The 72089-nt window shown below is 34.3% G+C and overlaps 1 pseudogene; it reads left to right on the top strand.

The window, feature by feature from the left end:
- The first annotated feature begins 30707 nt into the window (after nucleotides 1-30707).
- On the top strand, nucleotides 30708-32776 carry LOC149178360 (importin subunit alpha-like; annotated as a pseudogene).
- The last annotated feature ends 39313 nt before the right edge of the window (nucleotides 32777-72089 follow it).

Raw genomic sequence — 72089 nt, 5'->3', positions numbered from 1 at the left:
TAGACCTATTAAGCTAGTCTGCAATCACTTAAGAGGCTGATCATTAGTGTCCTATAGTTTCCAGGGCTATAGAAAACCTTTTCGAGGATTCCAATGCCACTCCTTTCTTTTCCTCATGCCTTTATTTTCCTTTCTCGACCTATAACTATAAATCAATTAAATGATTTTGTTCAACAAAATTATTTATTTTCTGTAATCCATGCACTAAAATTCCATTACGTGGCAAATGTTATTTTGTGTCTTAATTCACTGAATCCTTTTTCTCAACAAAAATATTTCTTCTTCTACAACCCCTACAACCAACTGCCTTTAATTGCTATTTCAAATTTAGCTTCACATTGTTGTGTGCTTGCCGTCTCCTCCTCAGATAACACACAACTTAAAAAATAGTCTTACAATGACCATTTGTGTTTATTTTGTAAGTGTGAGTAGAGGCATATGCATTTCTATGCCCTATAAGTAAAAAATAATCCACCCAAAAAAATATACTGATGAAATATTTTATGAAAATCATTTGAGAGCTGCTGTTCAAAATAAATTAAATTCAACTGGACTTGGATGGCCTCGAGGATAAAACTTAACCAGGGCTAAGTGTGCACCCTAGGAGAGCCACCTATTGCATGTAGTGTTCAATTTTTTCTCTATTTTGACATTGAGCCATTGCCAATTAAATTTTTGGTATAGATTGGCCTTTAGTAAAAAAACAGTGTATTTGAATCTTATTTCGAAGGCTTTTATAAGGAAGTACAACGTGTCATAAATTTATTGGTTCTTTTCCTTTTAGAGACCATAGATTTTGAGGATTTTATCATCATGATCGTGATTGCAAAAAATATATCAATGCTTGTGGTTGGATTTTTGAATGTATCCCTCTTTGTTGGTCATTGGTTTTACTTGGGATTGAACTGTTATGTGGACGCTTCAAAATTTCATATTTTTACCTTGGTTTCTGTGAATTTTTTCTGTGCTATCCAGTTTACTATATTGATGGTTTGCAAAGCCATACCAACAAGAAACTAGATTTTATTGTGACAATAAGTGCTCCATTACTTTCTACAGGGAGTTTTACATGTTATAATCATAGTCATGCTAAGAGAAGGCAAGATGACAAAAACTAAATCTTCTAGTTTTATATATCCAATTTAGATGCCCGTAATTAAGGAAAACCATTGAATAAATTACCAATAGCACCATAACTATTCTACCTTATTTCTAGTAGCATGTCAACTTTTGCATTTATCCCAAGCTACTTTTCAACTATTTCCATAAAACCACGAATTTTTATTTATTTATACAAAGATGCCAGCACTGGCTTGTCCTTGTCCATAACATGACTTGTTTTACAATAGATACTTTATTTTCCATTATTCAAATTTAACATTGATTCTTTCCCTAGTATTGACAATCTATTTCTTGGGCATTATCAGGACCATCTAGACCTACAACAAGGTCTACAGGGCCTGCAACATTGAACTCTTCTTCCTCCACTGCAAGGTTGACAGGTCCCCACTGGCCAACTTTATCTATCTATTGGTCACCTTGAAAAGTGAGGGGTTCCATGTTCCAAGCTCATGTCTTTTGTTTTGTGCTCTTGTTATTGGTTCTATGTCATTTTACAAGTTTTTAGGTGGGCTCCCTAGATTATTGTTTAGCTTCTCATCTATAGTTATAAGGAGATTGCATTGAGAGATGACTCTAAAAACTTATTGTTGCGATGTTTGGAGCTTTGAAGTGTATTTTGGGCTTTCTACTAGTTGGGGTTGACAAAGAGGAATTGATACATATTTTTTTCTTGATTCAATTAAGAAAAGCAAGGAGGCCTTGATTTGGTTGTTTCGAGTAAAGTGTTTTGTGGCTAGAGACAAAGAGGAATTGATACAAAAAAAATTTCTTGATTCAATTAGGACAAGCAAGGAGGCCTTGATTTGATTTTAGAAGCATTGAGACAACATATGTTTCCTCTTGACTTGTTTAAGATTTGCAAGAGTTGTGTTGTTGCAACTTTCTTGTGATTTGAGAGACAGTTGTTTTCGTGCCCATTGCTCCTTTGTTTCTTTATTGTGCTAAGTTGAGGTGACATTCATGTGTGGATGCCCATCAGTGGATGGCCAGTTCATCCCTTGGCAGTCTATTTCAGAAATATGCATAATTGAAAAAAATATTCAGAAGACAGATGAATTTTATATATTATCATTGTCCTTTCATTATCAAGAAATGAGTCTCATTTGTCCAAGATATTGTCTTTTAGGGAAATGCTGATAAATAGATTATAATGTTTGTGTTCTTTTCATGCATGTAGCTACCTATGCATTGTTGTCCAAGTTGTTATAGTTTGAATTATTGTTGTCTCAAAGGATATGCTTAAGGATTGTTCAGTTCTTGAGGTTGTTTCAGTGAGTTAAGAGCTGATTTTCTTTTGGCAAGTAGAGACTGAAAAATTATATTATTTGGAAAAGAGAAAGAATCACAATCATTGAGGTACAAACATTGGGTTGTAATGATGTGCAAGGATCTGATACAACCTTAAGATCATGGCTAGCTATGAGATACAATTGATGAACAAACGATAAATTTTGAACAAACTACAACAAAAAACATCCAATAAAAAATAAAAATAAAAGGATACCAGTTCTTAATGAGAAATAGAAACATAGGATATTTTTTTAAATTATAAATAGTAGTAGAACAGTGCAAGAGATCATTGACTAAACAATCTCTTGGATAAAAGAAAATTTGTCGCATTCTTGTGTTAAAGCTCACTAAGAAGTGATTTTTATGACAAATAGAGAAATTTCCACATAGAAACATTTTAGAATAATGTTCACTGTGTTGAGAAAGGCTTTGGCTCATTGTGCATAATTGTTGACCTAATTGTTTAACATGTGCAATGCCCCTTACCTTTCGATAACAAGGGTGAGGGCAAAGAAACCAATGAAAATTGCTATTGGACAAGATGTCCATGATAATATTAGTTTTGTAAGCCAATGTTTTCACTTTGTACATGTTTTGAAACAAAGAGGGGTATTGCTGCAAAATAATCTAGAGGATATACTATTGATGAGTTGAGGAGGATTGTCCATTCTTATACTAGCCATCCAGCAAGAAACATTGATGTATGTGAAGTAATACACTAGGGTACTAATTGGCATGCAAGATAACATTTGTTTTAGTATTCCGAGGTATTAAGAATCACCTTTTGAACTCAAAGTTGAGAAAAGTATATTTTCATAGCCTTCATTTTCTTGAAGATACATTGTATAAATGGTTGAAATTCAAAAGTGAAAGGAATAGAATTGATATGGATAGAAAAAGGTCATCAAGTAAAAAGGTACTTCAGAGGAAGAATGTATTTATAATATCTAAAATAAAATAAAAGTGAAGAATAAAGTCATTAAGCACGAGAGCTTGTCCATTGTTAAAAGAAAACCTTGTTGACAATTTGAGGCAGCATTGAGAGACAATCAATTTGTGCTACAATCCTGTAAGGAAAACACCTTTGAAAATAAATTACCGAAAATTCTACATCAATGAAATCAAAGTCGTGTAAACCAATGTTTTTACTTTGTACATGTTTTGAAACAAAGAGAGATATTGCTACAAAATAATGTAGAGAATATACTATTCATGATTTGAGGAGGATCGTCCTTTCTTATACCTTTCCATCCAGCAAGAAAAACTCATGTACATGAAATAATACACTAAGGTACTAATTAGCATGGAAGATATCATTGGTTTTACGATTCCTAGGTATTGAGAATCACTTTTTTGAGCTAAGATTTGAGATAAGTATATTTGCATATTCTTTGTTTGCTTGAAGATACATTGTATAAATGGTTGAAATTAAAAAATGAAAGGACTAGAAGTTGTATGGATAGGGAAAAATCATCTAGTAAAAAAGTACTTTAGTGTAGAAATGTATTTGTAATCTGTTAAGAAAAATCAAGGTGAAGAATATTATCATTAAGCATGGGAGCTTGTCCATTGTTAAGAGAATCCTCGTTAAAAATTCAAGGCAACATTGAGAGACAACTAAGATGTGCTACCACCATGCAAGGAAATATCTTTTAAAGCAATTTCAGAATGCTACATCTATGAAACTAGGCTAAATTATGGTCTAAAAAACAAAGTTTACACTAAAACCAATAATGTAAATGCAATTTTATGCAATAAATTAATTGTTGTAAATTACAATTAGTCTAACATAGAAAATTAAAAATAATTTCTAGAATGTTGGAATTTTGATTTTCCTATTTAAGATGCAAAAAGGTACTAGCTCTAATACAATGCTAAAAAAAAAGTTTTTGATATAAAGTGATGATGAAGTTCCATGAAACAACAATCAGAAACTCAAGCCATAAATAACAATTGTCTTCTTAACCTGCTAGTTTCACTTCTTATTTGAATACTAGGAGTTATAGAACTAAGAGCTCCAAGTTTGGCCCAGGTGGCAGAAGGTGCTCTCTCAAGCATTGTTGTTTTACTAATGGTGAGTTTCCTCAAGAGGCTACTGGATTACTAAGGGGCATGGAGGATATTTTACTATTAAAAGAAGAGTGCAAAGGATGACAATAACTGCACTAGCTGAGGATTGGAGCATATGGTCATCTTGTATATGTGGATGACCTGAAATATGATTTTAATGATCACAATGTAGGCCTCAATATAGGCACTTTAGACCTACCTATAGGTGTTGAAGAAGTAGACGAAGCTACAACTATTGACCTTGTAGTGGGGGCAAAAGATTTTAATGTTGCAGGCACTCTAGACCTTGTTGTAGGTGTAAATAGCCTTGATAATACTTAAGAAATGAGATGTCAATATTAGGAAAAGAGTCAGTGTAAAATTTGAATAATAGAAAATAAAGAACCTATTGAACAACAAGTCCTATTATGGCCGACAACAAACATGTGCTAAGATATTTGTATAAATAAATGTTTTGTCTTGATTATATGGAAAAAGTTGACAAGTAAGTTGGGATAAATGTAGTGGTTGGTGTGCTCTAGAAAATTTAATCTCTAACATCTTATATTTTCTTAGTATGAATATTGAAATATATAAAACTCCTTGCAATAAGTAATGAAATAGTTATTGTAGGAGGAATATCCAGTTTTAGTACTCATTCTCTCTTCCATAGGATTGTAGTTCACTCAAGTCCTCTGGAATTCCAAGATACACTCCAACATCGCACAATTATTTTCTCTTAATATGAAAGGAAAATAGCTTTTGTGTCTGAGATTATATTCTATGAATCTGAATCTATGGTGCCAAGAGCCCATGCCCATGTGCACACAATAGAACCCAAGCTTAATACAATTTTTTCTGCTTAAGGCTTGCCATTTTTATTTCTTGGTTGAGATTGTGGTCCAGCCTTAGATCTGTGCAAATTTATCAAAAAAAAAGAGAGTTCAATTTACAATGCATTATGTATGACTATACCTAGGAATATCAAAAATAACGTGCCCCAGGTAATTGACCCACTCCAGCTTAGAAGATGCAGAGTTTCTGTTAAAAACAAAAAAAAACAAAAAAAAGTGTTGAAGGCCAAGATGAAGATGCACCTATTTACCTTGTATTGCAAGCAACACACTTTAAAATTGCAATACCTGTGGACCTTGTTGTAGGTGTAGATGACTTTGAAAATACCATGAAATGAGTGTCAATATTAGAAAAAGAATTAGTGTTAAATTTGAATAATGCAAAATAGAGTATCTATTGTGCAACAAGTCTTGTTATAGCCAAGCACAGACCAGTCCTGAGATCTTTGTGTAAGTAAATGGTTTCTCATGGTTTTATGAAAATAGTTGAAAAGTAAGCCAGGATAAATGCAATAGGTCACCTACTACTAGAAATAGAGTGCAATAATGGTCCTACTATTGGTTAAATTATTCAACATCTTCCCTTAATCATAGGCATCTAAATTGTGTATTTATATCTAGAAAATTTAATCTCTTTCATGTTGCCTTCTCTTAGTGTAACTGCAATTTTAGTATATAAAACTGCCTTCCAGTAAGTAATGGAGTGCTTACTGTAGCAACAAGACCGAATTTCAATACTCATCCTCTCCTCCTTAGAATGGTGGTAAACTAAAGTCATCTAGAGAGGCAAGATGTAAGTTTTAGTGCAACACACAATCCTTTCACCTTATATTGGCAGGAAGATAGATTTTTGTGTATGAAAATATATTTTATAAGTTTGAATCTATGGCACTAGGAAGCCATGACTATGTGCACATTATAGGCCTCAATCCCACTACCATTTTCTCCTTAAGACTTGCAATTTTGATTTATTGGTTTCCATGTGGTCCACTATTTCCTATGGAAATTTATTAGAATAAAATAAGGTTCAATTCATAATGCACATTATAAGACCTAGACACACTCCGATTTTCTCCTTAAGTCTTTCCTATATATTTCCTCCTTTAAAGAAACATTTTTTAAACAATGGAGTTTTAAATTCCTCCTCCAATACAATGCACATTATAACACACAAACACACTCCCATTTTCTCCTTAAGGCTTTCCTATAGATTTCCTCCTTTAAAAAACATTTTTTGAACAAGGGAGTTTTAAATTCCTCCTCCAATTCAACAACAAGGTCAACCTTGTTCTTAAATTCATTTGCAAGATTGTGGAATTAAGGTTTCTATGAAGCTCTTAGAACATCAACTTTCCAAAATTTCTTAGCCATAGTATCAATATTCAATTGATTCTTCAACTCTTCATTCTTTGTCTATAAGAAAACAATGACAAACTAAAAGATAATGGTCTTCTTATGAGACTGATCAATAGCCTTATTTCCATGGAAGTCAAGTCTTTGCTCTTTGTCTAGAAGAAAGCAATGACAGACTATAAGGTAATCGTCTTCTTATGATACTGATCAATAGGCTTCTTTCAATGGAGATCCTATATATATATATATCAATTTCTCATAGAGTGTGAAGCACCTTAAGCAATTTACAACCACATAATATGGATTAATTTCATTACCTAGCCTGTGACAATTCTGCTAATGTTATCATTATTTGTTGTCCTTTGCTACAAGAGTGAGAGCTCAATGAACATACACCAGGATTGATTTTTTTTCCCAAGATTTTATTCTCCATATTGCTTGAAAATATTGGATTACATCAAGAAAGATATCATAGTCTAGAGTGTGAAGCACCTTGAACACATTGGTAGCCATAGAATATGGATTAATCCCATTGCCTAGCCTGTGGCAATTCTGCTAATGTTATCATTATTTTTTGTCCTTTACTACAAGAGTGAAAGCTCAATGAACCTACACCAGGATTGATTTTTTCCACAAGATTTTATTCTCCGTACTACTTGAAAATATTGGATTACATCAAGAAAGAGATCTTAATCTAGTTCAGGGTGGGCCTTTAGAATGATTGTTTTCATCACTTTACTTTTTCACATCAATACTTGAATAGTAAATCAAACAAATCTAGTTACATATATCATAAAGTTAAATACAAATATTATATTGATGTGTAAATTTTTCTATACACAATTGTCAATTTTTAATGCATAATTGACTTTCATTTTTCTTTAAAAGCATGATATAATTTATTTATCTGTTTAATTTCCTTCCAGCAATCAAAAAATACTAAAAAATTGAAAATTTAAGGCTAATAGTTGCATCATTCTTTGCTTTCATGATGCAATAAAAACAAGCTTATGTATTAGTTTGAGTGTAATCTATTACCAAGAAATTCTATGGAACTGTGAATAATTTGAAAATATAGTCTGTTGTGATGCAAGCACCAATATCACTACATCAATACATAGAACAAGAACGGGTTAATAGTTGCAAGATGGATTGTGAGGAAGAGTTGAAGAAAATAATCAATAGAGGAGACTTTCGATACAGATGTGCTAGCAAGTGGATTAGCTGCAAGTTACATTGGTGAACATGGTGCTGCTATTGGATGCAATATTATTGCTCATATCCAAACAACCTTGAGTAAGTGTGAAATTTGTACATGTAATAGATTTATTTGTCTTGTTCAACTTATGAATTTATTGATTCACGAAACCTCATGTTTTAAGTGCACATAGATATGTGAATCAATATGCCATTCATAGTTAATTTCTTGTCACTCCAGATTAATCAAACATTAATAAAGTAGAAATATTGACAAAGTTATGTTTATATTTAAACTTTTGGGCATCTTTTTTATTTTTACATAATGAGTGTTGAGAAGTTTTTTGTTTTTGTTTTTACTAATGTTATGTTTTTTTCCATCTCATAAGAAACATATAAATCTATCTATTAAAATGTACATCCACTTAAAAAAATCTAAGCAACTCTATAAGGTCATTGCTTATTATAAATTGTTCAAAATGTGCCAAGATACATAGGCTCAATTTTATAAGTATTACAAATAGTGTTCTGAGAAGAAATGTATGAATTAGAATGATCACTAGGCGAATGCTGAATTTTGAGCAATTTTCTTGATTGCAATTTAGTTGAATAAAAAGTAGGCGAATTAAGATCAACATATCAATTGATCTTAATAGTTCCGAGATATCTCGAAGTATAACTTCATCATATGATCACATCAAAGAAAGTGAAATAATCAATCACAAATTCTACAAATTAAACATAATTATGAAACATTGTCACGAGTGGTATAGTTAGCTAAATGTGCAATGCTTACAACTTTGGTGCTAGACTTTGAAACCTTGAGACTCTTGGTAGTATCTTTCCTACAGTCTTACATTGTTTTCCTTGTCATGAAATATACCAATGAATAATTGGAAACATAAAAAACAGAATATTTAATCTTTTTGACAATTTTGTTGTCTTGTTTCAAGAATGTAGAGACCATGATAGTAATTTCATATAAAAAATTGCTCAATAGTATATCCTTAAAATATTAGAATTAGAATTCAAAACTTTAGCTTTTCGCTAAGATCCCTCCAAACAACTTTGCAACCCGTTTTCTCCGTAAAACACAAAAATCCATGAGAACCTATTACTTCATTACATTGTGTTTTAAATTATTCTTGGTAAAACTATGTAGATTTAACAATTTGTATTTAATATTAAACTATTGATTGGAATTGATGTTTACTATCTTACTATCTTACTATTCTTTTATACTTGTTGTTTGGATCGAAACAATGCATTGTTTAGATTTTGTTAGAACTACTTTCTCCACTTCTTTACCGCAAAGAAAGGTAATCGCACTTGCATTACCCGCAAACAAAAACCAAAAATAGAAAATAAAATAAACAAAAAAGGTTAGTAAAACAGACCAAAAAAACTACATATTAAATAGGACATTTAAAAAAATGTTCTTCAATGATACCTAATAATTGGATATTCATTGGGCTTCATGCTCTATCTTAAAAATACTTTTTTTTGCATTTGGACAATTTTCCATATTGTCTCAATAGACTTCATGTAAATGAAAAATAACTTTGCATTAAAGGAATAAAAATTTCAAGAAATTGATCACAAGTTATCTATATTCAATCTACATAGATTGGAGAATTTCTTTTATTATCCTGGATATTATCAATTTGACTCATTTTTTGTTCTTCTACACTTTCGCTATACTTCAACTCAAATATGCCATGGAATTGTAAAACACTTTTGACATTGATTATCTCATGGACATGATGTTGCTTTGCATTCATTTCATAAAACATTGACTCCTGACTATCTTCAAGATCTTCATTATGTTAATGATTTTTAAACATACTTGCAAGGATTGTATACACCTTCTTCTATTTTTGCTTGAATTGCAATTAGCTGATGGGGAGATGCATTATGTTTCAATTGGTTCTCTAAATGGTTGTCAATTCCAATCAATGTTTCTCTATTTACAAATGTCCAACCATATCTCCGGTTTAATCAAGACATTCATGGGTATTAATATAATGTTTTTCAACATAATCAGAACCCTACATGTGGAAATTTTGAACCACTCTTGTTACATCACACAACATATATTATAATTCCAATAGGTAAAGAAATTTCTTCATGTACCTATTCATACTAGTGCCCATCTAGCAACTTTGACATGTTATCAATTTAAGCAAATCTTATTCAAACAAGGCTTTTTGATTTATGGACAAAATTTCAATGATTGCCATGACTCTTTGTTTGAATCTATTTGTACACTTGCACCATGGTTTGATATGGATTCTATGAGAAAAATAATTGCACAAATGTTTTACACTTGTTTCATGCGCAATGGCCTTAGAGTTACAACTTTCTTAAAAGAACACTTGCATCCTAAAAACATTGAGCATGAGAGATGTGTCAATGATTGGAAAAGTTATATTATAAACTTATCAATGCCATATGCACATGGACATATAGAAGGAAAGGAGTTTCCAATACAATGGATATGTGAAATACTTGATGTTAACATACACATTTGGAATGCATAAACAACAAATATTTCTTCGAGATTCTATTCATCAAACACTTCATCCAAAGTCTTGTACCTAATGCATCTTCCAACATCCACCTCACATGCAAATTTTCATGCACTTCTACAAATTAATAGTCTCGAAAACACTTGTCATAGTAACATGATATAAGAGGTGCTCGAAATAATCCTAGAAACTGAAACTTGCAACTCAATGTTGAATCTACGTTCTATAGATCTCATTAACAAAGAATCTATTATTGCTACATATTGTCTTCAAATAAACCATTTTCCAATTGATAGTACCATGTCAAGAAAAATAAAATTCGTTGAGGTATCTAGATATTGCAAATTATCAAAATAGGACAAACCTTCTCTGTCAATGGAGTCACATAGTAGCCAACTAATCTCTATCTCTTTTCCCAAAGGATATAGTAAGAAGTACACTCATTTGCATCAATTAAAATATGCAATGCAAGAAGAAGGTGCCTTACTACAAGGAGCACAAAAAATACATGCAAAGTTCAATAAGGCACTTGACGAATATTTTCAATCAATCAAAGACACACCTACATTTGTGTGTTGAATTTGCGACAAATTATACTTTATAAAGGACATGCGATCCATTGACAAAATTACATTATCAAATATTTCTTGTCTCATGCCTACAATCAACTTCAAATCTGTCAAACAAGATGAATAAATTTCAAAATATTGTAATAATGAAACACTCAATGAAAAGGTGCCTGCATTTGGATCACCTCTATATATCTAACGAAACCAAAAATTGATCTTTGTTGCATAATTGACACATTTAGAAGAAATATTAGTAGCACCAAGAATGGCCTTTGCACAAATAAGATAACTTGGTTACAAAATATCACAAATATTAACTGGAACAATTATAAATGTTCATGCCAATTTGGATAGAGTTCAAACAACTTTGCCTATGGATATTAATAAGTGCATGAAAATTTCAGTTATGGTAAAGAGAAAAATGGGGTACACAAATGCTTATTTGTCTGGAAATATTTGGCCCAAAATAGTGATGTATGCATTTCAAGACTTGTGCAACATGTCTCTATATAAGTGTGAAAAAATAGTAATCAACGATGAATGGAAAAAACACTTTCAAAAAAATACAAAGAATCATGAGAGAGATAGTCCAAACATGTATAATTTAGAGTCACCAAATGCAAACGATCTTGTAGAGCTAGAAACTGGAACACGTGTAATTGGTTGCTCAGAGGTCCACCTTATCGATGATCTTGATTCAAGAATAATACAAATTGCACCTTTTGAAGGGTTCCATCCCCTTGGAATTTTTCAAGATAAATTCTCTAAAGAACTTAACTTCCCAACATTGTTCTATGGATGAAGTCAACCTGCTGATGTTATCAAGTGCTACTCCTACCAACAAATTGCACAATGGGAACTATTGCACACGTTTAGTGACTTTTCAACACATATTACAAATTTATTTTTTAAATCAATTCACATATTGATAAACCATGTCTCTAGCTTAGTCTAGATTTCTATTCGCAAGGGGGAATTGAAAGGACAAAAATTGTTTGCCAAAGATTTCAAAAGTCAAAGGAATCTTCAAAGACTATTAACCAATTTAATTTCAATGTTTAAAGAGAATTCACACATCCCCTGACTATTTTGAACATATAGGAAAATATATATTTGCAATGATATGACAACATGGCCCACCAACCTTCTTTGTTACATTCACTAGTGTTGAGAATGTTTGGGATCCATTGATAAATGTGCTACAAAAACAAAGAACTGATATTGTAACAAATCATGATAACAACTCTAGTGATGAATGCATTGACACGTTGATCAGGCATCAACCAATCATTTGCAGTTGATATTATAGACATAGAATCTCATCGCTATGCACTTTGATTACAAAAAACAATGAATTATTTGGTTAGATGCAAGATTATTTTTTTTATCACAAAGTTCCAAAGCAGAGGAGCAAAACATGACCATGCATTTACTTGGGTTCAAAATGCACCAATATGTCACGATTCCCCTGACACTAAAGTCATAGCTTTCATTTATTCTTATTTGACTTGTAATTCTACAGTGTTGTCGAATGAAATGATTCAAATTCAAACTCACCACCACACAAAAACTTGTAAGAAACACAAAAAATATACTTATAAATTTGTTTTTTCTTTCCCACCAATTGATGAAACTTGTATCTTACAACCTTTGTCTAGTGAAAATAATGACATTCAAGAAATTAAAAAAAAAAAAAAAACATTTATTTCCTTCTACAAAACAAATCCTATTCAAGAGACATAACATTTAACATGTTTCTAGTAGATCTTGGAATTACAAAATAAGAATACATAATGCTCCTTCACTCTTCTATTACTCGCCCTATCATACTACTCAAAATAAATCCTTGCGATGTGTGGATAAATGCATTCGCAAGAAAAATCCCATCATTTTGGAAAGCAAACACAAATGCTCAATTCATTTTAGATGCTTATGCCGCAACGACCTATTGTAGCTCCTATATGACAAAAATGGACCGCTCCATGACAAATGCTTTCAAACAAATTCGTGAAAATTGCATGTCTGATGGGGACAACAAAATTGAAACTATTCATAAACTTGGAAACACATTGCTAAATATGCAACAAATGTTAGGTAGACAAGCAATTCACACTATTTTCTCATTGCATTTACACTCATTCTCTAGGAAAACAATTTTCATGAACACTGCTCCAGCTGAGAAACAAAAATATGTGCTAAAAAAACCTATGTTGATGCAACACAAATCCGATAACTCTGAAGATATTGTTTGCATGACAATAATTGATAAATATGTCACACGTCACATTGAGATTGAAAACATTTTCTTAGCGGAATATGCTTCATCCTATTCAATAAAAAACACAACAATGAGGAAAATAAAACACACATGTGTCATATGATTCATTCGATATATTGAACAAAAGGAACGAGAAAACCATTATAGAGAAAAAATGATGATTTATGTTCCATACGTAGAATCTGAATACACATTGAAGAAAGATAATGAAACATGGACTGAGGCATACTTGTCACATAGACACATTTTCGATGTAACTAAAAAGCGGTTTTCACATCTATTTGGACAATGGGGTGATATAGAAATTGCTTCTACAATTGTGTCCAAAAATGACGAAATATTTAATCTTCATTTCTCATTGCAAGATTGCAATAATACTTGTTCTACTGAAAAATATGACATCCAAAATGACTTGCAAGAGAAAATGAAAATTAGAAACATGCACATTGAATATACAAAAAATAATGAATCCATTAAGCATCCATTTGTTTTGGACACATTGGCATATTATGAAATTATGAGACAATTAAATTGAGAGAAACAATCAATTATCAAACAAATAGTTCTATATGGAAAAAACAATCCAGGAAAGGGCTTCTATTTATTCATCACTCGAGGTGTAGGTACAGGAAAAAAATTTACTACACAAGCCCTGTACCATGCACTGATGTGACTCTATAACAACTATTTATAAAGTTTCCCATTGAAGAAAAAGGGTCTCATAGTTGCATTTACTGGCAAAGTTTCATATGTTGCAAATGGTGTCACAGTCCATTCAGCTTTATATTTATCACTTTCACCATATGACATGAAACCATTGAATTCTAACAAACTTGATATATTGAGCAAAGGATATGAACAACTAATTTTTTTTCCAATAGACGAAGCTTTATTAATTGGCTCTCGATTTCTATATAACATTGATAAACGACTCCCGAAAATCATGCACACTCTAGCTAGCCCATTTGGAAATCTCGACATAATATTATATGGTGACTTATGCCAAGCGCAACATGTACGTGACGGTTGGATATTTGAACAACCATCTCTTAAAGGAACTACTATACCTTAAAATTTCTGGAAGGATAATGTAAAAACTTATGAACTAAAACAAGTGATGGAACAAGACAATAAAAAATTCGTGGAAATTTTAAATAGAATTAGAACATGTTCTCATACTGACGATGATATTTTATTCTAAAAAAAAAAATGTTATAGATGCCCACTAGATGATTCGATGTTTCCATATCTTTTCTCCTTAAACAAAAAAGTACATGAACATAATGAATGGATGTTGTCTCTTATCAACACATAAACAATCACATTACATGCATATGATAGAAAAATTGAGTCAACAAATACAAATCACAATAGGAACATCAAAATGAAATTTCCATCTACCATTGTGCTCAAGAAGAATATTCTTGTTGAACTAATTGGTGGAAATTACAACATTCAAGATGACTTGATCAATGGTGCTGAAGGAATTTTTAGAGCATCCACAACAATTGAGAATGGAGCCATTTGGATTGAATTTTCTTATTCAACTGATGGAACTATTCAACAAAAAAAAACCAATTCATTCGTACAAATATGGAATTATGTCTTATTGGACACCTATTACTAGAGTTCTCAGACATAATGGATCAAACAAAAATAATAGTTTTACAAGAGAACAATTCTCTGCTCAATTGAAATGTGCACAAACCATGCATTGATCATAAGGCATAATAATGGGAAAATTTTCTTTTGATCCAAAAGGAGTTACATTACATGGAATTGTCTACACCGCACTTTCTCGTGTCAGATATATTAAATCCTTGTATTTGCTAAACAAATTGGAACATAAATTTTCTCTCGAAATGACAAAGTTGTTGCTGATCTACACAGACTTAGAGAAAATGATTCTTACTAACTTGAATACAATCTGTATTCAGTTAAAACAAACAACTGTTTCACAATATGTTCATTGAACACATGTAGCTTTTCACTGCATTTTGAAGATATCATTGCTGACTATGATCTAATGAATGCTAACATTCTTTATTTTCAAGAAAAAACAAAATGACCTCCATCAAATATATTTTTTTCAAACAAATATCACCACATACATTTGTTTCACTTACATCGAATTCTCACATACTACACAAAAAATATCGCTATTGACAATCAACTCACTTATACAACAAGCCATATTGAATCAACAATTGCAACATTTCATCTTGAAAAATATGTCGTTACACTTGCAAATATATACATTGCACCAAATACAAGCATTGAAGATATAATTATTTTCATCAAGTTCATTTTATAACACACATGTAACAAATACCCAATTGTGTTTTTTGGTGATTTCAATTTGGATATTTTGCAAAATAGTCTTTAAAAAAAACTAATTTTATTAATGCAAAATAACGACTTAAATTTCCATACAAAAAAGCCAACAACTAGCTATGGTTCTATGCTTGATCATTTTTAGGCGAATATCCCTACTAATGGTGTTTCCTTCCATGTATTTTATGCTTATAGGACACATCCTCATACAATCTATCTTTCCATACCTTTGACATTGGCTTGAGTCATTCTAGCAATCTTCATGTTCTACAATTTCATAATCCATTTGTGACAATAATTTTCACATATGCATATGTCTATTCTAGATATATGCTATCATTTGCAAGCATTATGAAAGACAAAAGTTACACAAAACAGCAAACAACAAAAATCCAAATATCAGCTACTTGTAAGTCTTCACACCATCAACATAAACTTGTTCAAATTGTCATCTCTAGCTACAGTTTTTTTTCCATAGCTTCAATGCAATTTGTAGTTTTCAACTTTTAGTTTCTAAAATTTTGTTATATATACTAAATAACATTGTTTACTCTGATTACTAGTTCTTGTTTGATAGTTTCTTTTCCAATTGCCTAAAGGGAAAAAAAAAGGAACAACATTTTTCCTACCATAATGATTCTCAATAGAACATCCCATGAATGAAATTTGTCTATGTTGCTCAATGAAATCTTAAAAACAATTTTTTATTTCCATTTATGCCCATTGACTACATAGTAATCAACTATGGTTCATGGTAATAGAAAAATAAAATAAATAAGTAATATAAAAAAATTTCCTCGTGTTCATGGAGAACAATGATAATTTTAGATCTAGTTAATTCACTTTGTTCAATTGGCCATTCCCTCTTCATATCTGCTTTTTTTTTATATTATAGTTTGATCAAGCATACACATTTTTCAATCAAGCATACACAGTTTGATCAAGCATAACTATATAGTGTATTTTTTTGTCAAGTATACACAGTTTTCAAGAATCTCTACACATTTGTTTAGAATTTAGCCATTTGCATTCCTCTTTTCTAACAACAATCAGTTGACATATTTGTAACAACAACATGGAAACAACTAGTTCTAGTAAACAAATGCTCCATAAAGAAATTGTAGAGAGTGAAAATCCAAAACAATTAGTATTGTGTTGCACTTGATATTTGTGTTGTGAAATGACAAGTTTGTATTGACTCAATGACCATGTTTTTTCAAGCACGTTGTTCTCATTTTGCATATATGTAGATAAAGAACAATGCAACCATATCCCTCCTCAATCATTGAAATATGCTCAGGAGCACATGCCAAATTTTTTGAGGGCGATATTTTGATCGTCTATGGCATAGAAAAAGTAAAAAATCCAACTCTCCTACAAAATCTTGGTTGATACATGCTAATTTGGTTGATATCCACGGTCATCTAACTATCACAGTGAACATGAGAAACAATCTAATAGACTATTTCCAAGAAATGTTTACTATTGGAAACAATGTTCACATTTCAGAATTTGCAATTAGAAATAAAGATTTTATGAATGAAAAGAAACAAAGGATTTATATGAATGAGGAGATGCAAAATGTTGCATCGTGTTACACGAAAAAACTGTTGTTGAGCCAATTGAACAAATTTGCAAAAAATGTAGATTGGCTCCAAACACGAAAATACACAATCTTCTTGTCTCAAATGGTGCATATGTAGTTGGTTTAGTAGCAACAATAGTGATAGGTTGCCAAAAAAAAATAGACAATTGGAACTCAATATCAAATATGGTGAAGCTGTAGATGACAATGTAATTGTAAGTTTTCTGTTACAAATACCAAACTTGTTTTTTTTGCCATAAAATAAATAGTTTCTCTCCATGTGTGTTCTTGCAACTTTGTGTTCAATCATAGTGAAACTAACAATCATTTCACGATTTCTTGTACAATTTGTTTAACACAACTTGTGCTCTTTGACTTCATGCAACTGTAATTTAATGATAGTCATAGAGACCATTTTCTTAAAATTCAGCATGAATTGGCATAAGACATGACTCCACTCTACTTGTTCAAAAACATTGTTAGAAATGATGTGAAAGGCAGTCAACAATTGCACTCTGGATCAACGACATTTATTGATCCATTGAATGATGAGTTTGCAAGAACACATATGTTATATTTTCTTAAATCAAGAACACAGGTCTCTTTGCTAATTCCTTCTTTGTTCAATTAACAATGATTTTACTCTAGTATACAAAATCTTACAATTTTGAAAAAACATATTCCATGCTAATCATCAATTTTTTTTCACATAACAGATACATGGAGTGCTAAAAGTCAAAAATCTGTTTTCTCCTCCTTTCCAAAGAGTTTGCATTAAATGCAAACAACTTGTCCATTCAAATACTTATAGAGGTGCATTTTGTAAAGATAGCACAGCATTTAGTTATGAGCATAATGTTGAATGCACATTGGAAACATATGGCTGCAAAATTGATTGTATGTTACAAATGCCGCAACTAAAAAAACACTACCCAGTTATAGCTTAAACAAGCTTTTAGCAATACATGCAGAGCATATCATCTACAATTTTCAATTTAAGAAAACTTTGCATTCAAGGTCTTTTCACCTTAACAGTCAACAAATTATTTCTGAAATCAAAGAGTTGTGACAAAAAAAAAGTACTTTTGTGCATCTAAGTTATATATATTGGCAGTTAAGATATTTGTCCTCTTTGTTTTTTGTTTTCTCTTGTGCATTTCTTTAACTTGTAATTCACAAGTTCTTGCAGAAACACTAGTGTATACTTTTTCTTTTCTTGTAGGTCCCTAAATTACAACATGCAAGATCATTTTTTTCACTGCTTTGTAATGTTTTCTGCAAACTCTACAATCAAAGACTTTTTTCCCAACAACTAGTGATTGCTCTCTTTTATTTGGAACTTTCCAATCTAACATTGTTCCCTCTGCAACCGAAAGTAGAGAACTAAATGCACATTTTGCAATATGAATATTCAGATAGATTGAAACCTATATGAACTGATCGCACCATTTTTTGTTAATAAAACCATAATATCTTATTCTGATAATGCTATAATGTATTTCAAATAAAATTATTATACCACACTATATATATCCCCATCTTTTGCTTTACTCTATTGAAATATTGAGTTGAATTTTTAATTTGCTGCAAATTATGAAGTTGCGTTGTCCAAAGAAAAAGATAAAAAAAGAAACCAAATGTCTATCAATTTGTTAGTTACTATTTATGTTCAATCAAATATTTTGTGTTGAAATATGTCTTTATAGGAAAATTGAGACATTTGTGTTCTTCTTTTCTTGCCACATCTCAAATCCTCTTGAAAATTTAACTTCCAAGTACACAATTATTGTTCATGTTGTGTTCATTTGTTAATGAGTCTTCTTGTACACAAGTTTTATTTTTTTAAGCTATATGACATCCCATTGCATATGTCTACAATTACAAATATATGATTATATTGTGTTCATTTGTTAATGAGTCTTCTTGTACACAAGTTTTATTTTTTTAAGCTATATGACATCCCATTGCATATGTCTACAATTACAAATATATGATTATAATGAAGTAGCAAGGATTGGATGCCATTTTTATTTCCTAACTTTTTTTACTGATTTTATAATGCACTTTTACTCACAAGAATAACGAGTCTCACTATCATCTAAGGATATTGTAGTTTCATGATGTTAAGTGCTTTGACTAAGCTACCTAATGAATTTTTTTTCCTCTTTTTTGCCAGCCATGAATAAAGGAGAAAATCCATAGTTTCTAGAACCACTCGTTCTTTCTTTGAAAACCATTGTGATTCTTACAAATGCTTTGATATGTTAATTGTTTTCAAGCTATAGGCAGTGATGATGAATCCTTAATGGACAATGAGAGTGAAGCATATAAGTAGTATTTGCAGTCAAGTATCGATTTTTTATAATAAAAATGGCATTGTTATGAATGGTAAGCATAGTTATTTTTTGTACTTTTCCCTGTTATGAGTGCACTACCATCCTAAGAAAGGAGGAGAGCATTTTTGTTTGGCACCACATCCAAGAAACTTTGTCACCAAGTTCATCAAAATGATCAGCTACCAGGAATTGCTCACTGGTAAAGCTCTTTCTTGAATTTTTCAGTTTCAAATTGCTATTTTTTGTTTTAGAGCTCTGTCATTTTGGGTTTCCATGCTCCAAAATTTGTTAGAGCACCAGTTCAATTGCTTCTCCTTCAAATACATCTGCATGTGCCTTGTGTTCCCAGGTTTCAAGAATATATGTCTCAAGCATTCCTTAATCATTGTCTACCAGGTTAATGATATTACTTATAGTACTATCAACTTCTCTTTGCAACATTAACCATTGTTATCATGCTAGTATTTGGTACTAGTTTGATCACATTCAATATGTTGTCATTGGTGTTTGCATCAAACTTACTTTGATAATTTGACATTCATGCCTTCATGTGAAATATTTTGCACTCATTATCTTGTCTACCATTTTGGTACCAAGTAAAGAAGGTATAAACACAATTGTGCCATTAGTATGTGCTTTGTTGGTTCTCAACACAATTCCCTCATTATGATAACTATCATTTGAGATTCTTGCTCATATGATACTGGGAGAACATGAGGATCTTCTCGGCCTACTAGTTACACTGGTTATTTCAATAGCAAGTCTTATAGAACTATGACCTCCAGATCTACACCACGTGGCAGAAAATGGTCTCTCTGGCATTATCGTTCTTAAACCTAGATGTACGTCAAGAGAATATATTGGTACCAATGCAAACTGGGATAATTGCAGTTTTGGTGACAATGAATTTCCTCAAGAGCCTGTTAAGTTTCTACAGGACATGGAGGATATTTTGCTACTATAAAGAAAAAAGACAGTAGGACAATAACTGCTATGGCCCAGGCTTAGAGTACAAGATTATTTTGTAGGTGTAAATGGTCTGCACAATGATTTTGATGATCACAATGTAGACCTTGATATAGCCACCGTAGACCTTCCTATAGGTATTGAAAAAAAAAATATAACACTATAATACTTTAATGTCACAAGCCCTCTAGAACTTGTTGTAGCTACAGATGGCCATGTTGATGCCCACAATAACTGATATGGCTCAGACTTAGAGTACAAGATGTTTTGTAGGTGTGGATGGTCTACACAATTATTTTGATGATCACAATGTAGACCTTGATATAGGCACTATAGAGATTCATGTAGGTATTGAAAAGATAGATAACACTGCACTTGTTAAACTTCTACTGGGAAAATAAGACTTTAATGTCACAAGCCCTCTAGAACTTGTTGTAGCTATAGATGGCCTTGATGATTCACATAAAATTGGGATGTCAATATTAGGACAAGACCAGTGTAAAATTTGAACAATGAAAAATAGAGTATTTATTGTACAAAAAGTCATGTTATGGCCAAGGACAAACCAGTAATGAGAACTCTGTATCCATAAATGTTTTCCATTGGTTTTATGGAAATATTTGAAAGGTAGATTATAATGAATGCAACAATTGACCAACGTCTATACAGTGCAATAGTTTTACTGCTACTGCTTAAATTATTCTACAACTTAGCTTAGTCATAGGCATTTAAATTGGATATGTAGATCTAGAAAATTTAACCTTTGTAACCTTGGCTTATCTAAGTATAAATGTAATTGTAATATATAAAACCCCCTACAATAGGTAACAAATGTGCCAGAAGATCAAGCACACTCTAGCTTAAAAAATACAAAGTATCTATTATGAAAAAAAATGTGTCAACGACCTAGATGAGGTTGCATCTATCAGGCTTGTAGTGGGGAAAAAATACTTGAACATCATAGGACCTATAGACTTTGTTCTATCTATAGAGGCCCTTAACAATGTTCAAGAAATAAAGTGTTAATATTAGTAAAACAATCAATGTTAAATTTGAATAATGGAAAACAAAGTATCTATTGTACAACAAGTACTATTATGGCCAAAGACACACCAGTACTGACATCTCTATATAAAAAAATGTTTTCTTTTGATAAGTGCAAATTGGATGTTTGTATCTAAAAAACTTAATATCTGTCATTTTGGTTTCTCTTGGTATCACTGCAATTGTAATATGTAAAACCATTGTCGTAACTAATCAAGTGCTCACTGTAGCAACAATACCCAGTTTCAATACTCATGCTCTCCTCCTTATCATATTAGTTTGCTCAAGTCCTCTAGAATAACAAGATATAGGCTTGTTAGCCTCACTCTCATAATAAAACAATTATAAATCCAAAAGTATAATTAAATAAATCAAATCTTGAGAATTAGGAGTTAGTTCCTCAAACTAGGGAGTTTAGTTAGGATGAGAGATTCTCTCCAACTAGTTCTCCTAGATTAGTGTTTTGTTGAGAATGTATCTCAACCAAGTTTGTTCAAGATAGACGGACTATCTTGAGACAACTTGCTCATGTATTTATATTTATCATAAAAATTATTTAAATAATAGAAAAATTAATGAGAATGAGAGACTACAGGAAAGTCTCTCATGCCTTTTCCACCATGTTTGGTTTGGGTATATTTCTGCTATTTATTTTTTGAGTGCTTTATTCTACATGTGGTCTCAGAGCTTAGGATTTGTTGTGGCCCTGTATTGGAATTTTGAGTGAATTAATATCATTGAATGAAATAGTTGGTTAAATGCTATTGATATTAGCGCAGTAGTTACAGTGATCCCAGACCGCAGTTTGTTACAGTGACGAACATTCCATGTATAAATGTGAATATGACAGAAGTAGTTTGCTTGGAGTCACAGAAAAAATAATCATTTTCAGGAATGTCATTGTATTTCGAATGGGAAACTCGTGGGTTGATATCCGTAAATATCAATGAATTTCGTTCCCAAGAGCCATGGTTTATTGTCATGAGAATAGTTCCGTGAAAGTAATATCTATTTGCAGGATCATTGTTTTGATTCACATCATAAATGATCATTTTCAATTAAATTTGGTGAATTTAGAGCCCGAGGGTTGCGCTTTGTTATCTTCATGAGCTAATATAAGGGTTCGACAACCATCTTGAAGAGTAGATTGGAGACTTTATCCATGGAGAAATACAGGAATCCGCCAACGGAATGCGTGACGAAGGACCCAAAATTCATTCCCACAATGCAATGCCAGGCAGGGCCGTAGGCTTTGTCAAACTCCTTTTTAATGGAAAAAGCCAGCTGCTTAGAGTTGAAGTCATCGCTCTGGCTGTCGTATGCCATTCTTGCACAACAAAAAGCATGAACTTGCATCTCGGACGACATGTCTGCTGCCTTCACTTTCGCATTCCCACTTTCCGCGATGGACTCCGCAATACGAGTTTCAACATGCACAGACTGCAGTTCGATCTCTTTATCCAAGGGAAGCCTGTTACAACCCTCATGGCTTCCTTTTAATCCTATGGATATTGCTCTCAAAGGTGCTGAATATTCCTCTTCGAGCTTCCCGATCCGCTCAATAATTTGCAGCGTTTCAGGGCCATTAGATACATCCCTGACGGTGGGTCCACACCTTTTATGAGAACCAGATTGGCTGACCTCCTATGATTGAACTCAGGTCCTGCACGAGATGCTTTCTGTGGTCTTTCTTGACATTACCCAGTGGATCCGCTAAAATATCATCGTGCACAGGCTTTAGGTGGATCTTGGTGCCATCGTCTATCTTCACGCATCCCATTGTTTACGCGTCTACAAAATTTCCATTTCTGAGGGCTCTATCAAGAACAGCCTTGGACCCCAACCTAGATAAAGCTACCTGAGTGGCCAGCGAGTTCATTTTTCCCCATCCATAGACATAGACATTCCTTTTCCGTGAGCAGTCCTGTTGATTAAGTTAAGTGATTTGGTTCTCTAGCTGAGATTTTAAAGCGGAAGATCTACTTATTGGGGCTGTTGGCTTATTGCTCAGTTCACGAGATTCCACTGAAGAGCTGGAGGAAGAGCCTCCATCCATTGAAGAGTTGAGCCTGTGTCCAGAAATATCGTAAGCCGGGGCTCTAGTCTCTTACAACTTACTATTATTACCTCAGCTCCACCGGATCGAAATGAGGAAAGGTTCCCGCTTGTAGCAGTGGGTTTTCCTTGAATATCTCCACTCCAGCCATTCTTTGCACCTTGTTCAGAGTCGGACTCACGCAACGGAGATTTGAAGAAAATGTTGTTTTGAATCTGATACATGTTGAAGGTCTAGGGACACTGAGAATAGTGACGGAAGATTTCACATAATTTAAGAGAAAAAAGAAAGAAATTAATTATTTTTAAAGAGTAAATTTTTATGAAGAGATAAGAATGTAATAGTGAGGGCATATTTTGTAATTTTTGGAAAGATAAGGAATTTACTATTGTTTGTATTTTGGAGAGATAAGGGAATATTTTTAAAACTTATTGTTGTAACCCAAAGTAATATTTTACGTTGAGAGCGATTGAGTCAGTGCGTAGTTTTCGAAGACAATTTTCTTCCAAAGTTTGCAAGTGTGACATTCTCATTGAGAAGTTTCCACGACAAAGTTGTGACATTGAAGAATGATGTACTCTAGTAATTAATAAAATCATAATTTTTGTGGTGCTTGTATCCTAGATCCACCTGAAATTGAATAAGGGGATCTTAGGTACACCATGTGTAATGAATGTGTGTGCATGACTTGTGTTCAGATTATCAAAATGCTCTCTTTGTATTATGCTTAAACAACTACATGCACATAAGCAAGCTTAAGTATAAGAATGCTTAATCAAGCTTAAGTACATGAGCACAAAGCGTCACATCATCAACTTGATAAGATGGTCTCCCAAGCAAGCATATTTCACATCATGTAATCAAAGCAATCAAGTTAAAGATGCTACAAAATCAATCATTTCAAGCCAAGATGACATCAACATCATCAACACTTTTTGTATCACTTATAGATAAACATTTTTTAACCGAATTGTGCAGGTGCATTCTTAGTTGTAACCGATACCCTAATTTGAATTGTTAAGGTGAATACATTAAGTCAAGTAAGTCTTCAACTGAGTCATCGAGATTGAACTTATCACTTGTCTCTTGGGTGCATTTTCAACAGTGTTCGACACCCTTCCTTTTTTAAAATCGGCACATTCAATGAGTACGTTCAAGAAAGCACAAAGTGTCAGTAATCAATTAAACAAGTCCAAGCAAGCGATCATCATCAAATGAGTGTGAATTATAGCATACTATTCTTCAAGTGAGCATCAAATCAAGCCAGTGTTTAACACAAGTGCAATAAGCAATAAATCAAGGGAGCGTGTCATTCAAACAACAAAGCAAGTGAGCGTGTCATTCAAACATCCAAGCAAGCAAGCATGTCAAAATCAAGTGCGAAAGTTCAAAGCACGACATCTACAACAAACGAGTGAGTGTGAAGTTGATTGAAGCATTCACAAAGTGTCAGTGAAGCATTCAAGAAAAGCGATTGTCATCAAGCGGTCATGAAATCAAGAGGTTAGGAAACCAAGTTATAAAACTCTAGCAAGTGTTTAAAGCATCAACAATAAGAAATAGTACAAGCGGGCTTGAATTCAAAGTGAGCAAGCTAACATGGAGACACACATTCAACTGTCCCAAATTCTTAACAATTGGATTTTCTCATCAACTGACGACATGGTGAACATCATCAAAACAAATCTTGCTGATATTCAAGTGCATATTCAACATGCACATGAAATGATTTAGTTCCTTCAAATGGAGTCGCAACTACAAAGAACTAAGTTGCTAGAGAAGGGTGATGCTTCCAAGTCTTTGAACAATACAAATATAGCTGATGATTCCAAGTCACTAATCCAACCAACTTCAAGTGTCAAAGTGGTCCGTGATCCAGTTAAACTTTCTTCCAAACCAATCATCAAGCCATGGGAAGAAATCCAAAGTAATAGAAATTGACGAGGCTTAGGATATGTCAAAGATGATGCCAAATTGCATATTGTAGATTATTCAAGGCCCATTAAGTTTGTCAATGCAAGGTTTCTTGCACAAATCACAACGGCTAGTTCTGAAGACAAATAGAAATACACGCAAACTGAAGTTGCAGTAAAACCAAAATGCCGTTATTTTCAAAGAAACATTCATCTGTAAGATCAATGTTTTGATCTCCATCCTTTTCACCATTGTGGCAAGTCAAATAATTCATTAGCACAATGAAACAAACAACAACAATCAACTAGATTGAAGATCAATTATTCATGGATTGATCCCTGGGAATGGTCATCCATGGTAAGAAGATTGTATAAGTTTTACAATTGAATTCACTCACACATATTGTAGCCAACAATAAAAATGAATATGGTACTCTTGTGTAGTTGAACGAGGGAGTACACCAGTGAAACACTCCTACACCTAAAGGGGGGGAGTTCAGAAATAATTTGAAGAAGATTGTCTCTCCTTTTAGCTGACAAAGGGGAGAAAATTTCAATGAAATTGACAGTGGTTGTCAAACTGAAAGTCTCGACAACATTAGTGAAGCAGCGAGTGGGAAATTTCATCAGCAAGTGAGCATCAAAAAATTCACCAGTGGGAATTTTCATCAGCGAGTAAGCATCAACAAATTCGCCAGTGGGCAATCGACAACAAAGTCAACAGTGAGCAGTTTTCAAACACAGCAAAAGCAATAGTGAGTTGTTTTTCAACTTCATCAGCCAGTGGGCGATGATCATCAGCAAACTGGCTAATGGGCGTTCATCAACTTTTTCAGTGGACAAACAAATATGCTAGTGGGCGTTCATCAAATTTTTTCAGTGGACACGGGATGATGATTTCAACCAAAGGACAGTTGGACCTTTTTGTAGCTTGGCACGTGATGGAGTTGTCAAGCAACATTTAGAGATGAATCAAACATGCAGCTGAATCATGGTTTCTTCATATTGCAGTTTCTTTAGCATCCAGCTTTGGCAGTTTTTCATACAAATGTTTTTTGAGGATCAACTTGAGATCTTGGAAGACGGTTCCTTGTTCTTATTTTGGATTTATCATTGGGGGGGAATGTTAGCCTCACTCTCATAATAAAACAACTATAAATCCAAAATTATAATTAAATAAGTCAAATCTTGAGAATTAGGAGTTAGTTCTTCAAACTAGGGAGTTTAGTTAGGATGAGAGATTCTTTCCAACTAGTACTCCTAGATTAGTGTTTTGTTGAGAATGTATCTCAACAAAGCTTGTTCAAGATAGACGCACTATCTTGAGACAACTTGCTCATGTATTTATATGTATCATAAAAACTATTTTAATAATAGAAAAAATCATGAGAATGAGAGACTATAGGAAAGTCTCTCATGCCTTTTCCGCCATGTCTGGTTTGGGTATATTTCTGCTATTTATTTTCTGAGTGCTTTATTCTACAAGGCTCCAATGGAGGGCATGATTCTTTCATCTTGTATTGGAAAGAAAGTTTTTTTTTGTGTGTGTGTGAGATCATATTCAATAAATTTCAATCTATGGCCCTGGGAAGCCATGACCATGTGCACATCATAGGACACAAGCCTATTGTGATTTTCTCCTTAAAACTTTTAATTCTAATTTATTGATTGGAATGTGTGCCACCCTTGGATCCATCAAAATTTATCATAAAAAAAACAAGGTTCAATTCACATTGAATTCTACATGACTATACCTAAGAATCTCCAAAGTCACATGTCCTATGAGATTGATCCCTCCATGGCTTAAAATGCGGGGAGTTTCTATTAACAAAAAAAGTTGTGATGAAGGTTTAGATGAGACTGCACTTGTCAATGTTGTAGTGGGGGAATAAGACTTTAATATTCCAAGCCCTGTATAAATTGTTGTAAGTATAAATGAACTTGATAGTGCCCAAGAAATTCAGTGTCAATATTAGGATAAAAATCAATGTTAAATTTGAATAATAGGAAATAAAGTATCTATTGAACAGAAAGTCCTATTATAACAAAAAAAAACCAGTGATGAGATCTTTGTATAAATAAATGTTTTCTCTTGATTTTATGAAAATAGTTGAAAATTAAGTTATCATAAATGCAATAGTTTAACTGCTACTACAACAGGATCTAGTGGTTCTGCTGGAGTTATTCAACAACTTGCCTTAATCATAGGCATCTAAATTTGGTATTTATATCTAGGAAATTTAATTTGTGCCATCTTTCCCTCTATTAGTACACTTGCAATTGTAATATGTATAAACCCCATACAGTAATAAATAGAGGGTTTACTATAACAACGAGACCCAATTTCAATACCGATCCTCTCCACCTTATGATGGTAGTCCACTCTATTACTCAGGAGTGACAAGGTGTAAGCTCCAGTGGGGCACATAATTCTTTCTTGCTATATTGGCAGGAAGAAAACTTTTTCTGTGTGAGATTATACTCTACGAGTTTGAATATATAATGCTATGACACCATGAGTATGTGCACATAATAGGAGCCATGCTCACTCCCATTTTCTCCTTAAGGCTTGCAATTTTGATTTCTTGGTTAGAATGTCATCCAACCTTAGATATGTGAAAATTTAGCACAACAAAACAAGGTTCACGTCATAGTACATTATGTATAGCTAGATATAAGAATCCCCAAAATCACATGTCCCAAGAGATTCACCTCACTCCAGCTTAAAAAATGGCAAGTTCCTGTTAAAAAAAATATTAATTTCAAATAATGGAAAGCAGAATATCTTTGAAAAATAAGTTCCACTATGGAAAATGACAGACAAGCAATGAGGTCTCTATATAAATAAATGTTCTCTTGGATTTATTTATTCAGTTCGTAAGTACATCATAATAAATGCATTGTATACTTAATGTAACACCTTGACCTAAAATATCCAATTGAAGTGTCTTTGTGAATACTTCTAGAATGGAGGTCTCTTGTTGCTTACAAGAAAAATATTATTAGGTGCACCATACAATTGTGTTCGTAGCACACAAAAACAAGTGTCACTTAATATGCAATTGTCCCCTATTAGATAAAGATAAATTTTCGATTGCCAAATATTCTATGCTTATATTATTAAATGATTAATGATGTGTGATCTCAAGATATATGCTTTAGTTGTAACAATATCCAAAAACATATCATTATCTCTTTGTAGTTCTCTAGTTTCGTTTGCAATTTTTATATTTTTTGACTTGTCAATAGAGCAAAAATGCCTTGATTGTTCACATTGTTCATGATTTTCTTGCCTACAAAAAAAAACTTGCAAAAGAAAGAGCTCACGCATCATATGTACTTGAAACTTATTTTTCTGTTGTTTAGCTTCTTGCCTACAAATTATAACATTCTTTCTTACAATAGATAAGATCCATAGTGATTTAAATGCTTTCTTCTTGACACTTTTAAATGCTAATTTCTGATATTTTGTTGGCATTTAAAATTCTATACTTCCAGTGTAGCAAATAACAATATGACATTGTTTCTTTATGGTCATTTAGTATCATCTCTATTCTTTTATATAAATAAGGTTCATCACCACTGTACTTGTTTAAATGAACAAAAAAAATGTTCAACAAACATAACTTAATGAAAATGTCTACATTTCAAAATTACTAGCCTATTCATGTTACTTCTTGTTGTAACTGAAAATATTGCATTCACTATAGAATTTAATAGAAACATATTTGTATCCTAAAACTTTTGGCCTTAATATGGTAAAATATTTGAGTCATATTAATGCTGCAATGTTGGGGTTAGAGTTTGGATTTAAATTTGTCAGGAAACAACCTAGTTAAAATTGTTGATTAAGTACAAAAAGGTATATTGAGACCAAGAGAGCTCTTCCTCTTAGTAATTTTGAGCAATTCGGCAGAGGATAAGGTCCAAGCATTTTTCTTTGGCACCACATTCAAAAAGTTGTCCCACTAGGCTCATCAAAATCGTTGGTTACCAATAGCTCCTAAGTGGTAAACCCCCTTCTCAAATCTTTCACTTTCAAATTTCTATTCTCTGTTTCACAATCATGTAATTTTGGATTTCCATGCTTTAGAATCTCTTAGAATGTCAGTTCAATTATTTATGTTTGGAATACATCTGCATATTCCTTGTGAATCCAGGGTTCAATAATGAATGTGTCAAACATTCCATAGTCATTCTCTAGCCAATTAATGATATTATTTATGGTGCTATCAACTTTTCTTTGCAGCATTAAGCATTATTAACATGTTAAGCCAAAAGAACTAAAATTCATGCTGCTAGTTATCACTAGTTCCATCTCCTTCAATATGCTCCTCTAGGTATTTGCATGGAACTGACTCCATCGTCATTAAAGTAGTGAAATGAAGTGTCGTTGGCATGTTTCTTTCCTGATAAATGCATTTGATCATGATAGCACTTAGTTATCTTGAAGCCAAGATGGTCAAGCTGGATGTGGTCAAGTGGTAAATCGAGACCAATTCCCCTTAGAATGTTCTTTTACTAATGCAACCAATTGTTGTAATACACCCAGTTCAATTGTTACAATATGTTGTGATAACTCTAGTTTAATAAGTTTAGATGATTTGTTCTAGAGATTAAATCCTATTTTGAATCCAAGATGGTCAAGATGGATGTGATCAAGTGGTAAATTGACACCAACCCCCCTTAGAATATGTTTTTTTATTCTTGTGGGAAATTGTTATGATTCACAAAGTTCAATTGCTGCTGGAAAGCCAAACTTGATGTGGTCAAATGGTAAACCAAGACCAACCCCCCTTAGAATATGTTGCTTTGTTAATGTGGCCAATTATTGTGATACACCTTGTTCAATTGTTGTTATATCTTGTAATAAATCTAGTTAAATAATTCTAGGTAGTTTTTTGTAAGGATTAAATCTCAATGGAATTTGTACCCCTAGATCATGGTGTCTAATCTTAAATTTATAGTCCTATTTGTCAAGATTGAATCTTCAAAATGGTCAACCATGTTGTGATTAAGGGGTAAATGGAAAATCTGGGATTAATACCCCCAAAGAGATTGTTATTGTGTTAATCAGAGATTTGTTGTCATATCATTACTTAACTGAACCTAGGAATTTTATATCTAGAAGAATATAAATGTCATGACATCTATGACCTTATTTGACATTTTTGTTTCCTTTTTTGATTAGTTTTATTTTATTTTATTTGGTTTTCCATTTTTGCAGTTGGAGAGCCTTCCTGCTATGGTTGCAGGAATATGGTCTGATCAACCTAACCTAAAACTTGAAGCAATGATCCAATTCCAAAATTTTCCTTCATTTGGTATTTACAACAAATATTATGTATTAATTGTCAATGAACTACCATTTTGTTTGTGTCTATTTTGTCCATCAAGCAACTGACCTTTTGTTTTGTTCTTTTGACAGAGTATAGACCTCCTACACAAAAAAGTATTTGTGGTAGCATTGTTCCTCACTTTGTGGAATTCCTAGCGAGACATGATTTTCCACAGATGTAGGTGAAGGCCCTAATTATTTTTTCTATACATGATAGAAAGCAGGAATGTACTTGACTAATTATTTAATGATAGGGTTGAGGGATTATGTTTTCTTTATCCTATAGGAAATAGTGTTTCATTGGTCTAAAAGTGTCTTTGTAGCTTTTTTCCTCCTTGATTATAGTTTGTAGCAACATGGGCTTTAACAAACATAGCTTCAGGAAAATCAAAACATACATGAGTTGTGATTGACTATGGAGTTGTGTTAATATTTCTACAACTTCTAGATTCACCAATTAATGATGTTCGTGAAAAGGTTAGACAAATCCTTTTTTAATCTTTATTTACTTTGTTTCTAATACAAAAATTTTGTCAAATATTTTTTTTTCTGCAATAGAGAATTTCTCCAAGAAATTTAGTCCAACTTTTTGTTTATGCATTTGGGCTTATGGTGCCATGGTTCTTTAATATATTTTCCTTTTATGTTTATAGGTTGTTTGGGAATTTGAAAATTAGGCTAGTGACTCGCCCAAATGCAGAGATCTAGTTCTCATCCATGCTGTCCTAATGCCATTCCTTGCTTAATTCAATGAGCACACTAAGCTTTCTATGTTGAAAAATGCCACTTGGACTTTGTCTAATTTCTGTCAAGGAAAGCAAAAACCTACATTCAACTAGGTAGGAAATTTATACTATTGATTTTTTAAATAATTTTTCTTTACTCATTCTATCAATTTTTCATCCTTGTCCATAGAAATACATGTTGCAGGGTTGAAATTTTCATAAACCATTTTCTTGCAGACAAAGCAAGCACTACCAACACTTGAGCATCTCATTCATTTGAATGATGAAGAAGTCTTAACAAATGGTTGTTGGGCTCTATCTTATATATTTTATGTAACATATGATAAAATTCAAGCTGTGATTGAGGCTAGTGTCTATCGAAGATTGATTGAGGTTCTACTATAAGCATAAACAATGAAAAAAAGTGATGAATTTTTTTTAGCTTCTACCTATTGTTAACATCATAGATAAATTTATTTTGTCTCTACAGTCATCCATCTCCATCTGTTCTTATCCTTGCTCTCTGCATTGTGTGCAATATTATAACCAGAGATGAATACTTGTGTTTTATTTGTTAAATTATGTTCTCAAGTAATTATGTGGGGATGTGTTGCCTCAGTACATTATCAACAATCATGCACTTCCCTGCCTCTTGGCACTGTTGACCCATAATCATAAGAAAAGTATCAAGAAGGAAGCATCCTGGACCATCTCAAACATAACTACAGGAAACAAAGATCAAATATAGGTTCCTTAGCTACTGCTTTATAGTTTAAGAATGACACTTCATTGAATATATTATTACTTATAAAATGTTGTTTAAGTTCATGTATCCTTATTTTGGATTGGTTTACAGGTTGTGATCAATGCAAACATCATTCCTACTCTTGTACAATTGCTGCAAACTGTTGAGTTTGATATCAAGAAAGAAGCAACATGGGCTATATCTAATGCTACTTCTAGTGGTACACATGATCAAATCAAGTATGTATTTAATGAATATATATGATCAACACAAGCATTGCTAAAATGAGTTATCTAACAAAGAGGTCAACTTACAAGATGTGATGTAATGAGATGTGTTTGCTGATAACAGTCAGTGTGATGTAGATGTTCAAGAACTTGTGTCAGTTGATGCAATGAGACAAAATACTGATTCCTTCTTTTGTTTACATATATCTTATGAATCAGGAATGCATTAAGCCTTTATGTGATCTTCTAGTGTGTCATACCAAATAATTGTAGCTCATGGTTGTACCTAACAAATAATGTACTAGTACTTCTCGAAGAAGTTGGTGGTGATCCCTCTAGAATTTCATTCACAACAAGTTATATTAACACAGTTTGCACCCGTGTCCCTCAATACCAAGACACATTTGCATTTCCAAAGTTTCGGCTCCAATGTTCTTCAAGGAAACACATATCATCGATAGCCTTTGCAAGCCTTAGAAATACAAGTGGGTTTTGTGAAACTTTCATTAAGGGCTCTTGCCATGAAGTCAATTCAACTTCCATTGTAGAGAAGGTACATGTTTAAATTTCTTTACATATGAGGTAATCATTTGTTACGTGATCTTGATTTTAAGAAGAAAACTTCAGATCTTCTAACTCAGTTATTTTTTAGGCAAGAATGTGTTGTGAAGGAAGCATGTTACATCTCTGTTTTTGAAGACGCTTTTGCAAAATTATGTGAGGACAATATCAAGTCTTTGGCAGTTGGGACAGTATGTAAATGTTGATCAAACACTGCTGCCTAGCAAAATAATACTGCAACTGGAAAAATGTTGAATAGTAATAATGAAATTTATGAGAATGAAATACATATTATTGAAACTTATTGGCTGGAAGATGATGAAGATGACCAGAAGTTACCTGCCACTAGAGATGTTTCTCAACCAACATTCAATTTTGGCACAAATAAACCAACAATTCCTTCTAGGGGATTCACCTTTCGGTTGAAAAGGTATAATTATGTTTTACTACTACAACATTGGTTCAATTGTTGCGTTTATTTTCAGTATTACTTTTCTTTTGCATACATACCACTACCAAATTTCAAGAATTTCAGCTATTGCAACCTGGAAGAAATGATTATTGTGGCTTGAAGTGATTATGCAACCTGGTTCACACAACTAGATGTTATGTCATACATTTCGGCTTAACCCGGTGCGAGCTACTCTGCATTCAAATATATTCTTGGCTATGGGGAAAATACATGCAGAATTTTGTGTCTCCATATTCTGCAACTAGCATGTATGATTACATGTACTTGTCTTGCAAAATTTTCATAAATGTTGTACAATACTTGCACTAAAGAAGCTACATGTAGTCTCACAGTTCCTTTCTTATTAATGGATTTGATTTGTGTACAATCTAGACCTGCTTTGTAATCAACTATTTATCTTTTATTTATTATTTTTTTATATCAATTATTTTTATTTTTCCTATTGTGAAGATTTGCCTTATGGGCATGACACCAATTAAATACTTAATACATGAATCCAACAAATTTAAATGTATAAATTTTGTGATAAAAAATACACGGATCCTAGTTGTATGTGCTTCCCTTGAATAATTCCTTCATTGGATTACCTATGTTTGGCCTTGAGGGAAATTAATAGGGCCAACTAACTACTTAGTACATCGATCTAGAAAGTTTTAATCCAATGATCAATGATCCTTATTGTAAATGATGCTCTTAAATAATTCATTTATTTGCAAATCTACAATTTATGCAAAATGAAAGACAATTTAATCTCATTTCTCCTAAATTTGTAAAAACAAAAAAACTCACGTAAAACATATTTCCATGTTGTTTTAGATAATGTCCAAGTTGACCTTTTTTTTTTTTTTTGGATTAGTCTACAATGTCATTGTACTTTAAAAGTAAATAAAATTGCATGCACAAAATTCATTTATACAAAAGTACAGTGACATGCCACCACGTGGCTCTTTATAATTATTATGATTATTATAAATTAATATTTTATTAATTAATTTTCTTACTTATTTTCCCTTTTTGACTTGACCTTTGACGACTATTTTTGAATAATTTCATTATTTTTCCCTAACGACTAACCCATTTATTTTCTTTTTAAAGCTAACCAACTCTCACATGTTATCATTTAATATTCTTTAGTCCCTAATGATGGGTGGAGGGATAACCTTGATGTCAAATGGGGAGAGAATCTTGGTGTTTGGAGAGAAGCTTAGAAAGATGTATTGGGAGAGAATCTTGGTGTGTTTACAGGTATTTAGAGGTGGTGGTGACCAAACACCAAATCGGTTGCCATCAAGTCCAAAAGGGGATATTGTTGGCATTATGGCTAATGCATTGTCCTTGATGGAAGCCTACTTAAGAAATATGTGAACATTATAGTAACAGGATGATTATGTAGGCTCGTATAGATGTGACATAATTGATGGAAAAAGGAATGTTAAGTTTGGAGACAGATGGATGGCAAAGATAAAGTGTGAGAAAGTGAAGCAAGATCACTTACATGCACACGTATGGTAAGGAGAAGTCATGTACAAAATCCACACCATGGTATTATGAATACCAGGGGTCTTTACCATGGTATTGGCCCATAGTAATGAGTGCGAAAATGGATATTTGATCCTCTCAAAGAATACCAACGACATTATGAAGGGATTGGCCTAAGGTATTGGCTAAGACTAATGATATATAAAGAGATGGAGAGAAAAGTGTCAGGTGTGCATTTGATGAGTTATTTATGTATGATTCTGATCTCAAACAGGTGTGCACCAAGGAACATGGAGACGGATCGGATTTGATAGATATGAGATGAATAAATATTGGTTAATACGTTTATGGTTTGAGAGATCTATGGTGATGATATAATGAAATGTGACTGTAACAATGTGTATGCTGATATTTGGGTTTGACATATGTTGTGTTATGCAATGAAGGTTTGATTCAATGATTTCATATCTATACATTGGTTTTCATTTAAGAATTTGCATTCATATGCATATCTTCTTCTGAGTAGTCGTGATTTTGAAGGTTCGGAATCTGTACGTAGGTTTTGATAATTGGAAGTGTGTACATACATAGATATCCTATGTAAAAGTCATGTATACATCATAGGGTTTTGTAGTATGGGTTGTTGATGATGTTTGATTAGTTTTGTTATGTTTTTTTTTGTCTATCGATGATGTTTGTCTCATAATAATCTATGTTTGACAATAATAGTTGGGTTGAGTTGGTTATGGAATGGAATGTTGATTAGTGATGATGCTACTATGTGGTGATCTATATTTGGTTCAGTAATCTGTGATGGCTTTAGTATGTGATTTAGAGATTGGATTAGTGTGACAGTGATTCATATTCATATGTTATTTATTTGAGATCTATATGTAGGTATTCTTCATGGGAAGTGCATACATACACGTGTATGGTTCATAACAGTAGCATATACATTCTAACATATGTTTGATCAGGGATTGCAGTGAGAACATTTGGTTTATGTAATGAACAATATATGGTCTGGTATACTTATGAGTGGTTGTGTATTGATATGATTTGATAAGAACTGCTTTGATCTAGTTGCATTGGTGGACTAAGATTCATTGATTGATTTGATGTTTGAGTTAGTTCAATGATTGGATGATTTGATTCAGTGATTGGTTTCAAAATTGTTACGTGATTTGAGCTTAATGATTGAAGTGGGTCCAGTCTGAAAATATGATGAAAAGTGGTCTGCAAGTTTGATTTTTTGAGTCAGGTAGATCTAGTACGAAATATTATGAAATGTGGTCCACGGAGGTGATGAAGGTTGGAGACTTCAGTAAGTGAGTTGAAGCTTCCTTCCCATAGTAGTTGGAGAATTTGTGTAGGGGATAGCAACTCCCTTCTGGTAGGAGCCGGTAAACGAGGTCAGGGGGTTGGAGCTCCCTTCCAATGGGTGTCGGAGAATGAGAGAAGGTTGTGGCCTCTTGCAGGTGGGCGCCTACGTATTGGTACTACTCTGCAACATTACAAGATTGCAATATGTTTTCCTTTATAATAAAAGAAGAAGACAAATATGACGATGACAGTGGTTTTCTCCCACATTGGGTTTCAACCTAAAATCCTAGTGTTCATGTGTGTTGATAATCTATCTATTCTTTACTTCTCATGGTTTCTGCTTAATGAATGAATAATGAAGTAACGATGCTCTGGTTAAGGATGAATATTTAATGAACTAACTAATAAATTAGTTATTTGGGTAAACGTTGTTTATATTCATCATAGTCGTGTACATACGTTGGTTTCTTGAAAGGCAGTAGCGTACAAAAACCAAAATAAGAAATGGAAAGTTGAATTGAGTTTAAAGATACTAATTCCCCCCACCCACCCCCCCTTCCCAGTACCTTGTCCAACAATGGACTTACAAATGGTATTTTTGTGTCTGCACTTTTATTTCCTTGATTCTCTGATTGGTATTCATTTAAAAGAATTTTAAGTGATAGATTATTTTATAAAAGGTATATAACCAACGATTTTGTGAGGACAATCACAATTCTTTGGTAGTTGGGACAGTCTGCAAATATTGATCGAACACTGCTGCTAAGAAAAATATTACTGCTCCTGGGAAAATGTTGAATAGTAATAATGAAATTTATGAGAAGGCAATACAAATTATTGAAACTTATTGGCTGTGATGAAAAGGTAGTCTTGGATATTACCCAAAATCCCCTTTTCAAATAAAAATCGGCCCTTGACCTGTGGTAACAACCTATAGGCTTTATCGGAAGCGCTTAAGGCTTTAAGCCTTTTATGACCATGGACATATGAGGAATCAAAGCCACCTTTTTGTCGGCGCTCTTAATCACCCATCGGAAGCCACCACCCGAGCTCTAAAGCTCGCAAGCACCATATTACATGAATCAGGAATGACCCATCATAAATACATGGGAATCATATATATATAAAACCCCCGTTTTATAACCGCGCCCACATACATATATAAATATATGGGAACAATACAAAACCCACTCTAATCAAAATACCGGACTTCAATTTATATATATATACCTTTGCAATTTTCGGCAAGTCCGATATCGGCCGTCACCACCATAAACATTATACCGCGGACCCGATGACCCCCGATGAGGTTGCGGACCCGATCTACAATTCACCACAGTTGATATTTCTATCGCATCCGCCTCCGCCCAAAGGTAATTCGTCGCGATCGGCGATCGCTCGATGCGCTATACACATATATGCATCCGCCGATATAGAACCGGACCCGACTTGGGAATTCAACCCGATATATAAAATATCGCGTCCACTTTCATTTCTAAGGTTTCCGATGCGATATCGTTCCGCCGATATAGAACCGGACCCGACTTGGGAATTCAACCCGATATATAAAATATCGCGTCCACTTTCATTTCTAAGGTTTCCGATGCGATATCGTTCCGCCGATGCTCCGATGCGATGGGATTTCGCCGAAGTTCCGATGCGATGGAACTACACGGACCCGATGAGTTCCGAAGGAAACCTTAATATTATTTCAAGTCCGTTCAGTGCTCCGCTAAGGGGTTTTGGCGCCGATTCTCTATGTAAATGGACTTTTCCGTTTACGGACTTTAGCTATGCCAGACTTGCCTTAAGCACAAGCATTCTTATGTTTATGAATAAAACCCAGACAGATCGAAACTGCATAAAGTTAAAAAGGCAACCAAACACACAAGGCCTCCACGGGCCGAATAAACAAAGCACTGCACAGAATACTGGATTATTTCATATATAAAATACAGGGTCTCGGCCTTGCCAGATTTACACTGTAATGATGACCTCTGTTTTGATACAATCCAAAATACACTTTGAGCTTTTCGCTCCACACCAAGCCTCACTCTCTCCCCCCCACTCATCACATTTCTTCTTCCTTTTTCTAACTCAATAATTTCTCTAACAAACTTCTAACAATAATATTCTATTTCTAAGAGATCTAACAGCAATCTTCTATCTCTTAGCTCTCATGCACACCTAAGCTAACAAATCTTATCCCTAATCTAAATAAAACAATGTCTTATTTATTACAATAACTAACAATTTGAGAAGTCATCCTTCTCGGTAACAGTAAATGAATTTAACTGTGATTAGCCACAACATGTGGACAATCCTCCACATTGCTGGCTAATGTCGATGCTCCTGCATCAGGCTGGAAGATGATGAAGATGACCAGAAGTTACCTTCCACTGGAGACGCTTCTCAACCAACATTCAACTTTGGCACAAATCAACCAACGTTTCCTTCTAGTGGATTCACCTTTGGTTGAAAAGGTATAATTATGTTTTACTGCTATAACATTGGTTCAATTATTGGTTTTATTTTCAATATTACTTTGCTTTAACATACATACCACTACCAAATTTCAGGAATTTAATCTATTGCAAGCTGACAAAACTGATTACTGTGGCTTGAAGTGATTGTGCAACCTGGTTCACACAACTAGATGTTATGTTATACATTTTTGCTTCACCCAGTGTGAGCTACTCTGCTTTCAACTATCTTCTTGGCTATGGCGGAAAGACATGTGGCATTTTGGTCTCCATATTTTGCAACTAGAATGTATGATTACATGTACTTGTCTTGCAAAATTTGCATAAATGTTATACAATACTTGCATTAAAGAAGCTACATGCAGTCTCACAATTCCTTTCTTATTAATGGATTTGATTTGTGTCCAATCAGGACCTGTTTTGTAATCAATAACTTATCTTTTATTTATTATTCTTATATATCAATTATTGATATTTTTTCCTATTGTGAAAATTTTCCTTATGGGCATGACACCAATTAAATACTTAATACATTGATCCAACAAATTTAAATGTAGAAATTTTAAATACAGGGATCCTAATTGTATGTGCTTCCCTTGAATAATTCGTTCATTTTCTTATACATGTTTTGCCTTGAGGTCAATTAATAGGGCCAATTAACTGCTTAGTATATCGATATAGAAATTTTTAATCTAGTGACCACTGATCCTTATTGTAAATTATGCTCTTGAATAATTCATTTATTTGCAAATCTACAGTTTATGCAAAATGAAAGACAATTTAATCTCATGTCGCCTGAATCTATAAAAACAAAAACCCTCATATAAATCATATTTCCATTTTGTTTTAGATAATGTCCAAGTTGACTTTATTACTTTTTTTGGATTAGTTTACAATGTCATTGTACTTTAAAAGTAAATAAAACTGCATTCACAATATTCATTTATACAAAAGTACAGTGACATGCCACCACATGGCTCTTATTATTATCATCATCATTATTATTATAAATTAATATTTTATTAACTAATTTTCTTACTTGTTCTCGCATTTTGACTTGACCTTTAGTCACTGTTTTTGAATAATTTCATTATTTTTCCCTAATGAATAATTTGTTTCTTTTCTATTTAAAGATAACCAGCTCTCGCATGTTATCATTCAATATTCTTTAGTCCCTAATGATATGTGGAGAGTCCCCCTGAAACACTGGACATGATATTAATCCTATATACAGTTCGATTCGGAAAATTTCTACAAATATGAATACTTATGGAAATCTTCATTCTATTATTAAAGGAATTTTCTATAGAGGCCACAAATTTGCCCAGAAAGTTATTTTTCGCCGAAAACCGATGATTTATTTTTTGAGAAATATATAATTAAAAGAGTGTTTGAATTGGTTTTTTGATGGTGGAAATGGATTCAAAACCATCAAAACCCCCCTAGACACTGAAATGATGAAGTTTGACAGTTGCAACCCAAATTTCCCAAAATTTCTACTGAATTTTGGCAAAAATCATGTTGAAAATTCCACTATTTTCTGGGAAAATTTGTGGCCTTAGTAGATTACTCTATATTAAAATATATTTATTCAATATTTAAATAATTTTTTAGTTTTTTAAATATTTAAAATATTAAATTATATTTAAATAATATTTAAATAATTTTTAGTCTTTTAATATGTTTGTGAATCAGGAGATTGGCTTATGGTATAGGAGAAATTATGATTTAGGAGTATTTGCACCACATCAACTTTAACATCTCATTTTATTTTTTATTAGTCTTTGTCAACGAAGGACTTTAACAATCCATTTGATTGTTGAATACTATTATTTTAGCATTGACCAATGCAATTTATAATGTTTAACGCCATGTAGATAACTACCTCAATTGTTTCCCATAATCCTTGGATGTAGTTGCAATATTTATGCCATCATTTTTAGATATTAGTGAAATGATTTTTCATTGTTAAGTTTCACATGAAAACCACCTAGATATTAGTGGAGTGATTTTTCATTGTTAAGTTTCACATCAAAACAACCTAAAATTAAAATCTTTGAAAATAACTCATACACGCAAATAACATATTAACCATAAGTTATTGCCCACCACAATTTAATAAGTCTTTTCATAAAAAATGGACAGGAACAAGATGTAAATAAATATACTTACCTTCCCACCATATTCTAATAACTAGGACTAAAAACATAGGTGCATACTTTCTAACCCACCAAAATGTATGTAGATCAATGCCCCTTGGTAAGCAATTAATTTTCCTCAAAGCATAAATTTGCAATTTTTTGGAAAACATAATTTCCACTTGAGTAATAAGGACTAAGATGTCCTGCAACACTTGTATTTTTTTAGATATCCTTATCACTAGAAGTTTTAAAACTTTAACTGCCTTATATAAAGAATCATTTAAAATCCAAATCCAATTACATTAAGTAAATTTAAAATTTAAAATAATTAAATTAAAATAAATATCTTATAATTTATTTTATTATTGATATAAATAATTTCAATTTTAAATTTAAACATTTAAAATTTAAGATAAATTTTCATTCCATGTAATCAAATATTTCATTCTCTAGCCAATAAGTTCAAGGTTCCAATGCACTTCAACAACAATGCTCTAAGTCATTATAATAAACTCAACATATATATATAATAAACTAAACAAACCTACCTCATAATTAGATTCCTTAAAAATTCAGAGCAAGGGTTTATATATTGTGATTCATTATATTTATATTTTAATATTTATGGGTATTTTATCTGTCGTAAATTCTTATTATTTTGGATTTTTAAATAAGTTTATTTTGTATTTTGTTTTATATTATTTAATACCAATATTTAATGTAATATAATTCACTTTAATTTTCTAACATATTAATATTGATTTATTCATAAATAAATATTTAAATATATAGGATTGTTTATTTTGTAATGGTTTCTAGTTTTGTGGTTGAGAAATGAATAGTCTCATAACACTAAAATATGTATGTTCCCTGTATAAAAAATAAATAAATAAAATTGTATATTATTTTTCGTTGTAAAATTGAATCACAACCAAATCAATAAACTTACATATTATTTTTTAGTGTATAGTGTATCGTTATAGTGTATAGTGTATAATGTATCATTTCATAGTGTATAGTTATGTAATACCCCTACCGTAAATATCCCATAAGAAACTCATCTAGCTACGTGAGTAAAAGAATTATTAATTTGATATATGTTTGATCATTCCCGTCAAGAATCAGTTAACACTTAAAATGAATTCTTGGTAACTTCCTTCCCATTATTTATTTGCAATAGACCTATGCCCTAGAAGGAAGGGAGGAGGATAATTTTTTTATATAGGTTTCCATTGTAACCGAAGAAAATATAAATTGTGGTTTTCTATCTATCGACCCAGATAAACTACAAATCACATGAGATTTATTTCCATTTAATTAATGTTTAGCCACCTCTTCAATGATGCCTTTCACCAGCGCTTCTTATCTCGATATAACGAAAATTAGTTTTTTGTTATTTCTTATCTTCCTGATGGTGGCTAGGGAGCATCGCTCATGAGTCACAGGGAATCAAACAAAGAGAGGGGAGACAATATGGGATGGACTTGTCGGGTATAATGGTCGTGGAGATGACTAACCATGCCCTTTGAAAACTATTGCATTTGCATTTGGTAATAAGAATCGACTTTATTTTCTTGAAAGATTTCATAGGATAAAGAGTCGATATTATTTTCTTGGAAGACTTCTATGGACTCTTGTGAGCAGAGAAATAACTTTGGTAATTTTCTTTTATTTTGTTTTTAAAAAGGTGCAAAATTACAAGTGTCGACATTGAATAACACATACCTTTTGATAAACATTTTCTTCAAGAAAATAGATTGAGGTCTATAGATTGGTAAAATATTCTCTGCCTTTAATCTATGCATATTTCATTATTTATATTTTCTTTGAGCATGGTGGTAAATGTGTTTAGTTTATTATTATTTATAATGGTCATGTAGTTTGACTAACATTTTTGAGCTCATATATAACAATTATTATGACATTTTTTAAGGAAAGAACGTGTGCTTATATGCGGCAAGAAAAATAGTTATTGGGCTAGTTTTATTTGGAAAAGATTATGTATTTGCATGCATGCAAATAATGTCTATTAAATTAGTTTGTATTTATATGTATAAAAGTAATATTTTATTGTGATAATTTCTTGAAAAATAAATATGCTTTCACATGCATGGAAAGAACATTGAGTTAGTTTTCTCAAAAAGAAGTATGTATTTGCATGCATGAGAAAAATAACCATTGTATTAGCTTTCTTGAAAAGAGAAATGTTTTTACATATATTATTGTATTAGATTCTTGGAAAAAGAGAAATGATTTTGCATGCTCTATTGAGTTAGATTTCCTAGAAAAGAAAACATGTATTTTCATGTTCTATTATGTTAACCTTTCTTCCAGAAAGGTTCTTTTAGAAAAACATATGCATTTGCATGCACAAGAACAATGTCCATTGTGTTATCTTTCTTTTACATATTTTCATGCATAAAGATAATAGCCAAGGGGCTAGTTTCTTTGGGATAAAGTTTATGTAATTGCATGTGCAAAGAATGTAGCTAACATGTTATCCTTCCTTTAAAAAGAATATAGGTAGTTTCGGTGGTTGTTCTGTTGGAGAAGAATGTGGCTTGTGTAAAGGAAATAATACTTATTGTGGTGTTCTATCTTTGAAAGAGTTCCCTCTTCTTGTGTGAAGAAATAATAATAACCCTAACATTTCTTTTAAATACTATCTTAGTGAATCTTTATTACTGTAATCTAGTGGGCAAAGGTAAAATGTATTTACTACTTTTCTTATAATACGCGTGAAGAGGGGATGAATGAGTATGTTTATCTTTATGAAATTTAATTTATGCATGTGGGAATTTGAATGGTCAGACATGGTTCATAACTATACACATGCATGGATAAACATACATGTTTGGGTAGTTATGTTCTTTTAATCAATGCATGTGTAGTGTTGTTAAAAGAGACATGTCTCGATATTTTGCTTAGATTTTATGTATGCACATGAACAGATGTTTGAACCATCACTAACAAAGATTTATTGTTGGTTTGATTAATATTTTATCTAATCATAATATCAAAGATTGTTGACAATAGAAGTTGCAAGAAATTATTGTGACGTATGTGAAAGATAGATTATGTTTAACATCATGGCAGACAAAGAGTTAGTGGTCCATGTAGATTTAAGGAATGCCAACTGTAGGATATTCCACTAATGGGAAGAACCAGGCCAAAAAGACATAATGTTCAAGGAGTTGTGGGTAAATGATATCATGATTAATGTAATAGATTCTAACTATTTATGTTGTATTTAAGATGATATTTCTTTGTAATATTTTATGACAATGGTCAAGGTATGGACTCCTTTATAGCCTTCAAGTGATGGCTGAACACCCTCACGAGCATTTAGTAAAATTAAACATTTTTTGGTTTTCACCCTACGGGGTTTCCAAGGTATATCAGTGTACAATGATGTGTTTACCTATTGTGTCATTCTAATGATGTTGCTTCCTTTCATAACGTGACACTTACATTATCAATTAAGTGGTTAACTAGCCTAACTAAATGAATGATGAAAATGTGTAAGTTTACAACATGAAGCTTATGTTAATATGCTACAACAATTGTTGTTATGTAACTTACTATTCCACTTCTAAAGTGAGTTTATGTAATGATGAAGGTTTTATCTAAAATTTTATCGGGGGATGTTACATGTAGTATTAGAGAAAATGGTTGTAGCACTAGCACCTTTTGGGAATCGGTAATCGGAAAAGAAACAAAGGTATGATTCTAGTGGGTATCAGCTCATATATGATTCTAACAAATTCCATAATGGTACATGTAGTAGACTACTTTGACATGAGATGTGTGATGCATGTTAATTTTTGCAATGAAAAATAGTAAGTGATAATGTCTTATTTAAGCTGCGCTCATGACATTTGAATCTTTATGCGAATAAGAGACAATAAAACATTGGTTGCATTTATGAAAAAGCTTGAGCACTCACTAGTGATAATGTGGATAACTAACAACCTTTTCATGCATACTATTACAATAATGATTATGGTGCACTTAAAGAAAATGACTAAAGTTACAATGCATTGTTTATAGAGAATGAATGCATGTATTGTTTTGTGCGATAAAAAAAGAATGTAGAAGGTAGTGTTTTCCTTGAAGAGGAAGATAAAATGTTTTAAAAACATTGAAAGAACCTCTTTGGATGTTAAAGATATATAATGATTCAAATGTTAGGACTTGACTGTAATGACTAAATGATGATTGAGTATTGTCATGGATTTGGATTGAATTTAAGATGGTTGGTATCATTGATTATTTTTGCATGGGCAACTATTAAACTTGTATGCATGAATCAGTTTTGATTGAATATTCTTACAAGTTGTAAACCCAGTGACTGTGGTAGTTTAATTCATGTTCTTGGTATATTGGCGAAAATACACTGTTGAATTTGGAGTTGTTTGGATTGTTACCATAATTGTTATGGATACTTACACATTAATGATAAATCAATGTTTTATATGAATAAATATTTTCATATGCTTTTATACATAACAATATTGTATGCAAGAAAATGCCATGATTACAAAAGTGGATACTTGTTAGAAATGCATACTTATGACTACAAGTTCTTGAAGGTTACAAAGAACTTGGATCATGATATGGCAGTGTTGTTAAAGTGGTTTATTTGATGGTTCTATAAACTTAATGATAGAACTAGTGGTAATCAAATGTCGTTGCTTACGTTGTTTATTCAAACTTCACAATTTTATAAATTGATGATTCGATGATGGTGTTGTTTGGTATGCATTAATGACTATTGATTAGATGCATATGCATAAACGAAAATTTCATGACTTAGAACTATGGGAATGTCAACGAGTAAAGTCTTATTTCCTTAACTGTTGTTTTAGAAAACAACTTTATGGAATCTTTGTTCTAAAGTTCATTGGATGTAGCATATGGAAGATGTATCCTTATTTGTTATGCTTTCTATAGTGCATATAAATGGTTTACAAAAAGTAACAGGACCAATACCTTTCTGCATTGTTAATATATTGAGAACATAAATGCATGTGAAAGTGAAATGCATCATGAATGTATGTGACAAAATTTTATGTGCATAACAATATCTTTTAGAAGGTATTGCTTTATTAAAAACAATTGTGACTAATGTTGTTGATGTGATTAAGTAGGGGTAGCTTAGTGGAAACATAAGAACCTTGAAAGGTAAAACGTTGCAATGTGAATTGCAACTACAAATAAGAAGGCACGATGTTTAATGTTAGCATCTGCAAGATTAATATTGTTTTTCTAAAATTGCATGTTGATAATTATGTGAAAATTTGAAATGAATACTACATGTATGATATGAGATGTTAGTTATGAATTCCTGTCAAGTTTACTTTTATAGATTATGGGATCCATGTTGAGGGTCAAGTATGTATGCATGATGTACATAAATTTTTATTTTGTTTTAATTTTAATATGCATAGGAACAATTATGTAAGTTAGAGTGCGAAAGATTCTAAAAGAGAATTTCACATGCCATATAGTTATGCTATAGTTATGAAAGGCTAGGAGGCCTTGGGTTGATACTGGTTGCCTACTTGGATTTCCTCTCTCTAGAGATAGATGTTCTTAGTAAGGGAAAAGAGTTGGAGAAAATATTGAAGAGGGGGGAAAGCCTAAGGAAACTTTGTCCATTTTGGAGCTTGTTGGAGGAGGCCTAAAGAGTGAGTTTTTGAGCTCTAAATTCCTCATGGACAGGACATTTTTGGAGGAATAGGAAAGACATTTCCAAGAGGAATCCTATGCTAGACCTAGTGTGGTCACTGTTAGATAAATGTCTGAGATGTGAAATTGGCTCAATCTGGTTGTGGAAACTAGTTTCCATTGGTTGGGAGGAGCATTCTTTAGCCCAGTGTGTTTCTCATAGCCGAACAAATTAAGTAATCAGTTATGTGTTGTGTTAAAAATGAACTTTATGTCTGATTGTGTAAGAATTTTATGTACATCTTGATGTTAGTTTTTGTAACATCAGATGTGTTCTAGCCACACAATTTGGTGGAGAGGCTAGCAACAGATATCCAACACCCATAAATCGTTTATGGAAATTCTGCCTAAAAGTGTCTCAATTAGATTATTAACTGTTTTTTAAATATTTTCTAAGTCTGAACTTAGGGAATATGGTTAATTAATCAGTATTAAATTAGATAAGGCGAGAATAGTCTAGAAACTCACACAGATCGATCCATAGATGATCCTAGCCATCAATTATGTTTTCATCTTAACCGTTTGTGCTCCAATAGAGGTTTATAAGAGGACTTTTATGTGGTGATGGAGAGGACACTTGAGCAGTTTGATTTCTTGGGAGATCGATTCCCAGAGTAGCAATAGTCAGTTACCAGAGAGGGCTAGAGATCAAAGCAGTGTGAGAGGGGCATAGAAAGTGAGGCTGGAGGAATTCTTCCAGATCCAGTGAGTGAATTTGTAAAGAGGAAAAAAATCCATAGAGAAGCTGACGCAGGGGCTACATAGTAGCTTCTAGAGGCAACATTGATTTGTTATGAGGGAAAGACATCTTCAGTTGCAGAGGCCAGAAAGGAGCCCTAGAGTGCTAGAGAAGCATTTTTCCCACCAGCAGAGGACAAAATGACTTCATCAAAGACCAGTCATAGGCTTGATGTCAAGTAGACTGCAGAGAGTAGTGTAAAGGCTGACAGAGAGGGTCAGAGGACCGAGTTCTCTGAAGGAAATTTGTGTTGGGTTTTGCCTATGGATTAAGGAAATTCCTCACTATATTTTTGCTAGTATTTTTCTCTGTAGTATTGCTAGATTTCAACCTCCATTTGTACTCAAAATTTCTCACCATTTCATAATAATAAAAACCTCATTTGTTGCACCATTCTTCTCACATTGGGTTTTTTCAGGGATAAAAAATATTAACTAAAACAAAAATCTGATATATATAAGTACTATTATTCATCTTTCTTCTTTGAAACTACATCCACTCTGCTAAATTTAACTAAGCGAGGAATTGAACTATAAGCGTGAAGGAGTATTACAGTGCAAAGTTATGTACCATCGTGATTCACTGATTTTTGGGTTTAATAAAATATTTTTAAGAAAAAAGATTAGTTAAATGGAAAGTATTAACCATTACCATAATTTTCACTAATCATGAACGGTATGGGTAATCTGAAAGTGTTAACCATTATAATTTTCTTGAAATGGATGTTGGCACCATGGTATGATTTTTCTGATGTTAGCTTGTTTTTCTCTCTAGATTTTTGACAGTCTTTTTACTGTTTCAACACCTTTCACTTACTATTTCTTTTAACTGAAAGGAAACAATCATATATCCTTTTTGTTCAAGGTTAAGGGGAATAATTACTTGTTCTGCAGTCTACTTAGTTTTCTTGTCATCATTACTAGTTCTGTAATGCTTCATGGCACTGGTGGATAAAGTTGATAGATAAAATAATTTTGCTCTGTATTCATGTTATAGTTTAGTATTTTACTATCTAACTTGTAATTTGATAGATTTTATATACATCTGGTTGAGGCACTAACCTTCTTAGTGAGTTTTTTGGTCAAAGGAACATAAACTATTATCAATATAATACTCTTTCTTATTAATATTAATATTAATAGAAATCACTTGCCAAAACTTAGAAAAGCAAAATCATTCATTCACCTCAATTTAGGATTATACTAATAAAGATGTGAAGCAAATTCATTTTCTTTTTGTTATTTGAAGGGTAAGCATAGGGAAAAGAAAATAATTATTTCCCTTTATTAGTGCTTCTTGTTGACACCTAATCATGGGGATTGGGTGAACAATTGTAAATAGTGTAGATAATAAATAATGGAAAAGGAAAAGTCATCACGAGATAAAACCCAAGAGTCACTCCCTCATGTATATAACTATGAGAAATCTAAGTGAATAAATGGATTTCATTTGAGGAGTTACCTCCATGCCTGACATGGTATCAAAGCCAGCCCTTTTTTAGTTTCCTCCTGCTCTTGTAACTCCCTTCTGCCATTTCTGCAGTCTGTCATATTCTTTATCCTGCATTAGTATTATTCCACTCTAGTTTCCTGACATGGTATGTTGCAATTATTTCTGTTGAACGTTGCAATACTCTCCATCCATATTGCATTCTCAACGTTGCTCCCCTATCTACCTAGGGCAACACTGCCTTGCAGTTACTGTTACTCCGCCAGTGGAAAGAGCCACACCAAGGTCGCCTAAGTCTTGGCCTTCCTTCCTCCTACACATTGTGCCAGTGATCAGACACAATCCTCTGTGTTACACAATCCACAACACTCCACTCCTTCGACTACATTCAACCTCGTGGTTCAACCTCGGTCCCTCCTCACAGTCTATGCCTAGTTTTTTGATCTTGAATTATCACAATGTCCACGAACTCGTCGTAACGCTTGAAGAAGTCCTATAGGGTGTCCTCCGTTGTCCAAAAGGCCGAGCACTGTGTTTGGAGTGGCGCAACAAATAGATAACTCGATAGAGCACTATGTGTGGAGTGGCATAGCAGATAGAGCACTGGATAAAGCACTGTGTGTGGAGTGGCACAACGGATAGAGCACTGGATAGAGCACTAGAGTGGCATAGCGGATAGAACATTGGAGTGGCATGGGAAAGGTGATGGTATGATATGTAAATATTTTTGAAGACTGTGTTTTATTTGCATTAACTCATGCACAGTCGGCTCATACAACCCCTTGCACAGTGGTTTCTGTAGCCCAACATTCATACCGCTGATTTTTATATATATAACGCTAAATCTTAATTTTTACATTAGATGTTGTTTGGTATTCTGATTTCGGTGCAGCAGATTCGTGGCCTGATTCACATATGCATTCCTTCAATACTGTGTTTTTTTAATACTCCACCCCTCCACTGGCCTCCATATATAACACTGCCACTATATACCACCATTTTTTTTAATATATAACGTTTAATACCACCATTGTTTGGTATTATAATCACCACTATTTGGTTTACGTTTAATACCACCGCTGTTTGGTATTATAATCATCGTTGTTTGGTTTATGTTTAATACCTTTACTTTATAATGTATTCACCTCACACAACTTCGCTCCCTCCTCGCTATTACATTGAATGCATTCACTCCGCAATTCTAGCTAATACCTCCACCATACAATACTTCCCCGAAATATACCTCTACGATATATATCAGTTGTATTTTTTAAACCCCAGAAGTGAAAATATTTTATATATTGGTAGTAGAGCATATTTTACACTGTACACAGAGTTTAAAATGCATTCATTGATATCTATTGTGGGAGTGGTTCTCACTTGCAAGGAGAAATATCTAGAATGGTCGTGGAAAATCAAACACACTCTCATTTTTAATGAGTTGTGGAAAGGAGTGTGTGTTGGGGAAGGAGACAAAGAACCAGAAAAGCCTACCTCAGACAAGGAATTTTCCATTTGGGAAAATAAGAACAACAAGGCTTATGCCTTGATTGCAACATCAGTAAATGAAGAGGTGAGTCGCCATATTTCGCCATTTTCAAATGCTTTCGAAGCCTTACAAAAACTTAAGGAACTCTATGACTCACACTCTACACTTGAAGTTGTTCAACTCATGATTAAATTGTTCAGCCTTGAATTACAAAATGATGATCCTCTTTCTCTTGCATTAGAAGTAAAATCTATTATGAATGATATCAAAGTCACTTGTGTTGAACTGGACATTCCCCTAATAGATTTTGTCAAGGCACTTTATCCCACTTACTCAAATTATCTTGAGTCATTGCAACAAATGGAAACCTCAAAGAAATTACCTTTGACTCCCTTGTGAATAAATTTGCTGAAAGAGAGAAAGCTTTTGGGAAGAAGGAAGCTCCTTAGTCTTCTGAAGAGGTTGTGTGTCTTGCACATAGAGAAACGAATCTTGCAAAATATTCTTCCATAGGAAGAGGTGGTCGAAGAGGGAGAGGAAGAATAAATTTCAGAGGCAGGGGGGGAGACACTCTCAAGGAGAAAATTCAGATTTGCATTGCATATGTTGCAATAGAGATGGATCACATGATGAATCCACATGCAAGTTTTCTTGGGACAGAATTGAGCAGGAAAGAAATCAACCTAAAGGTAAAACTAATGACAAAGAGAAAGGTAAAGCACTTGAATCCACTCACTATGTTGTGGCACATTGTAATATTGGAGTAAATGAAGACTTATTTAATGCTTCACTTGCTTCTTGGAAAAATGATTGGTTGCTTGATTCAGGAGCAACTTGCCACATGACTTTTAGAAGAGACTTTTTTGAAGAATTCACTGACAATGTTGATGGAGCATTTTACTTTGCAGACAAATCAAAACTCAAGCCATCAGGGCTTGGCACAATCAGACTCAAATTACCTGGTCTTCCAAACTTTCTTCTGCATGATGTTTTTATATCTCCCACAGCTGAGAAGAAACTTCTTGTCCTTGGACCGCATCCGCCAGCAAGGAAACTCCATTCATATGTTTGATGGCAAGGTTGAGGTGAGAAAAGAATTAGATCACTCACTTGTCATGACGAGGATAGAAGAAGAAAGGCTTCTCAAGCTGCAAGGTACCTCTGCTTGTGCACAAAATTTCTCATACAATTCTCATTATGATGAAGGTACATTTCCATCAAGTCTATTATGGCATGCTAGATTTAGACACTTGAATTATGACAACCTTCGCTCGTTGAAGAAAAATGGTGTTACCGGTTTGCCTACAATTCCTAGGAAACTTAAACAATGTGATGCTTGCATTCTAGGAAAGCATAAAAAACAATATTTTCATGCTTCACATTCCAGAGAACATAGAAAACTTGAACTCATTCATTCATATTTATGTGGTCTAATCCTTGTTCCTTCTGCAAATGGAAATAAATATATGATGACTACACCAGAATGTGTTGGGTTTATTTATTGAAGAACAAATCTTATGCTTTTCAAACACTCAACAACTTTCATACATGGATTGAAAATGATGTAAAATCTCATATTGGCTCTATTCGCACTGATAATGGAAAATAATACACTTCAAATGAATTTTGAAATCTATCTTCGCCAACATGGGATCAAACATCAAATAACTATGCCTTATAATCCCCAACAAAATAGAGTAGATGAAAGAATGAATAGGTCAATCTTAAATATGGTATGCTCCATGATGTTTTTTAAGAATGTAAAATTGATGTTTTGGGCAGATGTAGTTCTATGTGTTGTATATGTAAAGAATAGATGTTCATCTAATGCTATTAGAAATAAGACTCATTATGAAATGTGGTATGGCCACATTCCTTCGGTAAAGAATCTCAGGGTCTTTGGTTCCACCTGTTATGCCTTAATACCAAAGGTACATAGAAACAAAATTGGTGCAAGGAGTCATAAGTGTACCTTCTTGGGGTATTCAAACACCTCCAAAGCATATCGTCTCTATGATGAAGTTAATAAAAAGTTTGTTGTATCTAGAGATGTAATATTTCTTGAATATTCCAAAGCTGACAATGTTGTTGAGTGGAAATTTGATTGCTTGGATAGATTTGCAAATGAAAAATCATTTCAATAATTTGATAATCAGATTCCACATCTTGAAGGGGGGATTCCTATACTGGATCAATCTATGGAATCTTCTTCTGAATAACTCTCTCCCCCACATGAAACTCCAACCACTGATAATACATTGAGTGATGTGATTGACAGAATTGGGAGACTCAGTCTTGATTCAGTCCCAACTCAATCAATTGAGCAGCCTAGACCATCTAAGAAAGGTCCCCAAAAGTGGCTGACAAATACACTTGAAAGTGTTCATCCTGATGAGGTTGGAAAGATGAACAAGAAATTCAACCCCACAAAATGGAGGTGATGTAGATGACTCTGATTCACCTGTTGATATGGATGTTTCTTATGTTTGTGAATTGAATTTGTCTACAGATTTTGATCCAACTTCCTTCAAAGAAGTCGCTTCTCGTGATGAATGGAAAGAAGCGATGCAAAAGGAGTATGATGCCTTGATAAAGAATGGAACTTGGAAGCTGGTTGATCCTCCATTGGGAACCAAACCAATTGGCTGCAAGTGGGTCTACAAGAACAAGTATAAAGATGATGTCTCACTTGACAAGCATAAAGCCAGGCTCATGGCAAAAGGTTTTGCATAGAAGGAAGGGGTCGATTATGAGGAGACTTTTGGCCCCATAGCAAAATGGGCTACCATCTGGACACTCTTTGCCCTAGCGGCTCAGAATGGTTGGAAAGTCCATCAAATGGATGTAAAAATTGATTTCTTGAATGGAGATCTAAAAGAGAATGTTTTTATGTCCCGACCTGAAGGATTTGCTATGAAAGTACATGAACATAAAGTATGAAAACTTGTGAAATACTTGTATGGCCTCAAGCAAGCACCACGAGCCTGGTATGAAAAATTAACTGAGCATCTTCTGAAACTCAATTTCAAACATTATGATCTTGATGATGCAACTTTGTTTGTCAAGAAATTTGGCAAAACAATTGTATATCTTATGGTATATGTAGATGATCTTTCGATGACAGGGAACAATGATAGCTACATTGCATCGATAAAGAAGGAATTTAGGAAAGGTTTTGAAATGACTGATTTGGGCTATGTTCATTACTATCTTGGTATTGAAGTAACTCAACATCCGAACTCTATATTCCTTTATCAAAAGAAGTACATTGGAGATCTATTGAACAAGTTTGGCATGACTAATTGCAATCCTCTAACTACTCCAATGGAAAAAAACTTAAATCTCACATCCATTGAAGGAAAATAATTTGAGGATGAAACAAAGTATAGATAGCTTGTAGGAAGTTTCAACTACCTGACTACTACCAGACTAGACATTTCGTTTGTTGTTGGAATCCTCTCCAAGTTTATGCAAAAGCCTTGTGAGAGACATTGGTCTGCTCCAAAAAGAGTTCTAAAGTACTTGAAGGGAACTCAAGACTTTGGAATCAAGTATGCACAGGTGGGCGACTTCAGCTTGATTGGATACTCTGATTCAGACTTCGATGGAGACAAAGAAACTGGGGTATCTACTTCTAGTTATGTTATGAGTCTTGGATCAGGAGCTGTCTCCTGGAGATCACACAAACAATCAGTTCCAACAGATTCCACAACAGAGGAAGAATATGTGGCAGCAGCTAAGGCAACAAAAGAAATTGTCTGGCTCAGGAAAATCTTGGAATATTTGCAGGTAAAACAAGTACATTCGACTCCACTCATGATTGACAACATATTTGCAATAAAGCTGGCCAAGAACCCAAATTTCCATGATCGAACAAAGCACATCAATACAAAATACCATCTGATTCGACATCATGTTGAGGCCAAGACAATCCATCTACGCCATTGTTCCACTAATGAGCATATTGCAGACATCTTCACCAAAGCACTTGGAAGAGAAAAGCTTGAAAGATTCAGAACGATGCTTGGACTCAACAACATCCCTTCAGATTAAGGGGGGGAATGTTGACACCTAATCATGGGGATTGGGTGAACAGTGGTAAATAGTGCAAATAATAAATAATGGAAAAGGAAGATTCATCAGGAGATGAAACCCAAGAGTCACTCCCTCATGTATATAACTATGAACAATCTAAGTGAATAAACAAATTTCATTTGAGGAGTTACCTCCTGGCCTGACACTTCTTTTACTAAATAAATATGTTAAATAGTTAAAATCATTGGAAATTACACTAAAAGAGTTTTAAATATATTAAGGATTTATATGTTGTGTATTTAAACAATGTTTTGATTTATTTTCATATGTATTATATAAAGTAAATGGTTTTTAAAGTTGTACATTTTACATTTGAATTTATCCTACGTGTATATTCTTAATTATTATTTTCACTCAATATAATATATATATATATATATATATATATATATATATATATATGAGTTACAGATTTTTATAAAGAAAATAATTTAAAATAAAAAAGTTATAATTTGAAAGGGAATTTAAAAATAATAATAATAATAATAAGATTTTTTATCTTATGTAATTATATTTTTCTTCTTTAATATGATGTGTAATTTTTTCAACGTTGAAAATGGACTTGACATTCAACATTTAAAAAAATTAATAATAAGAAAAATTTCAATGTGATCCACAAAAAATATTTCAATATTAAAGTAGGTCTAAAAGTTAAAAATATGTTTCTCTTCTTAAGAGGTGACACATTCAAATCTAAAATACGAAAGAATATATGGAAACAGCGTATTCACCAAACCACTCGAGCGAAGATATTTAACAACATATATATAGAGAGAGAAAAACTATTTTAGTAAAATAATTTGAGATCCTTTTTAAATAAAATATCTCAATATCATTTTAATATAAAATACTAATTTATAAATAACTATACACTCAAAATGATTTAATCTTGATTCAATTGTACATAGAAAAATAATATACAAATTTATTTTTATATTTTTCACATGGAACATACATATTTGAGTCTAAACGATTATTCATTTCGCAACAACAAAATTAGAAATCATTGAGAAATAAACCAATTCTATTTATGAAAATATCAATATTAATATATTAAAAATTAAAGTGAATTATATTATATTAAATATTGATATTAAATAACATAAAACAAAATACAAATGAAAATAGGAAAAAAAATATTTAAAAATCCAAAATAATAAAAACTACACAATATTAATAAAATTGTATTTTAATACAAAACTACAAACATTAAAAATTAAAAGATAAATATAAATATAAAGAATCACAATATATAAACACTTACTTTGATTTTCGAAAGATATTTCAGGGTACCTCAATTCTAAGGTAAGATTGTTTTAGATAAAAACTATGCCTTGGGCTTACTTTGATGATGCCTAGAGATCGAGATTGAGATATACATTCTATTTCTCAGAGATCATGCCTTTCGTTTCAAAGTGCTTACAAATGTAGACATTTTTAGTATTAAGTTTGTCATTTTCGATGAAACTATTTGATAGTTTCGTAATGTTGTTTTCTTGTGTTGTTTTTGTTATTTGTTTCACCAAAGAAACATATCTTTTGATAAAAGTTCTTTTACATATTGAACAATCAAAGATAAGTTTGTCACTACCCAAGTAACCGACTAACTGGGGTAAACATGTGACGAGAAGTTACTATAGTATGATTCGACCTCCTAAGTCACATTAAAGAAGTGGAACTGATGCAAACACACCATACAGACCTTCCACATCAGCAACAAGACTCCCAGCAACCATCCCAACCTCTCAGGTAACCAGCCCTAGGTCCCATTGAGATTTTAGACCATTTAACTCACGGACGCTCTCTTGATATGGGCATGCATGCGTCCAGGGGGCTCTAGACGCTCCCACAGCATGGGTATGCCAACTTCTAGGGACTTTTCTTCCCAATGTTGTGCCTGCGTCCCTGGGATTTGAGCCACTTTTTCAGGCCCAAAACCCAGGTCACTACCCAAAACGAAATGACACCTTTAGAAAAGAATGATAATAATGGAATAATGATACAAATGCAATCACTTGAACAAGGACTTGACTGGACCCTACTAGCCATGACAGGCATTTTGTCAAACACATCACAAATATGAAATCTACAGGTGTAAACAACAGATCTGAGCATAGGGGTCTCATACTTATCTGAGAATCGCTAAGAAGAATTGCTCCCTTATATCATTAGCTGCATTATCATCTATTAGGTTATAGATACATTGTTCATTCATTTACAAATAAAAACATGAGAGCCATACATCATCACTCTCATAAAACATGCTTATATCCAACACAATAACAACAGAAATATCAAGGATACCTTAGCCATACAATCCACATATACACTAGTACATTTACACATAAGATATCAAGGGAAATAACCCCTTATTAATGAATGCAAACCTAGGATGGGACTACCACATTCCACCTGACCATAGAATGGTTCAGCCAGTTCTCTCTTCGACCATTCACCCTGGTGCCATATTCCAAGCATGAATGTGGGACTCAAACCAAAAGAACCAACCAGGGCATCCTGAAGCTGAACCCCTCACCCTCTTTAATAGAAACCAGGCTTTACCATAATCCATCCTGGATCACTAGGCCAACACAATAAACATGTAATAATAGGTTTTACCATGCTCTCCACTAGATCATTAGGCAAAAACAAGCATGGATGCCACTGAATTTCTCCACCTACACCGAGTATTTTTCTTGTCTCCTAGTCTCTGAGGCTTTACCACAATTTGTAATCCGATCCAGGGATCACTAGACCCTAAACCAAGGCTCCAGCCAATAGGCTTCACCGTATATCCCATCATTCACCAAAAAAGATTCCTAGGCCTAATCAAGGGAAACCACCTCTAGGATTTACCCTATATCCTGCCATTCACAGGTTGAGGATTCTTAGTCCCACAAAGGCAACACAAAATCCGAATTTATCGCAACCCACAGTCTAGTTCAAAGGTTACTAGGCCACATGTTATATTATTCAGAGATCCACCTCACTTAGTTTCGAATTCATCCAGCAATCCAGCTCAACCAAAACATGAGAACCCCATCACCCCATGACTATCTGGGAATGGAAAGGCTACGCTGAAAACATTGTCACACCTGGCAAAACCCATGCCATAACAACAAAGAAGCACATGCAAAAGCATGCATCCCAAATATAGCAAGGAAAACACACATGAAAATCAATACCTACAAAGAATCCCATTATAGTTGCTTGATCCTGCTCTTCCTTGTTTGCTCCTTCCTTCCTCTTGCCTTCTTTTCCTTTCTTGATCTAATGTTAAAGTGCTCCAAGAAAACTCTAAGTGTCCAAGAGTATGAGAGAGAGAGAATAATGAGAGAGCTCCAAAATTGAACTAAAAAAAGGTTACAAACTGATCTTCATACGCCTTTTTATCAATTAGGCCTCCATTTTCTTCATTTTCTGTTATTTTCCTCCTCACATGAAACTTGTGACCTTTTACCTTCCTTTTCTCCTAATTTCCATTAATTTCATAAATAAATGTGCCAAATATGCCATTTTGCCTTTCCAAAGCCTTAGCCATTGCCTTTTCCAATTTCCTTAGCCATAATAAACCAATGAACACCCACACTAGGATGTCTTGCCCAACATTCAACTTGGAATAAGTGTCCCATCAACCGTGGTTATTATTTTTGCCTTTATTAACTTTTTTTTTTTGACAAATTCAGTTGCTATTATAAATCTGAAGAAAATAAAAAATAAAAAAAAGGGAGATTGAGCTCCTGAAATACATGCTGAGGTGCCAAGAAGAGCTGGGGAAGAAGGAGTTACAGCTTAAACAAAATTCCTCCTTAATCCTGCCTTTTGGGCTTCTAAAAACCAAAGACCAAAGGTAAATCCTAACAAACTGCAGTAATAAATAACAGCATTTACATATCATCAATCTATATTACTGTGGCTGATGTGCCGAGCAGTGGACTCTTCAGGTTTGTCGTCGGCGCCGACTTGTTTCAAGCTTGACGACCTTGTTGGAGTTGCGTTTTTCTTTTTTGTTGTTCCTTTTCTGCTGTTCCTTTTCTGTTGTTCCGTTTTTCCTGTTGTTCCTTTTCTGTTGTTCCTTTTCTATGTTGTATTTTCTGCTGTTCCTTTTCTGTTGTTCCTTTAGATCGGTCCAGCAAGCTGTAACAGACGAGACAGTGAAAACCAAACAAGGGATCTGAAGAGCAAGGAAGAGGGAGGAAAGAGGGCTCAGAGAATCGAGAGCATAGCGATAAGAAATTCCCAAAAAAATAAAGTCTGATGTTGAAGCAGATAAGGAGGAGGGATGATTATAGGAGATTAGAATATGAAGTAGGGAAGAAGCGATCCTTGGCAACACAGGCTCGAAAGGAAGTACTTTGAGTGGAGAAGAGATAGAAAAATAGGGAGGAGAGAACAGAGGCCATCGACTCCCGGGAAGAGCAGAAGTATAGGATCGGGCAAGGAAGAGACTGTGTAAGGGGGTGAGAGCAGTGGGGGAAAAAGGGAAACTGTCGCTGAAAGAACTGCGATCCAAGATAATCGCGAGTGCAGTGGAACGAGCGAAGATGGGAAGGGAGGTTTGGGAATGAAGAGGGTGCATCCTGGTATTAGTAGCAAACGAGCAGTGAGGCGTGAAGGACTGGATCACGTGGAGGGAGCTAAGGCGATCACGGGTTCCACAGGGGCAACATGAATTCACAAAAGCAGAGGAGTCTGCAATGAGAAAAGGGGGGATTTCCGGCGGCGTAGAGCAGATAACCTCGGGATTGTTTTGGATTTGGTCAGGGTACGCCCTGAGAAAAATGCAAGTAACTAGATATGATAAATTTTCACAAATCATGGGAATCATGGAAGAAATTGAAACAGGTCCTCATTGTTACAGAGGATATTTCCTTTTGGTCGTATGCATGCTTGACTGGCGTGTTTATCAGCTTCCCGATTGATGGTACGAAGGATATGGTAAAATTGGAAATCCTGAGTTTGATTGATCATGACTTGGCATCTGTTGATGGTTTGCTGTAAGAAGATATTGGAGGCTTTTCGCTTGCTAGTCATTAAATTAATAATGATAGCAGAATCGCCGAAGATCATAGCTTTCTGGATTCCCTGAATCTGTAGTTGAAGTATTCCTTGATAGAGTGCCAGAGCCTCTGCTCTGTTGTTTGAGAGGATCCCTAATCCCCACTCGAAGGTGACTAAGGGCTCACCATTGGGATTGTAGATAACTCCCCCTGCTCTCACTACTCCCGGATTTGATTTGGAGGCACCGTCAAAGAACAAGGAGTGGGTGTTGCTTGTGCGGAGCCAGTTGTTGAAGTCGTCCTGCTTCAGTCGAATTTTCCAGTTGTGGCTGTGAGCACTGCCCAAGTTGTTGTAGATTTTCACTGCTGGAGGGAGACTAATCTTATCTATCAGGCTCCTTATGAAATCTTTTTCTTCAGCCCAAAGACTTGTTATGTCAATTTTTTTTGTGCTCTTAGATGCGATGGTTTCTATCGCAAGGCTTTTAGCCTTGCTACAAAGATGCCTGATTGAGGTCTCTTTATCTTTAAAGATCTTGTTGTTCCTAGCAATCCAGATCCTCCACAAGAGGGCCAATGGGAGGGCATCCCACACTCTCTTGGCAATGTTGTTTTTCATGGATTGCTAGGGGTAGTTTTTTTTCCAGTTGTTAAGGACTTCCCCAATGGATAGCTGAGAGTTCCAGATGGGAGGCACGATTGGGTTAATGCTATTCCAACAAGAAAAAGCAAAGGGGCACGAAATGAAGAGGTGCTGGATGGACTCCTCTGCTTCTTGGCAATTAGGGCATCTGGAAGGTCCAGCAATACCTCTTTTTTAAGATTCTCTGCAGTGAGAGTTTTTTCTTTTAAAAGAGTCCACATAAAGAATTTCACCTTAGGGATGGCTTCTGATTTCCACACTGTTTTCCAATGCATCCATGTTGGTGTCGGGTAGTCCCTGTTGCATAGATAATCATAGCCTGCTTGTGTTGAGTATCTGGTGCCAGTGGGGTCCCATCGGAATTCGTCCTTGCCATTTTTAATTGTAGGAGCAATGTTGTGAAGATGTTTCTGGAAGTTGTCAAGATTCTCTTTGAGGCGTTGAGGGATGGGAGGAAGGCTCCATCTCTTCCAAGCATGGGTGATTGCATCCCATTGTGAAATTTGATCTAAACTATGTATTCCTTTTCTTTGAAGAAAGAGAATTATTGAAGTCATAGGTCTAGCACCATTGTTTCGTCATGGTATAAATACCCCTTGCATTGATGAACTGTTTGACACTCGTCATCAATCCTATGATAATGCTAGGATTGGAACCATAATGGGAAATATGTCCACAGGATGTCAATATGGGACGATATATCCTGATTATTCTATTAGTTTAAATGATGCTCATTTAAAAGATTGTTGGAAACTGTTGACTGGGGTTCAAGGTCTAACTATGGCAGAAGAAAGCGAATATCTTTCTGTAATAGGACAAGCTTCATTTCAGCTGACAAACACTGCCCATCCAAAGCTGAAACAACCTGTGTTAAAACACTGTGTCACAGTTGGTTTATCCAATGCCCAGGTTGAAGGTGTTTTATATGACCCTGCTGAATTACCCGGCAATTGGTATTTCCAATACAAATCCATCGCTGATGAAAAGAAGCCTGAGTCAAAATTAAAAAGAGTCGCTATAGATAATGGCCAAGTAAAGTTGATTCCTCCAAGACCAAAAGCGCCTCGACCAGTAACCAGGCCAAAAAGATATGTCTTTCCTATTGCTCCAAGTGAAGTTCCATCTAGTAGTAATGATTTGTCCACAATCGAAGAAGTCAGTCCTTCTGAGCCTCAGTTGTCATCTACTGAGTTGTACATACCCGAGTCAAAACCTTTTCTTCCTATTGTAAATAAAATGCATCGTATAGGCCATTTTCCTGCTGTTGAAGAATGGCAATATGCCAATCGTCGGTTTGTCAAAGGTGGCAAGTGGCCTCCTCGTACAAAGTTCTGTACAACCTCTTCATCATCCAGACAACTAGCCACTCGTGTTGACTGTGCTCCCCTGATAGAGCATAATGCACAGAATACAAATGAATTGGATCAGACTTACCAGATTGGTAATTATCTGACCACCTGGTGTGCACATGCCGAAGAAGTACTTGATGATCTAGGCTGTCAGAGTGAATTAATCCTTGCCAATCTCAAATTATTGCATGATGAACAACAAGCCGACAAACAGAAAAGAGAAGAAAAAGAAAGAAGACGGAGAGAAAAGAAGAAAAAGAAATCTCAACCTCCGAGATTTTCTAAAACATTAGAAGTGCCTCAAAATTGGGATACTAGTGAATCCCAAGAAGAAAATGTAGCTGAATCCAGTAGTCAAGTTGGACACAAGATAGAAATGCAAAAACCAGTTAATGTCCATAAGAACAAAAGTGAATTGGCTACTTTAGAAAATGCTGCTACTTTGTTTCCATCCTTTATTATGCCATCACTCCAAAAAGCAAATGTATTTAAAGAATCCAAATACCCCAGAGTGGAAGAAGATTTGTTTCCCACTAATTCATCTGGTTATGTTCTAGATCTAGATAAATCCAAGAATCCAGCCGAATCCATCAGAGTCTGGATTGGCGCTCTTTACCAGATGCAAGTAGTCTCAAAGTTGGATAACTATTCAATCTTCTTGTTAGCAGAGAAACGCATGGCGGGTATTGTATATGATTGGTGGATGGGTGGAACAGATGATGAAAGGAGAAATGTTGCAGCTTTAGGTCTAGCCACTTTAGAAGTTCTTTTGCTTACACAATTTGTCCCTGAGCTTGTAGATGAGAAAAAGCAACTTATCACAGATCTGACCAGAATGGAACTCAAAGATTTAAAAGACTTAGATCAGTTTGGTTATGATTACATGTCTAAAGTCTACAAAGCCATGATTACATGTCTAAAGTCTACAAAGCCAATCTAACCAATGATTCTACTCAGAAGATTTCCTTCTTGTCTAAGTTGCCAGGAAATTTAGGAGATATGATAATGAAAGATCTTGAAGTCCAGAGCAAAAAGATAGATCAAACATATTAGATAGATCTTTTATTCAGGTGTCAGGAAAAAGTAAAATACCTGTGTTGGCAAAAATAGGTTCAAAATGTTTCTCCAAATCTGAATGTATGTCGTTCTGTATTACCATGGACTCCCTTCAAGAAAAGAAGATCCAAAAGATATGGAAAATACAGACCAAAGCGAGTTGCAAACCCAAAGCGATCATTCAGAAAATTCAAATATATCAAAAAGAGGAAACAACCCAAAAGAGACAATGCTTGCTTTATCTGTAAGCAAGAAGGTCATTTCGCTCGTAAATGTCCTAAGAGTTCCTCTTCCAAGCTGAAACCATGTTTTGAGTTTGATGATTTTGTAGATAATTGGTCAGTCGTAGACTCACAAGATAAGGTATCTGATATATATATTTTAACAGATGCTTCTGTGTTAGATAATGAGTCAGTTGTTGAGGTTAGTCAAAAAATGAACATATGTTATAGTGAATGGGAAAGTGAGCCAAGTGAACAAGAGCTTCACTATAGTGATGAATATGAATCAGATGATTATACAGAAGAATACTCAGATGACTCTTCAGTTGAAACTGTTAGCTCAATAGACTCTAAGAATTTCACCCCCGTTTTAAATTCATTGTCTCCACAACCCATGGTGAATTCTTTCTGTCCATATCCCAAAACAGTTGCGTCATCTTCCTCATCACTACCTGTAAATAATTCTACTCTTGCTGATGAAAATGCATTTCTGAAAAAGATTGTCAAGTCCAATAATGTTCTTTATATTCCTGTCGAAGTTCAAGTAAAGGGTGAGTGGGTTTCTGTTGATGCTTTTATTGACACGGGTGGTTCCAATAATCTTGCTCGTCCATCTCTTTTTAAAGGTTTATGGAAACCTTTACAGCATATTTTGGTGTCCGAAACCATTGGAGGTTCGGTAAACCTCACTCCCTATGTTGATAATATCTCTTTAAAATTTGGGGGAAGTATTGTAAAAATCTCTGCAATTCAACATTATGATGCCTCTGCAAGTTTGTTTTTAGGGATGCCATTTATCAATTCGGTCTTGCCTGTAACAATCAGTGAAGATAAAATCATTTGCAATATAAAAAAGAAAGCAGTTGCAGTCCCAAGGCTAACTTTAGCAAATTCTGAAGCAAGAAGAGAGCAGAGTCAAAAGAAGGTAGGTATAAAGAAAGCAAAGAATGAGTCTCATGATTGGAAAGAGGTTTTGCAAATTTATGAGACTAAATCTCAACCTACTCAGAAGGCCAACAGAAATCCTGATTGGTCTCCGGAACAAGTATGCATATATGAAGAATTGCTAAAATGTTGTTCCAATAATCCTCAAGCTTTCTAGACAATTGACAGTCCCAAACAAGAGATTATCACTCTGCATGATAATGGGGTAACTGGTAAGTTGATTCCCTGCACCCCAGCTGAAGAAAAAGAAATGAGAAAGCAGATTGAAGAACTGTTAGATATTCAGCTTATTGAAAGAAGTGGATCTCATTACTCCTGTTTTGCATTCCTTGTTAGAAATCATTCTGAAGTAGTCCAAGGGAAGGATAGGATGGTAATTAATTATAAACCATTGAACGCCATCACTAAAAGTTTTAATTATCCTATGCCCCGCCAAGAGATAATAATGTAGAAAATCCAGGGTAGTAAGATTTTCAGCAAGTTTGATATGAAATCGGGATATTATCAGATTCAGATTGCTGAAGAAGATCGTCATAAAACTTCTTTCACATGTCCTGTTGGTTTCTTTCAATGGAGAGTTGTTCCATTCGGTTTGAAGAACGCTCCTGCTTTCTTCCAGAGAAGAATGGACCATATCTTCAGTAAACATGATTTTATTGTTGTGTATATAGATGACATTCTTGTACATAGTCCAGATTTAGAAACACATTTTAAGCATCTACAAGTGTTTCTTGAAGAAGCAAAAACACATGGTCTTGTGTTATCAGAGAAGAAAATGCTTCTTTTTCAAGACAGCATTGATTTTCTTGGAATTCATGTTGGTCATGGTCAAATTCAGATGCAGCCACATGTTTTGACAAAACTTTCTGAATTTCCTGATCAGTTGACAGATGTAAAGATGATTCAAAGATTTTTAGGAATTTTAAATTATGTACATAAATATATTCCTAATATTTCAGAGAAAACAGCTCCTATCCATCAGCATCTACATTCCGGATGGTCACCTGAAGCAACTAAAGCAGTCCAGCTCCTAAAGGCAGAATGTCAGCATCTCCCCGCCCTGAAACCGCCAGGTAATGGTTTTTTAGTTTTGCAGACAGATGCTTCAGACAATTTTTGGGCAGCCGCACTTTTTGAACGAAAAGAAGAAGAAGAAAAAACAGAAGAAGTTCTTTGTGCTTATGCTTCGGGAGAATTTTTAAAACATCAAAAGAATTATTTTCCTGCTGAAAAGGAAACTCTTGCCATCTTCAATGGAATCCAGAAGTTTGAAATTTATCTTGCTCCAGCAAAGTTTTTAATTAGAACAGATTCCATGAACTTTAAATATTTTCTGAATGCAAAGATCTCAAAACAATTAGCTCGTGGAAGATTGTTAGCATGGAAAATGTGGTTCCAGATGTATGAGTTTGATGTTGAATGGATTTCGGGAAATTCTAATTTTCTAGCAGATGCTTTGACCAGGGAAATGAACAAGGTTCATGTGCATAGGAATGAAATATTCAGCCTTTCAGGCAAAACCCCTGCTGATGACAATTTTGAAACATTTGTTCAAAGGTTCCGAATTTTGGAATTTCTGTTAGAAGATGTTACTCAAGAAATTAAAAAGCTGGTTGGCTTACGATTGAGAAGAAACCAATGGATTCAAAGATGCCAAGCTTGGCAACATAAGAATGTTGGTGTTTTTCTAAATCTTGATGAAGAATTGGTAAAGGTTTATCCTATGCCAAACTTGAAAGTGAAAGTTTATTTTAAACTGCTTGATGACACATGGAGTAGTCACTACACAGAAGAAATGATCAAATTTTTAAAGACTTTGAATTATTATCAAATAATTGGTGGAATTGATTTCTCTGTTGCTGTTTATGTCTCTGCAAAAATGCTATATCTTGAGGAAATCAATATGAATGCATTGGTTGAACGTTTTTTGAAATCACTCCGGATTCCTGATTTGTTTGAAGAATTAGATACCGCCTTCCTACAACAAGTGGATGAAAATTTTATAGCTACTGACTCTTTCCCACAATATGAACTGTTCCAACTGTTTGCTGATTGGGAAATCAAAAATGGCAGATGTCAGAAGAAAGTTCAAGTTCGAGCTTCTCAGTGTATTGAAAGAACACTTCAGTATCTCAGAACTTTCTCAGAACCATGGGATTATCAGAGCATGGATTTTAGAAACCCCATAGTTCCTAATCCTTTTTCACAGGTGTATGGAACAAATAGTATAATAGAATCTACATTGGTAGAAAATCCAGAAGAGATTAAAAAGGTTTCAAGTTGGCTTCAAGAATTTCATGCCTTGAAGTTACCGGAAAAAGTGTCATTAATCAAAACACTAGAGCCAATGCAAGGAAGATGTGGGGTAATGAGACTGATAATCAATCAAGAGGCACTAATCACAATTGGTATATCTGTAGGATGTTGGACAGAAGATGTAGTATGCCTTATAAATTTGTTGTTATCAAACAGGGTATGCTCATCCATGATGTTCAAAATAAGATGGCAAGAAAAAGGAAACATCAGTCATCAATGTAAATTATGGGTACAAGCTGCTATAGAACAAGGTGTCAGCATGTTTCAAATATTCAAGTGGGAATTATTGGATGGTGTTGAGTTGGCAGTTCAGTCCTTGCCCGACTTTAGAAAAAGCAAGAAAGATTCTTTTCTTGGCATCGAAATTGATCCATTCGCTTATGTGAACAGGTGGAATAAGGATGATTATCTCTTCCCTCAAAAAAGTTTAAGAAAATCATCTGACTCTATAAAGTTTCATATGGGACAATCCTCAAAAGCAATATTCGACACTGAACAAAGTTCACACGCATCTCAGAAAGAAGAATCTTCAATAGTGATATCTGACTCTAAAGGAAAATCAAAAGTATGGGATGAAAAGGAAATAGTATTTGTTGATGTGTATCAAGATGCTCAAGTACAGAATGACCCCACTTGGGAGAAGGAATATCTATCATGGCTTACATCTTCATGGGAAAAGCCAGAAGAAATGCTGTCAAAGCTAACATCCTCATGGGAACGACAAAGGACTCCACCAGATTCGGATTTTGAAGCAGATTTTGATAGTGACTAAAGTGCAAGCAGATTTTGTTAATGTGTCTTCTTTTTTATCTTGAATTATTGTACTAAGAGAATATTGAGCAAACACCATCATGACTAAGTAATGTCAGACAAGGACCCTCAATTATTCTCATAAGTCTTATAAATAGGTGTGTTGAAGATAGTTTACGCATCGTGTGTTTGAGTGTGAGTATATGTTTGTATTGTGAGCTCTCAAAGACCAGAGACTAGCAAGCTCTAATCTTGAGGCTTAATTTGGTATGTAACATTATTGCTTGAATTAATATTGAAGCCTATTGGGCCGACTGTCTGAGGACAGTTCTGTTCCAAGATCATCGTGAAGAGTGAGATTGTAAAGCGCGTTGGAGAAGCGAAAGGGTCGCATTAGTCCGCGTATATCTCAGGTTGATGTGAGGAAATTTTCGCCTTAGCATCCACTTCAGTTGTTCAAGTAAGTTACTGAGTCCATCATCATCTTGGTACCAGAGCCCTGTTCTAATCCTAGAAGACTGCTAATTGGCTGATTCCCCATAATTTTATCAGTGCCAATGTTGATCTTGCTGCCACCTTTGGGCACCTTGGAGACATTTTGAGCCATAAAGGAGATGGATTTTTTACAGAGTTTCCATATCCTTGTGTTGTTTCTGTTGGGTATTTCAGTTGTAAGCAATTGCTGCCTTGGGTGACTGAGGTATTTGGCCTCCAAAACTTTTTTCCACCAAGATGATTGGTCTTCAATAAGCCTCCAGACTATCTTGCTGCCAAAGGCTGAATTTGTAAGTGTTGGAGATCTTATTCCAAGACCTCTTTTTTCTTGGTTTTGAATGACTTGTTTCCATCCAACCAAGTTAAATTTTCTCCTTTCGTTTTTCCCTCCCTGCCAAAGGAAAAATCTGAGAACACTATCCATTTTGCAGTGAAATGAAGCTGGAGCTTGGGCAAGGGAGAATTGATAAAGAGGAAGAGAGGAAAGGCCCAATTTGAGGAGCACCAATTGTCCAGCTAGGTTGAGCCAAGTGGTTCCCCACTTTTGGACTTTTCTTTTCATTTTATCTAAAGTTAATTCCCAAACATCAGCTCTTGCGTTTCCTATACTCACTAGCATTCCCAAATAGCTGAAATGATCCCAATTTAACTTGCAAGGCACACCAAATATGCTGGCAATGCTTTGAAGCGTTTGAGTTGAGGCATTCCATCCATAAATATAGCTTTTGAGGTGGTTAATCATTCCCCCTGAATATCTCATGAATTTGTCTAATAGAGATTTGAATCTTCGAGCTATGATTGTGGACACCCCTCCAATCAGTAGGGTATCATCAACAAATTAGGAGTGATTGATGTTTTTCACTCCATCTTCAAATTTAATACGTGTGATGAGACTTGTCTGTCGCTTATGGTCAAGGGCACAACTGAATGACTCAGCCATTAAGAGGAAAAGGTAGGGGGATAAAGGACAGCCTTGCCGTAATCCTCTTGAGGATCGAAAGGTCGGGCCGGGTCTACCGTTGATAAGAGGAGTTATCCAAGGACCAGAGATACAAGCTCTTATGATATCAATAAAAGAGGAAGAGAAGCCCATTTTTTGAGGAACATCAAATAGAAAGGAGTGTTTAACCCTGTCAAAGGCATTTGCCAAGTCCAATTTCAGAATGAAGCCCTTTTCATTCCTAGAATGGCTTGAGTGAATGGCTTCCTGGACTAAGAGAATAGGATTAGAAATTTGCCTGTTAGCCATAAAGCCACCTTGGTTTTCAGAGATTAGCATAGGCAATAGAGGTTTGAGATGAGAAGCAAGGATTTTTGTGAAGATTTTATAGGAGGAATTACATAATGATATTGGCCGGAAACAAGAAAAATTTGAGGGGCAGTTCTCCTTTGGAATGAGGGCCAGATGTGTTGAATTTGTATAGCCTCCTATTTTGTTTTTCCTCTGTATCCATTTGAAGTATTTGATGAGGTCCTTTTTTATCATTTCCCAATATTATCTATAAAAAAAAATAGGGAAGTCATCCGACCCTGGTGCCTTGTCTGGCTGGAGGCCCCAGATTGCTTCCTTGACTTCTTCTTCTTTTATTTCTTCTGCCAACCCCTCATTTGTTTTTGCTGCAATATTTTTTCGCAGATGCTGGAGGAGGTCAGCATAGCTTTTGTCCTCCCCTGTTTCAGTTAGGAACTCTTTGAAATGGTCTGAGGCAGCACTTTTGATGGTTGTTTGGTCATTATGTAGAGTGCCTGTGTTATCTATGATAGTTGTTATATTATTTCTGATTTGCTGAACAATGGCTTGCTTATGGAAAAAAACTGTGTTCTTATCTTTGCTTTTCAACCAAGTCTGCCTTGATTTTATTCGCCATTTTTCTTCCTCTTCTCTTTTGATAGTGTATAGTTGGCTGTAAAGATTTTCTTCTTGATTTTTTTTCAGCCTGATAATATTCTTGTTTTTCTATTTCATAGTAAAGTTCTTCAATTTTGGCTTTCACTTCTCTTTTTTTTCCTTTGGCTCTTTATACTACGTTTTAGCCCAACTCTTGAGAGCATTCTTCACATTTTTGAGTTTGCTTTCCCAGATAAAGCTTGGAGATCCTTCAACATGTTGACACCAAGTTTGCTGGACCAACTCTTTGGTTGTTTTGAAGTCATTCCATGTAGGATTGTATTTAAAAGGAAGAGGGCCCAGAGGGCAGTGAGATTCAAGAGCTAAGGCAGTGGGATAATGATCTGAAGCAGCGAAAGGGAGGATGGAAGTGTTGACAGCTGAAAAGGTAGAAAGGAGGGAAATATTTACTAAGATTCGATCAAGCCTTTCCATAATATTGTTTCTCCCCAATTTGCGATTACTCCAGGTGTATTTACGATTTTTTGGGATGATATTGACAAGATCACCATGTTGCATTATGTTTTCCAACTGATTTCTAAAAGGATCTAGGGTGAAGCTGCCTCCACATTTTTCATTTGCATGTAAAATGAGATTTAAGTCACCCCCTAAAATGATGTTGTTGTTGCCTTCTTCTGCTATGTTATTGCTGAGGGAATCCCAACAAACTTCTTTGTCCCTATAATGATTCGGGGCATAAACATTGTAAATTACAATCTGTTGGCTGGTCATAATATTCTACAAGACTATCTTAACCCAATGCTGTTCAACTATTTCTGTTGTGCTATTCCATTCATCCTGAAGCCAAAATGTAGCAATGCTGCCTGAGGCTCCTCTAGAATCACATATACATCCTTTGTAGCGCTTATGTTGTTCAATGATCTTGTTCATTTCTGACTATCTCTATTTTGTTTCTTGCAATAAAACAATGGTTGGCTTCTCTTGGTTAATAAGATCCTTTAAGGCATTTAATTTGGAGGGGTGCCCTAGTCCCCTGCTGTTCCATGAGAGAATTTTTATCATTTCAAATGAGAGATGCGAGGATTTTCTCTCCCTCCCTTGTCTTTGTTTGCTATGTCTTTGTCTATTGGTCCTTGAATATATGATTCAATGGGGTTCTAGAGCCCCAATGCTATGTCTTTTTGCACATTCTCGTCCCTGTGCTGTTTGGCAGACTTTCTTCCAGGCTTCTTTTGGTTATCTAAAGTGGATCCATGCTCCTTAGAATTGCTTCTGGTGATTCTTAAAGTGGGAAGATTAGACGGGAGGGAGGAGGAAATGACCTGGGGAAGGGGAGAAGAGGGAGGATCAGATTGAATCAAGGGAGCAGGGGATTCCTCAGGAAGAGAGAGGATATGAAAGGGATTGGAGGAGGGAGAGGAAAGAAGGGGATCCAGCTGGCAGACAGAAGATAGGGGTGGTTGTGGAGAAGAAGGGGGAGGAAATGAAGGCGGGGGAGAAGAGGTAGGAGGGATGGGAGAGATGGGGGGAGGTCGAGAGGAAGGACCAGCTTCATTGGTTAGTTTAGGGTTAGGGGCTGTCTTTTTTTTTAACGGTTTCCCATTGTTCTTCTTGTGGAGTATTTTCTACATTAGAAAGTTTAGTGCAACGATTAGCAAAGTGACCGTACTCGTGACATACCTTGCACTTGAAGGGGATCTGCTCATAATCAAGTTGTTGAATGTGCCTCCAGTCGTCAACCTTGAGTTTGATGGCTTCTGGCAGGCCTTTGCCCAAATCTACTTCTACACAGATGCGAGCACAAGCCTACATATTATCTTTCGGCTCACTCTGATCAATGTATTTCCCAACAGCATTCCCAATAGCATGAACTGATTCGTCTCCCCAGCAATGCAAGGGGAGGTGAGGAAGACAGACCCAAACAGGGACTGCATTAGGAATATCAAGCTCTGAGTCAAAATCCGGAGTCCATTTATTTAAATACAAACCTCTGGAATCCATGAAATAAGGCCCATTACAGAATATCAAATCCTTGTCTTCCTTTGTCTCAAAATGAAATGTAAAGTATCCCTTTCCACAAAATCTGATAGAAATTTTCCCTTGAATTTTGTCTGTCCAATTCCTTTCCACCCACCTCTGGACTGTTTTTGGGGAGGGCCAAAGTCCTGTAAATTGCCCAATAAGTCCTTTTTCAACTAGGGCAAAAGTAGCCATTCTGGGCAAAGTTGGAGGGAGAGAGACTTTATGTAACCCATCAAGTTTTCTCACAAACTTTGAGACTGTAGTGCAAGCACGCTGAGGAGGCATGGACTTGATCAAAGCAGAGAAGGCGTGTTGGAGAGCTTCCTCCTCCGGCGGAGCCTCCGGAGGGGCCATTCCGAGCAACCGAAGAGCGATTCAAACCTAGTGTTGCAGGCGGCAGCGGGAGCAGAGGAGCGCGCGCGATCAGTTGCTTCCTTTATTAACTTTTATTACATGGAATTTTTACCAGGGCAGTTACAGAGCCCTCCCCCTTCGGGAACACTGCCCTCGGTGTTCAACCACACCTATACCTTAGCAAAACCGCTAAAAATAAAACATGTTGTCCATGGAGCTTTATAACATAGCTCGATGTAGTGTTTACAATGTTCACCCTGTTGAAAACCAAACCAACATGACAACTATAATTATATGAAAACCATATCGCTTATTGGAGCTGTATAACATATCTGATGGTAGTATTTACATCCATATACATATGTAGATGTATCAAAACATCACCAAAACATGTACCAAAACATATACCAAATATCGTACCAAAATTTCTTTGCCTCAACCGGTAAACAATGAAGGATACATAGTTTGCATATGATCCTCCATCTCCCATGTAGCTTCATTGGGCCCAAAGTGCTTCCACTTCACTTTAACCTACTCAATTGCTCAATTTCGGAGCATGAGCACCTTTCTTTGCAATACACACTGAGGCTCTGGACGGAATTCTCCATCTGGCTCCACA

This window comes from Pinus tabuliformis, chromosome 4_1 (assembly GCF_031772625.1).
Source record: "Pinus tabuliformis cultivar Carrire ecotype Pingquan chromosome 4_1, CPIR1, whole genome shotgun sequence".
Taxonomy (NCBI): Eukaryota; Viridiplantae; Streptophyta; class Pinopsida; order Pinales; family Pinaceae; genus Pinus; species Pinus tabuliformis.
The sequence above is the reverse complement of the archived record's forward strand: the minus strand, read 5'-3'. Positions and strand labels throughout refer to the sequence as shown.